At 42.3% G+C, this 72,089-nt stretch overlaps 3 protein-coding genes and 1 non-coding gene across 5 annotated transcripts; all 4 read left to right on the top strand.

The window, feature by feature from the left end:
* The first annotated feature begins 29,311 nt into the window (after nucleotides 1-29,311).
* LOC144713950 (putative pectinesterase/pectinesterase inhibitor 45) lies at nucleotides 29,312-33,472 on the top strand. The gene is made up of 5 exons (XM_078588693.1): nucleotides 29,312-29,404; nucleotides 29,487-29,534; nucleotides 31,110-32,017; nucleotides 32,080-32,240; nucleotides 32,644-33,472. Exons 1-5 carry the CDS (start codon nucleotides 29,312-29,314, stop codon nucleotides 33,327-33,329), a joined length of 1,896 nt encoding a protein of 631 aa, XP_078444819.1. The 3' UTR covers nucleotides 33,330-33,472.
* TRNAH-GUG (transfer RNA histidin (anticodon GUG)) lies at nucleotides 32,351-32,422 on the top strand. The gene has a single exon. It is a non-coding gene; the product is annotated as a tRNA-His (tRNA).
* Nucleotides 33,473-34,174: 702 nt separating the features above from the next.
* On the top strand, nucleotides 34,175-34,926 carry LOC144714011 (putative invertase inhibitor). Its single transcript, XM_078588747.1, has one exon. It carries the CDS (start codon nucleotides 34,209-34,211, stop codon nucleotides 34,788-34,790), a length of 582 nt encoding a protein of 193 aa, XP_078444873.1. The 5' UTR covers nucleotides 34,175-34,208; the 3' UTR covers nucleotides 34,791-34,926.
* Nucleotides 34,927-41,326: 6,400 nt separating this feature from the next.
* LOC144713660 (pectinesterase 2-like) lies at nucleotides 41,327-43,925 on the top strand. Of its 2 annotated transcripts, none has more exons than XM_078588313.1 (3): nucleotides 41,327-42,162; nucleotides 42,277-42,870; nucleotides 42,959-43,924. In XM_078588313.1, the coding sequence occupies exons 1-3, from the start codon at nucleotides 41,835-41,837 to the stop codon at nucleotides 43,645-43,647; spliced, it is 1,611 nt and encodes a 536-aa protein (XP_078444439.1). In that variant the 5' UTR covers nucleotides 41,327-41,834; the 3' UTR covers nucleotides 43,648-43,924. The 2 variants fall into 2 exon arrangements, with proteins under 2 accessions (XP_078444439.1, XP_078444440.1); XM_078588314.1 differs by having other exon boundaries at nucleotides 41,985-42,162; nucleotides 42,243-42,870; nucleotides 42,959-43,925.
* Nucleotides 43,926-72,089: the final 28,164 nt, after the last annotated feature.

The raw sequence follows: 72,089 nt of genomic DNA on the forward strand, positions 1-72,089 counted from the left end.
CTCTACGATCGTTGACCCTTCTCTCTTTCAAAAAAAAAAAACTTCTTCAAAGCAAAGGGTGCCACATTTGGTCATCCACGATCCCTTCTTATAGGAGAACGTGGATGAACCCCATGCACTTAAGTCCTTAAACACAAAAAACGAAAATGAGAGGGGAAAAGAAAAGACAGAGGGGAGATCCTTATAGAGTGGATCTTTCCTCGTTACACATGAACGTAACTGAACTTAAAACAACGAACGGTGAACTACGAACCAAAACACAAACGAAAACGACGAACGGATAACGAAGATAAGGTGCCATTTACCCGGAGTACTTGAATCCAGGCGTTTGTACCGTTGCCTTGGCTTGCCGGGTGGGCTGAATGCGTACTGGTGACGGTGTCAATGGTGACGGTGACGTCTCCGAAGACGTCTTTGGGGGCTCGGGCGGTGCTGCGCCATCAATAGAGATCACTAGTCTTTAAGCATGTATTAAAAATATTCTTATTTGAAGGATAAACGAGAAGGACATCGAAATATTCAAATCTTAACAATCTTATTTCGGTTACATCAAGATGTTCACGAAGATGATTGAGCGGTCAAAATGGGATCATCCAACCTTGGTATTAGAGGTGACAGCTCAAAGAAGGCGATGCGATGAAGTCCTTGGCCAAGGCAGTGAAATATCAGGGAAGAGTTCTCCAATGAACTCTGAATGCATCAATACTAACTTGGATGACCAATTAGGGTTTGACAGTTGACCATACCCTAAGTTGTCCAAGGAGCGTCAAGTGGATGAGGGACTATACATACACCATAACCAATGACAAACAGGTTTCATGAAGTGAGTCGATACACACTCCTTTGTATCTTCTAAAACATGAGGTGTAGCTTGGCACCCCACGTGTTACAGACTCGACCTATCGATTGGGTTAAATCGATCCGCCAATAATTAATCTATATGATGATATAGTTAATTAATTTGAAAAGCCAATAAAGGTTATCGGGCCGCTGGAGTCGTTAACTAGACTGATACATTGGCCTAGAGGGTCACACGAAAGTGGTCTTTTGGACGTCGAAAGATATACTTAAGTTTTGGGGTTTTTATGAAAAATACCCACATTATTAGGGAATGGCACGTTGGGGATGTGATGCCCGGACATGACGGGACGGATGATGATGAGTGATGAATGATGACGTGACGAAATGGTCCAAAAAATTTCCGTCACGTACCCATCACGCGTTCCTTGCTCCTTGTTCCATCACGTCACTGTCACCGTGACGCCGCCACCATCACTGGTGACAAAAATAATGTTCTCTATTTTACTATGTTAATAAACATAGCAATGTCATTTCTACTTCTTTGCATCGACGTCCCCTTAGGTCGAAGTCGGAAGCCCAGAACTCGACCGAAAGTCGGAAGTCGGGAACGACACCGTCGAATGAGGAGAAGTAATTTCTACTTCTCTGCGTCGAAGTCCCCTTGGGTAGAAGTCAGAATCCCGGAACTCGACCGGAAGTCAGAAATTGGGAACAACACCATCCAAGCCAAGTTTGTCTTTCTACAAAATCATGGTAGCTTCAAAGTATAGTGAGATATTTTATAAAGAAAACTGTCAACCTTACAGACCAAATAGTAAACCTCACGAGCAACAGACATTCAAGTATTCATTTTAATGTAATGGAACCTTCGGTTTTCAATTTCATGGAACATCCAACAAAGTGTTTACGTGTAAGACTCATCAGTCTTAACCCAGTCATATGATTTAAATCTGAACTTGGCCCACATCAAGAGTAAAAATACAACAAGAAGGAAAAGCGTGATAATGGAATTTCCACCCCAAGAAAATTCTGGTATTATTCAGAATGGCAACGAAGAGAGAAAAGTTTTTAAGGGATCGTAAACTAATAGAGAGGAAGAGCGCCCAAAGCCTCACGCTCAGCTTTTTCTTTCTTGACCTAAAACAGATCAATCAAAGAACAAACACTGGTCAAGTAAAAAAAATAGATGCCTTAAATTAGAGAGAGAAATTAGACACCAGTCAATTGAAAGCTGACTAGCGGAAACATGTCTCGGAGATAACTCTTGAGTCTTGAATGGAGTCTGTAAAGCCTGTAACAAGAAAGAAATGGAAAACAATCGTTTTAGGGACGATTATTCAGAGATAGCAAGACTTAATCAGAATGAAATACTATGCTATTCATCTCGTTTTTGGAAATTGGCTTGATGATATTTAGAAATAAACACCAATCATATAGCAAGAACACAAAAAGAACGAGGTGACATGTTCTACATCAGTAAGTAAATCTTCATCTTGCTTCAAAACTTAATTCCCCGAGTAATTGAGATCATCATCATGCTTTCTATTATTTTGTCATATGTAAATTACTATAGAGAAGTAGAAATTACTAAAGAATGCTAAAGAATGCGTCACTAAATCCTTAATTTCCTTGTCAAGAAATTAATTTTAAAAATTTTAATACACATTTCCGCGCAAGAAATTAATTATTGAAATGTATTGAATAAAACAATAAAATTTTAACCTTTTTGGTCAACAAATTCATTATGAAAATGCATTTAAAATCAGTCACGGCCATCATCCGTGACAAACATTTAAATCACGTAACACGTCCGATCCCATCACCGTCCACGTCACTATCACGCATTACAGCCCATCACGCCGTCGCCGTCACCGTCCACGACCCTCCATTCCATCACCGTCACCGTCACATTATTGGTCACGTTTCCGTCACGGTGACGTGACATGACGGATGACGTTTGCGTCCTCACTTAGTATAAATATGGGAAGGCTTTGAACAAAATTCACCCAGGCCAGAGTTGTTCAAGGGCTTCCGCAAAATACACATTTCCGCGGAAGAAATTAATTATTGAAATGTATTGAATAAAACAATAAAATTTTAAACTTTTTGGTCAACAAATTCATTATGAAAATGCATTTAAAATCAGTCACGGCCATCATCCGTGACAAACATTTCGTCACGTAACACGTTCGGACCCAAGCACCCACACGTGACTACCAGGTGCAGGCAATCCAGACGCGTGGTCTCCCGATCGACCCCTCCATTCCATCACCGTCACCGTCACATTATTGGTCACGTTTCGTCACGGTGACGTGACATGACGGATGACGTTTGCCGTTCCTACTTAGTATAAATATGGGAAGGCTTTGAACAAAATTCACCCAGGCCAGAGTTGTTCAAGGGCTTCCGCAAAATACACATTTCCGCAAGAAATTAATTATAGAAATGTATTGAATAAAACAATAAAATTTTAACCTTTTTGGTCAACAAATTCATTATGAAAATGCATTTAAAATCAGTCACGGCCATCATCCGTGACAAACATTTAAATCACGTAACACGTCCGGATCCCATCACCGTCCACGTCACTATCACGTACAGACCATCACGCGTCATCGTAACCGTCAAGAACACTCCATTCCATCACCGTCACCGTCACATTATTGGTCACGTTTCAGTCACGGTGCCGTGACATGACGGATGACGTTTGCCGTTACCTACTTAGTATAAATATGGGAAGGCTTTGAACAAAATTCACCCAGGCTAGAGTTGTTCAAGGGGCTTCCCGCAAAATACACATTTCGCGCAAGAAATTAATTATTGAAATGTATTGAATAAAACAATAAAATTTTAACCTTTTGGTCAACAAATTCATTATGAAAATGCATTTAAAATCAGTCACGCCATCATCCGTGACAAACATTTAAATCACGTAACACGTCCGGATCCCATCACCGTCACGTCACTATCACGTACAGCCCATCACGCGTCATCGTCACCGTCCGACCCTCCATTCCATCACCGTCACCGTCACATTATTGGTCACGTTTCCGTCACGGTGACGTGACATGACGGATGACGTTTGCGTTCCTACTTAGTATAAATATGGGAAGGCTTTGAACAAAATTCACCCAGGCCAGAGTTGTTCAAGGGCTTCCCGCAAAATACACATTTCCCGCAAGAAATTAATTATTGAAATGTATTGAATAAAACAATACAATTTTAACCTTTTTGGTCAACAAATTCATTATGAAAATGCATTTAAAATCAGTCCCGGCCATCATCCGTGACAAACATTTCACACGTAACACGTCCGGATCCCATCACCGTCCGTCACTATCACGTACAGCCCATCACGCGTCATCGTCACCGTCCACGACCCTCCATTCCATCACCGTCACCGTCACATTATTGGTCACGTTTCCGTCACGGTGTCGGAACATCACACGTCTCGATTCCCGTTACCTTCTAAGCATGAATATGGGCATGCGCTGAACAAAATTCACCCAGGCCAGAGTTGTTCAAGGGGCTTCCCGCCAAAATACACATTTCCGCGCAAGAAAATAATTATTGAAATGTATTGAATAAAACAATAAAATTTTAACCTTTTTGGTCAACAAATTCATTATGAAAATGCATTTAAAATCAGTCACGGCCATCATCCGTGACAAACATTTCACACGTAACACGTCCGGATCCCATCACCGTCCACGTCACTATCACGCGTACAGCCCATCACGCGTCATCGTCACCGTCCACGACCCTCCATTCCATCACCGTCACCGTCACATTATTGGTCACGTTTCCGTCACGGTGGCGTGACATGACGGATGACGTTTGCGTTCCCTACTTAGTATAAATATGGGAAGGCTTTGAACAAAATTCACCCAGGCCAGAGTTGTTCAAGGGCTTCCCGCAAAATACACATTTCCGGCAAGAAATTAATTATTGAAATGTATTGAATAAAACAATAAAATTTTAACCTTTTTGGTCAACAAATTCATTATGAAAATGCATTTAAAATCAGTCACGGCCATCATCCGTGACAAACATTTCGTCACGTAACACGTCCGGATCCCATCACCGTCACGTCACTATCACGTACAGCCCATCACGCGTCATCGTCACCGTCACGACCCCTCCATTCCATCACCGTCACCGTCACATTATTGGTCACGTTTCCGTCACGGTGACGTGACATGACGGATGACGTTTGCCGTTCCCTACTTAGTATAAATATGGGAAGGCTTTGAACAAAATTCACCCAGGCCAGAGTTGTTCAAGGGGCTTCCCCGCAAAATACACATTTCCCCGCAAGAAATTAATTATTGAAATGTATTGAATAAAACAATAAAATTTTAACCTTTTTGGTCAACAAATTCATTATGAAAATGCATTTAAAATCAGTCACGGCCATCATCCGTGACAAACATTTCGTCACGTAACACGTCCGGATCCCACCACCGCCACGTCACTATCACGCATTACAGCCCATCACGCCGTCATCGCCACCGCCACGACCCTCCATTCCATCACCGTCACCGTCACATTATTGGTCACGCGTTTCCGTCCACGGTGACGTGACATGACGGATGACGTTTGCGTTCCTACTTAGTATAAATATGGGAAGGCTTTGAACAAAATTCACCCAGGCCAGAGTTGTTCAAGGGGCTTCCCCGCAAAATACACATTTCCCCGCAAGAAATTAATTATTGAAATGTATTGAATAAAACAATAAAATTTTAACCTTTTTGGTCAACAAATTCATTATGAAAATGCATTTAAAATCAGTCACGGCCATCATCCGTGACAAACATTTCAATCACGTAACACGTCGGATCCCATCACCGTCACGTCACTATCACGTACAGCCCATCACGCGTCATCGTCACCGTCACGACCCCTCCATTCCATCACCGTCACCGTCACATTATTGGTCACGTTTCCGTCACGGTGACGTGACATGACGGATGACGTTTGCCGTTCCCTACTTAGTATAAATATGGGAAGGCTTTGAACAAAATTCACCCAGGCCAGAGTTGTTCAAGGGGCTTCCCGCAAAATACACATTTCCGCAAGAAATTAATTATTGAAATGTATTGAATAAAACAATAAAATTTTAACCTTTTTGGTCAACAAATTCATTATGAAAATGCATTTAAAATCAGTCACGGCCATCATCCGTGACAAACATTTAAATCGCGTAACACGTCGGATCCCATCACCGTCCGCGTCACTATCACGTACAGCCCATCACGCGCGTCATCGTCACCGTCCACGACCCTCCATTCCATCACCGTCCACGTCACATTATTGGTCACGTTTCCGTCACGGTGACGTGACATGACGGATGACGTTTGCCGTTCCCTACTTAGTATAAATATGGGAAGGCTTTGAACAAAATTCACCCAGGCCAGAGTTGTTCAAGGGGCTTCCCCGCAAAATACACATTTCCCCGCAAGAAATTAATTATTGAAATGTATTGAATAAAACAATAAAATTTTAACCTTTTTGGTCAACAAATTCATTATGAAAATGCATTTAAAATCAGTCACGCCATCATCCGTGACAAACATTTCGCCACGTAACACGCGTCCGGATCCCATCACCGTCACGTCACTATCACGTACAGCCCATCACGCGTCATCGTCACCGTCACGACCCCTCCATTCCATCACCGTCACCGTCACATTATTGGTCACGTTTCCGTCACGGTGACGTGACATGACGGATGACGTTTGCCGTTCCCTACTTAGTATAAATATGGGAAGGCTTTGAACAAAATTCACCCAGGCCAGAGTTGTTCAAGGGGCTTCCCCGCAAAATACACATTTCCCCGCAAGAAATTAATTATTGAAATGTATTGAATAAAACAATAAAATTTTAACCTTTTGGTCAACAAATTCATTATGAAAATGCATTTAAAATCAGTCACGGCCATCATCCGTGACAAACATTTAAATCGCGTAACACGTCCGGATCCCATCACCGTCACGTCACTATCACGTACAGCCCATCACGCCTCATCGTCACCGTCACGACCCCTCCATTCCATCACCGTCACCGTCACATTATTGGTCACGTTTCCGTCACGGTGACGTGACATGACGGATGACGTTTGCCGTTCCTACTTAGTATAAATATGGGAAGGCTTTGAACAAAATTCACCCAGGCCAGAGTTGTTCAAGGGGCTTCCCCGCAAAATACACATTTCCCCGCAAGAAATTAATTATTGAAATGTATTGAATAAAACAATAAAATTTTAACCTTTTTGGTCAACAAATTCATTATGAAAATGCATTTAAAATCAGTCACGCCATCATCCGTGACAAACATTTCGCCACGTAACACGTCCGGATCCCATCACCGCCACGTCACTATCACGCACAGCCCATCACGCGTCATCGCCACCGTCCACGACCCTCCATTCCATCACCGTCCGTCACATTATTGGTCACGTTTCCGCCACGGTGACGTGACATGACGGATGACGTTTGCGTTCCTACTTAGTATAAATATGGGAAGGCTTTGAACAAAATTCACCCAGGCCAGAGTTGTTCAAGGGGCTTCCCGCAAAATACACATTTCCCGCAAGACATTAATTATTCAATTTTATTGAATAAAACAATAAAATTTTAACCTTTTTGGTCAACAAATTCATTATGAAAATGCATTTAAAATCAGTCACGCCATCATCCGTGACAAACATTTAAATCACGTAACACGTCCGGATCCCATCACCGTCACGTCACTATCACGTACAGCCCATCACGCGTCATCGTCACCGTCACGACCCCTCCATTCCATCACCGTCACCGTCACATTATTGGTCACGCTTTCCGCCACGGTGACGTGACATGACGGATGACGCTTTGCCGTTCCTACTTAGTATAAATATGGGAAGGCTTTGAACAAAATTCACCCAGGCCAGAGTTGTTCAAGGGCTTCCGCAAAATACACATTTCGCGCAAGAAATTAATTATTGAAATGTATTGAATAAAACAATAAAATTTTAACCTTTTTGGTCAACAAATTCATTATGAAAATGCATTTAAAATCAGTCACGCCATCATCCGTGACAAACATTTCGCCACGTAACACGCCCGGATCCCATCACCGCCACGTCACTATCACGCATACAGCCCATCACGCGTCATCGCCACCGCCACGACCCTCCATTCCATCACCGTCACCGTCACATTATTGGTCACGTTTCCGCCACGGTGACGTGACATGACGGATGACGCTTGCCGTTCCTACTTAGTATAAATATGGGAAGGCTTTGAACAAAATTCACCCAGGCCAGAGTTGTTCAAGGGGCCGGACGGCCACACGCACATTTTCCCGCCAGCAATTAATTATTGAAGTGTATTGCATCTAGCAATAAAATTTTAACCTTTTTGGTCAACAAATTCATTATGAAAATGAATTTAAAATCAGTCACGCCATCATCCGTGACAAACATTTCGCCACGTAACACGTCGGATCCCATCACCGTCACGTCACTATCACGTACAGCCCATCACGCGTCATCGTCACCGTCACGACCCCTCCATTCCATCACCGTCACCGTCACATTATTGGTCACGTTTCCGTCACGGTGACGTGACATGACGGATGACGTTTGCCGTTCCCTACTTAGTATAAATATGGGAAGGCTTTGAACAAAATTCACCCAGGCCAGAGTTGTTCAAGGGGCTTCGCAAAATACACATTTCGCAAGAAATTAATTATTGAAATGTATTGAATAAAACAATAAAATTTTAACCTTTTTGGTCAACAAATTCATTATGAAAATGCATTTAAAATCAGTCACGCCATCATCCGTGACAAACATTTCGCCACGTAACACGTCCGGATCCCATCACCGCCACGTCACTATCACGTACAGCCCATCACGCGTCATCGCCACCGCCACGACCCTCCATTCCATCACCGCCACCGTCACATTATTGGTCACGTTTCCACGGTGACGTGACATGACGGATGACGTTTGCCGTTCCCTACTTAGTATAAATATGGGAAGGCTTTGAACAAAATTCACCCAGGCCAGAGTTGTTCAAGGGGCTTCCCCGCAAAATACACATTTCCCCGCAAGAAATTAATTATTGAAATGTATTGAATAAAACAATAAAATTTTAACCTTTTGGTCAACAAATTCATTATGAAAATGCATTTAAAATCAGTCACGGCCATCATCCGTGACAAACATTTCGTCACGTAACACGTCCGGATCCCATCACCGTCACGTCACTATCACGTACAGCCCATCACGCGTCATCGTCACCGTCACGACCCCTCCATTCCATCACCGTCACCGTCACATTATTGGTCACGTTTCCGTCACGGTGACGTGACATGACGGATGACGTTTGCCGTTCCCTACTTAGTATAAATATGGGAAGGCTTTGAACAAAATTCACCCAGGCCAGAGTTGTTCAAGGGCTTCCCGCAAAATACACATTTCCCCGCAAGAAATTAATTATTGAAATGTATTGAATAAAACAATAAAATTTTAACCTTTTTGGTCAACAAATTCATTATGAAAATGCATTTAAAATCAGTCACGGCCATCATCCGTGACAAACATTTCGTCACGTAACACGTCCGGATCCCATCACCGTCACGTCACTATCACGTACAGCCCATCACGCGTCATCGTCACCGTCACGACCCCTCCATTCCATCACCGTCACCGTCACATTATTGGTCACGTTTCCGTCACGGTGACGTGACATGACGGATGACGTTTGCCGTTCCCTACTTAGTATAAATATGGGAAGGCTTTGAACAAAATTCACCCAGGCCAGAGTTGTTCAAGGGGCTTCCCCGCAAAATACACATTTCCGCGCAAGAAATTAATTATTGAAATGTATTGAATAAAACAATAAAATTTTAACCTTTTTGGTCAACAAATTCATTATGAAAATGCATTTAAAATCAGTCACGGCCATCATCCGTGACAAACATTTCGTCACGTAACACGTCCGGATCCCATCACCGTCACGTCACTATCACGTACAGCCCATCACGCGTCATCGTCACCGTCACGACCCCTCCATTCCATCACCGTCACCGTCACATTATTGGTCACGTTTCCGTCACGGTGACGTGACATGACGGATGACGTTTGCCGTTCCCTACTTAGTATAAATATGGGAAGGCTTTGAACAAAATTCACCCAGGCCAGAGTTGTTCAAGGGGCTTCACCGCAAAATACACATTTCGCAAGAAATTAATTATTGAAATGTATTGAATAAAACAATAAAATTTTAACCTTTTTGGTCAACAAATTCATTATGAAAATGCATTTAAAATCAGTCACGCCATCATCCGTGACAAACATTTAAATCACGTAACACGTCCGGATCCCATCACCGTCCACGTCACTATCACGTACAGCCCATCACGCGCGTCATCGCCACCGTCCACGACCCTCCATTCCATCACCGTCACCGTCACATTATTGGTCACGTTTCCGTCACGGTGACGTGACATGACGGATGACGTTTGCCGTTCCCTTCTTAGTATAAATATGGAAGGCTTTGAACAAAATTCACCCAGGCCAGAGTTGTTCAAGGGGCTTCCCGCAAAATACACATTTCGCAAGAAATTAATTATTGAAATGTATTGAATAAAACAATAAAATTTTAACCTTTTGGTCAACAAATTCATTATGAAAATGCATTTAAAATCAGTCACGCCATCATCCGTGACAAACATTTAAATCACGTAACACGTCCGGATCCCATCACCGCCACGTCACTATCACGCACAGCCCATCACGCGTCATCGTCACCGTCCACGACCCTCCATTCCATCACCGTCACCGTCACATTATTGGTCACGTTTCCGTCACGGTGACGTGACATGACGGATGACGCTTGCCGTTCCCTACTTAGTATAAATATGGGAAGGCTTTGAACAAAATTCACCCAGGCCAGAGTTGTTCAAGGGCTTCCGCAAAATACACATTTCCGCGCAAGAAATTAATTATTGAAATGTATTGAATAAAACAATAAAATTTTAACCTTTTTGGTCAACAAATTCATTATGAAAATGCATTTAAAATCAGTCACGCCATCATCCGTGACAAACATTCGCCACGTAACACGTCGGATCCCATCACCGCCACGTCACTATCACGTACAGCCCATCACGTCATCGTCACCGTCCACGACCCTCCATTCCATCACCGTCACCGTCACATTATTGGTCACGTTTCCGTCACGGTGACGTGACATGACGGATGACGTTTGCGTTCCTACTTAGTATAAATATGGGAAGGCTTTGAACAAAATTCACCCAGGCCAGAGTTGTTCAAGGCTTCCCGCAAAATACACATTTCCCGCAAGAAATTAATTATTGAAATGTATTGAATAAAACAATAAAATTTTAACCTTTTGGTCAACAAATTCATTATGAAAATGCATTTAAAATCAGTCACGCCATCATCCGTGACAAACATTTCCACGTAACACGTCCGATCCCATCACCGCCACGCCACTATCACGCATAGCCCATCACGCGTCATCGCCACCGCCACGACCCTCCATTCCATCACCGCCACCGTCACATTATTGGTCACGTTTCCGCCACGGTGACGTGACATGACGGATGACGTTTGCCTCCCTACTTAGTATAAATATGGGAAGGCTTTGAACAAAATTCACCCAGGCCAGAGTTGTTCAAGGGCTTCCCGCAAAATACACATTTCCGCAAGAAATTAATTATTGAAATGTATTGAATAAAACAATAAAATTTTAACCTTTTGGTCAACAAATTCATTATGAAAATGCATTTAAAATCAGTCACGGCCATCATCCGTGACAAACATTTCGCCACGTAACACGTCGGATCCCATCACCGTCACGTCACTATCACGCACAGCCCATCACGCGTCATCGCCACCGTCACGACCCTCCATTCCATCACCGTCACCGTCACATTATTGGTCACGTTTCCGTCACGGTGACGTGACATGACGGATGACGTTTGCCGTTCCCTACTTAGTATAAATATGGGAAGGCTTTGAACAAAATTCACCCAGGCCAGAGTTGTTCAAGGGGCTTCCCCGCAAAATACACATTTCCCCGCAAGAAATTAATTATTGAAATGTATTGAATAAAACAATAAAATTTTAACCTTTTTGGTCAACAAATTCATTATGAAAATGCATTTAAAATCAGTCACGCCATCATCCGTGACAAACATTTCACACGTAACACGTCCGGATCCCATCACCGCCACGTCACTATCACGCACAGCCCATCACGCGCGTCATCGCCACCGCCACGACCCTCCATTCCATCACCGTCACCGTCACATTATTGGTCACGTTTCCGGCACGGTGACGTGACATGACGGATGACGCTTGCCGTTCCCTACTTAGTATAAATATGGGAAGGCTTTGAACAAAATTCACCCAGGCCAGAGTTGTTCAAGGGGCTTCCCCGCAAAATACACATTTCCGCGCAAGAAATTAATTATAGAAGAGGATCGAAGAGAACGAAAAAATTTTAGCCCTCGTTGGCAACAGATTCATTATGAAAATGCATTTAAAATCAGTCACGGCCATCATCCGTGACAAACATTTCGTCACGTAACACGTCCGGATCCCATCACCGCCACGTCACTATCACGCATACAGCCCATCACGCGTCATCGCCACCGTCACGACCCTCCATTCCATCACCGTCACCGTCACATTATTGGTCACGTTTCCGTCACGGTGACGTGACATGACGGATGACGTTTGCCGTTCCCTACTTAGTATAAATATGGGAAGGCTTTGAACAAAATTCACCCAGGCCAGAGTTGTTCAAGGGGCTTCCCCGCAAAATACACATTTCCGCGCAAGAAATTAATTATTGAAATGTATTGAATAAAACAATAAAATTTTAACCTTTTTGGTCAACAAATTCATTATGAAAATGCATTTAAAATCAGTCACGGCCATCATCCGTGACAAACATTTCGTCACGTAACACGTCCGGATCCCATCACCGTCACGTCACTATCACGTACAGCCCATCACGCGTCATCGTCACCGTCACGACCCCTCCATTCCATCACCGTCACCGTCACATTATTGGTCACGCTTTCCGCCACGGTGGCGTGACATGACGGATGACGTTTGCCGTTCCTACTTAGTATAAATATGGGAAGGCTTTGAACAAAATTCACCCAGGCCAGAGTTGTTCAAGGGGCTTCCCGCAAAATACACATTTCCGCAAGAAATTAATTATTGAAATGTATTGAATAAAACAATAAAATTTTAACCTTTTTGGTCAACAAATTCATTATGAAAATGCATTTAAGATCAGTCACTGCCATCATCCGTGACAAACATTTCGTCACGTAACACGTCCGGATCCCATCACCGTCACGTCACTATCACGTACAGCCCATCACGCGTCATCGTCACCGTCACGACCCCTCCATTCCATCACCGTCACCGTCACATTATTGGTCACGTTTCCGTCACGGTGACGTGACATGACGGATGACGTTTGCCGTTCCCTACTTAGTATAAATATGGGAAGGCTTTGAACAAAATTCACCCAGGCCAGAGTTGTTCAAGGGGCTTCCCCGCAAAATACACATTTCCCGCAAGAAATTAATTATTGAAATGTATTGAATAAAACAATAAAATTTTAACCTTTTGGTCAACAAATTCATTATGAAAATGCATTTAAAATCAGTCACGGCCATCATCCGTGACAAACATTTCGCCACGTAACACGCCCGGATCCCATCACCGCCACGCCACTATCACGCACAGCCCATCACGCGTCATCGCCACCGCCACGACCCCTCCATTCCATCACCGTCACCGTCACATCATTGGTCACGTTTCCGCCACGGTGACGTGACATGACGGATGACGCTTGCCGTTCCCTACTTAGTATAAATATGGGAAGGCTTTGAACAAAATTCACCCAGGCCAGAGTTGTTCAAGGGCTTCCCGCAAAATACACATTTCGCAAGAAATTAATTATTGAAATGTATTGAATAAAACAATAAAATTTTAACCTTTTTGGTCAACAAATTCATTATGAAAATGCATTTAAAATCAGTCACGCCATCATCCGTGACAAACATTTCACACGTAACACGTCCGGATCCCATCACCGCCACGCCACTATCACGCATAGCCCATCACGCGTCATCGCCACCGCCACGACCCCTCCATTCCATCACCGTCACCGCTACATTATTGGTCACGCTCACACGGTGACGTGACATGACGGATGACGCTTGCCGTTCCTACTTAGTATAAATATGGGAAGGCTTTGAACAAAATTCACCCAGGCCAGAGTTGTTCAAGGGGCTTCCCGCAAAATACACAGTTCCGCGCAAGAAATTAATTATTGAAATGTATTGAATAAAACAATAAAATTTTAACCTTTTTGGTCAACAAATTCATTATGAAAATGCATTTAAAATCAGTCACGCCATCATCCGTGACAAACATTTCGCCACGTAACACGTCGGATCCCATCACCGCCACGTCACTATCACGTACAGCCCATCACGCGTCATCGCCACCGCCACGACCCTCCATTCCATCACCGTCACCGTCACATTATTGGTCACGTTTCCGTCCACGGTGACGTGACATGACGGATGACGTTTGCCGTTCCCTACTTAGTATAAATATGGGAAGGCTTTGAACAAAATTCACCCAGGCCAGAGTTGTTCAAGGGCTTCCCGCAAATACACATTTCCCGCAAGAAATTAATTATTGAAATGTATTGAATAAAACAATAAAATTTTAACCTTTTTGGTCAACAAATTCATTATTAAAATGCATTTAAAATCAGTCACGCCATCATCCGTGACAAACATTTAAATCACGTAACACGTCCGGATCCCATCACCGTCCACGTCACTATCACGCATTACAGCCCATCACGCGTCATCGTCACCGTCACGACCCTCCATTCCATCACCGTCACCGTCACATTATTGGTCACGTTTCCGTCACGGTGACGTGACATGACGGATGACGCTTGCCGTTCCTACTTAGTATAAATATGGGAAGGCTTTGAACAAAATTCACCCAGGCCAGAGTTGTTCAAGGGCTTCCCGCAAAATACACATTTCGCAAGAAATTAATTATTGAAATGTATTGAATAAAACAATAAAATTTTAACCTTTTTGGTCAACAAATTCATTATGAAAATGCATTTAAAATCAGTCACGGCCATCATCCGTGACAAACATTTAAATCACGTAACACGTCCGGATCCCATCACCGTCACGTCACTATCACGTACAGCCCATCACGCGTCATCGTCACCGCCACGACCCTCCATTCCATCACCGTCACCGTCACATTATTGGTCACGTTTCCGTCACGGTGACGTGACATGACGGATGACGTTTGCCGTTCCTACTTAGTATAAATATGGGAAGGCTTTGAACAAAATTCACCCAGGCCAGAGTTGTTCAAGGGCTTCCCGCAAAATACACATTTCCGCAAGAAATTAATTATTGAAATGTATTGAATAAAACAATAAAATTTTAACCTTTTTGGTCAACAAATTCATTATGAAAATGCATTTAAAATCAGTCACGGCCATCATCCGTGACAAACATTTCACACGTAACACGTCCGGATCCCATCACCGCCACGCCACTACCACCTACAGCCCATCACGCGTCATCGTCACCGTCGACCCTCCATTCCATCACCGTTACCCTCACATTATTGGTCACGTTTCCGTCACGGTGACGTGACATGACGGATGACGTTTGCCGTTCCCTACTTAGTATAAATATGGGAAGGCTTTGAACAAAATTCACCCAGGCCAGAGTTGTTCAAGGGGCTTCCCCGCAAAATACACATTTCCGCGCAAGAAATTAATTATTGAAATGTATTGAATAAAACAATAAAATTTTAACCTTTTGGTCAACAAATTCATTATGAAAATGCATTTAAAATCAGTCACGCCATCATCCGTGACAAACATTTCGCCACGTAACACGTCCGGATCCCATCACCGCCACGTCACTATCACGCACAGCCCATCACGCGTCATCGCCACCGCACGACCCCTCCATTCCATCACCGTCACCGTCATTATTGGTCACGTTTCCGTCACGGTGACGTGACATGACGGATGACGCTTGCCGTTCCCTACTTAGTATAAATATGGGAAGGCTTTGAACAAAATTCACCCAGGCCAGAGTTGTTCAAGGGGCTTCCCGCAAAATACACATTTCCCGCAAGAAATTAATTATTGAAATGTATTGAATAAAACAATAAAATTTTAACCTTTTTGGTCAACAAATTCATTATGAAAATGCATTTAAAATCAGTCACGGCCATCATCCGTGACAAACATTTCGCACGTAACACGTCGGATCCCATCACCGTCCACGTCACTATCACGCATACAGCCCATCACGCGTCATCGCCACCGCCACGACCCTCCATTCCATCACCGTCACCGTCACATTATTGGTCACGTTTCCGCCACGGTGACGTGACATGACGGATGACGCTTGCCGTTCCTACTTAGTATAAATATGGGAAGGCTTTGAACAAAATTCACCCAGGCCAGAGTTGTTCAAGGGCTTCCCGCAAAATACACATTTCCCGCAAGAAATTAATTATTGAAATGTATTGAATAAAACAATAAAATTTTAACCTTTTGGTCAACAAATTCATTATGAAAATGCATTTAAAATCAGTCACGCCATCATCCGTGACAAACATTTCGTCACGTAACACGTCCGGATCCCATCACCGTCACGTCACTATCACGCACAGCCCATCACGCGTCATCGCCACCGCCACGACCCTCCATTCCATCACCGTCACCGTCACATTATTGGTCACGTTTCCGTCACGGTGGCGTGACATGACGGATGACGCTTGCCGCTCCCTACTTAGTATAAATATGGGAAGGCTTTGAACAAAATTCACCCAGGCCAGAGTTGTTCAAGGGGCTTCCCGCAAAATACACATTTCGCAAGAAATTAATTATTGAAATGTATTGAATAAAACAATAAAATTTTAACCTTTTTGGTCAACAAATTCATTATGAAAATGCATTTAAAATCAGTCACGCCATCATCCGTGACAAACATTTCGCCACGTAACACGTCCGGATCCCATCACCGCCACGTCACTATCACGCACAGCCCATCACGCGTCATCGTCACCGCCACGACCCTCCATTCCATCACCGTCACCGTCACATTATTGGTCACGTTTCGTCACGGTGACGTGACATGACGGATGACGTTTGCCGTTCCTACTTAGTATAAATATGGGAAGGCTTTGAACAAAATTCACCCAGGCCAGAGTTGTTCAAGGGCTTCCCGCAAAATACACATTTCCCGCAAGAAATTAATTATTGAAATGTATTGAATAAAACAATAAAATTTTAACCTTTTTGGTCAACAAATTCATTATGAAAATGCATTTAAAATCAGTCACGGCCATCATCCGTGACAAACATTTAAATCACGTAACACGTCGGATCCCATCACCGTCCACGTCACTATCACGCATTACAGCCCATCACGCGTCATCGTCACCGTCCACGACCCTCCATTCCATCACCGTCACCGTCACATTATTGGCCACGCTTCCGTCACGGTGACGTGACATGGCGGCCGACGTTTGCCGTTCCCTACTTAGTATAAATATGGGAAGGCTTTGAACAAAATTCACCCAGGCCAGAGTTGTTCAAGGGGCTTCCCCGCAAAATACACATTTCCCCGCAAGAAATTAATTATTGAAATGTATTGAATAAAACAATAAAATTTTAACCTTTTTGGTCAACAAATTCATTATGAAAATGCATTTAAAATCAGTCACGGCCATCATCCGTGACAAACATTTCGTCACGTAACACGTCCGGATCCCATCACCGTCACGTCACTATCACGTACAGCCCATCACGCGTCATCGTCACCGTCACGACCCCTCCATTCCATCACCGTCACCGTCACATTATTGGTCACGTTTCCGTCACGGTGACGTGACATGACGGATGACGTTTGCCGTTCCCTACTTAGTATAAATATGGGAAGGCTTTGAACAAAATTCACCCAGGCCAGAGTTGTTCAAGGGGCTTCCCCGCAAAATACACATTTCCCCGCAAGAAATTAATTATTGAAATGTATTGAATAAAACAATAAAATTTTAACCTTTTTGGTCAACAAATTCATTATGAAAATGCATTTAAAATCAGTCACGCCATCATCCGTGACAAACATTTCGCCACGTAACACGTCCGGATCCCATCACCGCCACGTCACTATCACGCACAGCCCATCACGCGTCATCGCCACCGCCACGACCCTCCATTCCATCACCGTCACCGTCACATTATTGGTCACGCTTCCGCCACGGTGACGCGTGACATGACGGATGACGCTTGCCGTTCCTACTTAGTATAAATATGGGAAGGCTTTGAACAAAATTCACCCAGGCCAGAGTTGTTCAAGGGCTTCCCGCAAAATACACATTTCCCCGCAAGAAATTAATTATTGAAATGTATTGAATAAAACAATAAAATTTTAACCTTTTTGGTCAACAAATTCATTATGAAAATGCATTTAAAATCAGTCACGCCATCATCCGTGACAAACATTTCGCCACGTAACACGTCCGGATCCCATCAACGTCCCGCCACTCTCACGCACAGCCCATCACGCGTCATCGTCACCGTCCACGACCCTCCATTCCATCACCGTCACCGTCACATTATTGGTCACGCTTTCCGTCACGGTGACGTGACATGACGGATGACGTTTGCCGTTCCTACTTAGTATAAATATGGGAAGGCTTTGAACAAAATTCACCCAGGCCAGAGTTGTTCAAGGGCTTCCCGCAAAATACACATTTCCCCGCAAGAAATTAATTATTGAAATGTATTGAATAAAACAATAAAATTTTAACCTTTTTGGTCAACAAATTCATTATGAAAATGCATTTAAAATCAGTCACGGCCATCATCCGTGACAAACATTTCGCCACGTAACACGTCGGATCCCATCACCGTCACGTCACTATCACGCATACAGCCCATCACGCGTCATCGTCACCGTCCACGACCCTCCATTCCATCACCGTCACCGTCACATTATTGGTCACGTTTCCGTCACGGTGACGTGACATGACGGATGACGTTTGCCGTTCCTACTTAGTATAAATATGGGAAGGCTTTGAACAAAATTCACCCAGGCCAGAGTTGTTCAAGGGGCTTCCCCGCAAAATACACATTTCCCCGCAAGAAATTAATTATTGAAATGTATTGAATAAAACAATAAAATTTTAACCTTTTTGGTCAACAAATTCATTATGAAAATGCATTTAAAATCAGTCACGCCATCATCCGTGACAAACATTTCGCCACGTAACACGTCGGATCCCATCACCGTCACGTCACTATCACGTACAGCCCATCACGCGTCATCGTCACCGTCCACGACCCTCCATTCCATCACCGTCACCGTCACATTATTGGTCACGCTTTCCGTCACGGTGACGTGACATGACGGATGACGTTTGCCGTTCCTACTTAGTATAAATATGGGAAGGCTTTGAACAAAATTCACCCAGGCCAGAGTTGTTCAAGGGGCTTCCCCGCAAAATACACATTTCCCCGCAAGAAATTAATTATTGAAATGTATTGAATAAAACAATAAAATTTTAACCTTTTTGGTCAACAAATTCATTATGAAAATGCATTTAAAATCATTCACGTCCATCATCCGTGACAAACATTTCGCCACGTAACACGTCCGGATCCCATCACCGTCACGCCACTATCACGCATACAGCCCATCACGCGTCATCGCCACCGTCCACGACCCTCCATTCCATCACCGTCACCGTCACATTATTGGTCACGTTTCCGCCACGGTGACGTGACATGACGGATGACGCTTTGCCGTTCCTACTTAGTATAAATATGGGAAGGCTTTGAACAAAATTCACCCAGGCCAGAGTTGTTCAAGGGGCTTCCCCGCAAAATACACATTTCCGCGCAAGAAATTAATTATTGAAATGTATTGAATAAAACAATAAAATTTTAACCTTTTTGGTCAACAAATTCATTATGAAAATGCATTTAAAATCAGTCACGGCCATCATCCGTGACAAACATTTCGTCACGTAACACGTCCGGATCCCATCACCGTCCACGCGTCACTATCACGTACAGCCCATCACGCGTCATCGTCACCGTCACGACCCCTCCATTCCATCACCGTCACCGTCACATTATTGGTCACGTTTCCGTCACGGTGACGTGACATGACGGATGACGTTTGCCGTTCCCTACTTAGTATAAATATGGGAAGGCTTTGAACAAAATTCACCCAGGCCAGAGTTGTTCAAGGGGCTTCCCCGCAAAATACACATTTCCCCGCAAGAAATTAATTATTGAAATGTATTGAATAAAACAATAAAATTTTAACCTTTTTGGTCAACAAATTCATTATGAAAATGCATTTAAAATCAGTCACGGCCATCATCCGTGACAAACATTTCGTCACGTAACACGTCCGGATCCCATCACCGTCACGTCACTATCACGTACAGCCCATCACGCGTCATCGTCACCGTCACGACCCCTCCATTCCATCACCGTCACCGTCACATTATTGGTCACGTTTCCGTCACGGTGACGTGACATGACGGATGACGTTTGCCGTTCCCTACTTAGTATAAATATGGGAAGGCTTTGAACAAAATTCACCCAGGCCAAAGTTGTTCAAGGGGCTTCCCATTCTTCTACCTTCTCCCCACTCACCCTCTCCATGCTGGATGAGATCTGGACGACGTAACGACAACGATAGAGGTAGAATGGGAATCGTCAACCAGAAGAAGGAGATCCGACATGCCGAGGATCGCGTGGATATGTCTAGAGACTGCACATTTGAGCAGCTCGACTTGTCTCACCCTGGGATCCAAGAAATCACGGATTCGTCACATAGCTTTAACGATTTCACATAAGTCTTCCGCTGCAGATCATTTCCATTTTTGCATCCAGATCTAGGCCTCTACAACCCAACATAATGTATTTTTGCTTTGGTAGCCTTCAATGATGGGATTGATGCCTTCTTGTCCAATGTAACTAAGGAGTATGATGAAGTACTTCTTTCTAATAGTAGCCCATGCTAAATCATAAATACATATAACACACATTAGTTCTTTTTTGGTCTTCTGTGTTGCAAAATCGGTGTAATATGGTTTCATACTATCTAATATGTCAAGAAAGTCAGCTTTTGGCCTCTCTACTAGAACTTTAGTTACTTTCCCCTTCAAGATAAAATACACTTTATGATGGAACCTTTCCAAATGTCTCCATAGTGGAGTGATATTGTTGGCTTTTGTGATATTGTAATTTTGTTCATCTTCTATAGACATCTCTAACAACTTCAGTGTGTGTGAAGACATACCATATTCCATCCTATAAGTTTACAGTTTGGCGAAGTGAATAGAGAGGCAGGATAAGTGTTAAGGTAAAAGAACAAAAAAATAGCAAAGGAAACTGAATATGCATCAATTTCCTTATTGAACTAGAAGTTTAGATTGTTGCAGCACAAGACAAAGCAGTAATAATAAACAGAAGGCTTGCGACACAGGAAAGACATGCAAAATATAGAGTAAGAGTAGGAAAAAAAGGAGAGTAATATATAGTAAGATTGGGAGTATAAAATACTATAGAAAAATATAGGTACATTAAGATTAGAATAAGTAAAATGAATAGTTATATGAGCAGTCCACTTGAAGTAAGAAAGAGAGCATATGCGAGTGCTAGATTTTAAGAAATCAAATATAGGAAAAGAGAGCGAAAGTGAGAGGGTAACTTATGAGAAATATACATACAAATTGATATATAAAAAATTCAGAATAAGAAGAAGATGGAGAAAGGAACCCTACAATGGGGACAAATAGAAAGAAAATGTAAAAGAAGGTATGATTAGGAGAAAGAAATAGAGTAGTAGTGAGTAAGATTCAGAATAAAAAAGAAATAAGGTAAGCGGGAGTAAGGTTTGAAAAAAGAGAGTTAGGAAGAGAGTCTGAAAAACCACAGGCGAATTCAAGATCACAACTGTGGTAAAAAAAGAAAAAAAAACTTTATAAACCAATGGGTTGAAGGAGACCTTTTAATGCTGCTGCCCATTTCTAGATCATAACCATGCTAAAAAAAATGATTGATCAACATCATACATTTGCACTTGGATTTGGTTGGCCAGAAGTTCTGGGTGTCTACCACCAAGATGCCAAAAGTGTTGTCAAAGTGCCAAAAGCATCCACAAATTCTGCCACCGAACGCCGTGCCATAATGCCATAAGGCTTGCCAAAATGCCATAAGGCTTGCCAAAATGCTACCCATAATGCCCGAAGGCAAGTCAGAATGCCAGAAGGCTTGCTAGAATGACTGACTCGACACAGCTTCATTTCTTGTTGATGCTGCACACACTTGTGCATCACACAAGGCTTTGTGCAAAATGTGGTTTAGTTTCCCTGGGTGGTGTGCAAGGTGTTGTTTGAAATTTGGACTTGACCATGCAATCACGCCAAATTTGGTTTTGTCTCGCGAACAACACTTCCCTCGTTGGAATCTGGTAATGTATCCCATCTGTTCAGAATTAAAATCTAATTAGGATTGAAATATCATCCTAATCAAACTTTGATAAAAATCCAAATTTGTGTCATAATATCTAATCAAAATTGTATCGTGATCATAATCGAATCCTAATGAAAGATATGTAGCAGAAGCTTACTCTACTCAGGGCCAACTTCTGGACAAAGTCTTTATAAGATCAGAAATTGATTGAGATCATAATCACATCCTAACAGTACAAAGATCACCGTGTGCCATGATCATTATTAACAAATTTCTCATAAGTTATCTTTTATTCACCATTAGTTTTTTTTATTAATGTATTTTTTACTGATTGCACAAATGATGATGTTTTCAACATAAGTTTTCATACGGAACTTTACAATTAAAGATAGGGTAATATATGAGATGCGCGTATGTATCAGAGGCTTCATCCCAAAGCTTTTGAGAATCAATGCATGATGAATAAAAGATAGCGCAATGGTTAATTTTTGTCACTGGTTAATGAAATATAATTTTTAGTGTACCTGGTCACTTTTTGTACATAGGTATTTTTCAAGGTTTATCCCTGGGAATGATTGCCATTATATAAAATCTAGTTGATGACTTATGAAATAAATTTCTAAAGCTGTCCAAAAATATTAAAAATGTAAAACTTAAAGAAGAAACTAAGGTGCTGACAAAAATCCACGTCAAACTTGACCATAGGCTTGATATAGTAAATTTATTCAAATTGAGGCAGATGAGAGGTATGAGATATTTTAAAGTATCAAACTTAGTTCTAACAGATAGAGCTAGCTCAACTAAGCATTAATTTTTATTTTGAAAGAGATAACGGATAAAGTATGAATACATAAAATTTTTCCATGTCATCAATGAATTCGCAGAAATAAAAATAACTAAAACCCTGAATGATGAAGTCCTTGAATAAAATGCTCACTAGTCTCAGAATACAAATTACAAATATTCATATTCGAATGAAACTTGAGACGTATATCAAACTATCCATAAGAATACCATTAAATGATCTTATTTGTTCGATAAGTATTGCTTGTATTGTGAGCCTTAGTTTAAAAACACTAGGCGTGGACACAAAATTTTACATAAAATTTTGTGTAAAATTTTACATAAAATTTTATGTAAAGAGTTTACATAAAATTTTCATATTCAATCTGAGTTATATTATTCCTGAATGTCAATCAGGGTGATTGATAACACATTCGTGTAAGTGGAACAAAAACTAGAGGCACCAAAGAAATCTTGTGGATGATTGCTATATTTTGACAATGGCTTTTGAGTCCCTAATCAAGGGATTGAAATCAGTCTTAGCTAAAATATAGAGAGAAGTACACAAAGAAGATTGAGTGGACACAATATGATCGTCTCCGTTTGTATAAGAGTCGATTGACTCGAGGAAGAAGATACAGTAAATCACTTGTCAAGGTAGTTGAGATGCTAGAGAAGATCTACTCCATTGATTTTTTTTAAATAGGAATACTAACTGTAGTACTAGATTATATTTGAGGTTAGCAACATCCTAAATGATTTGATAATGACAAATGGATGAAGGATTATGTATATATGCCAACAGATAGCAGTAAATGTTTTATAACAGAGTACTCTAATAATTTTTATCTTCTAAACCAAGAAGTAAACTAGATTGACACATAAAAGCTTGGAAACTTAAATCTGTTGATTGGGTTAATTTATTATTGATTAACTATTCCAAATGTGAATTTAGTTCATTAATAAGGTCGGCTAATAAATGTTATTGGGTGTTAGAGTTATTAAATCTGGGGACACATGGGCCTTGAGGGTCACACATACACGATCTATGGATGTTGAGAATATACTTAAGATATAAAGACTTTTATAAAAATATTAAAATACATTTAAAAATGAAACACCCATTTTAGGAGTCCATGCAAACCAAATTTGAGAAATCCTACTTTCTCTCCTCCGATTTTCTCCCCTTCTAGTGGGAATGGATGTTGAGAAGTGATGTCCGATGTTGAGTATGATGGCTCAGTACCGATAAAGGATAATGGTATCGAACGTCAACGGTGTCATCGTCCGACGGATACGACCCTAACGGGTTATGTAACTACGACGTGACGAATGGATGCCCTACATGTCGTACGTGCAGGCTCTGACTTGAGGGAGGCACCGAACTCCAAGCTTGGACAGGGTCGCCGCATGTCGGCGATGGTAGCCTCTCGAAGCTCGTCGGAGCGACGAATGCATCTACGGCTGAACGGAATCTTTCTGTAGGGCTCGCACGTAACGGACGTATTTGTCCTCACCGGTAAGAGACTCAAATGGCGTAGTTCTCTCAATACCTCTCTCACCTACTTAGCTCGAGTGCGGTGGAGTCAAGACGAAAATATACTGGAAAAGGTAAATAAATGAGCGATGGGAGAGGACGGCATACCTCGTTGGTGTGGCTCATGGTGCAGAATTCATCAATGGTTGCAACGGTCAGAGCGGGTGTGACAGAGAGGCGCCAGGGAGCGACGGCAGCTCTATTGAGTATTGGCGCAGGAGTGGTCGACGGAGGCCGGTGGAGAGTATGGAGTTCGTCAGAGGGGGATGGGGTTGGTGGTGAATCAGTTGAACAGGTCACCGATCACAGGCCTGGCAGTTACCCGAACAGGTCGGAAGTAGGCAACTACCAACACCAAATGCCATAGGAATACACCAATGGTGCATGCGACTGGTCGTGACAAGCCCTCCAGAATCGCCCGCCAGTCAGCATTCAAGGTAGACCATGTCCGCCCGATTCAGGTCGGCAGACTTAGCCTCTCAGTGAGGATTGGTCAACTAGTGTGGCCACGGCGGCCAGTATTCAACTGTCACAGCTCGAAGGATTACCCAATGGTCAACGCCTAAGACTAGGGTCATGGGCAGAATATCACACGTCGCGGCCGAAGAATATCCCGCACGACGGATCTGTGCGGCAAGAATTTTCCGGGGGGGGGGAGAGAATAGAGACAACAGCAGGTCGACTGAGTCAGGTTTGATATCTTCGACGATCGATGCGACGCATGCGCGTAATCAGTGACTCGATCGGCAGTAGTGTCACATACTTCTCCTTCGGGTGGCGTTCATCCTTGGTTGGCCTGTCCGGGTCGTAACGGTGATCGAAGGTGAGGAAGGGTCCTGACGCGGGGTCCAGATAGCTCCATTGCAACTTGATCCGTGCCCTCTCCCCTTTGGATCAACTTACACCCACTTGCTCTTCCCTTCTTGCTCCACCCTCTCCTCCGCTCTCCTTTCTCTACTTCACAGTGAGACCAAGAAAGAAAAAAACTCATGATACCTCTTCTTCCTGGTATGATTCTTAAGGGTGCCCCCTCTTCCCTTATAAAGGGGAGAGGAAAATGGGCCCCCGAAATTGGGTCAACCAAGGGAAACAAAAGGGGTCCATTAAGAGGGGCCCTTATAAATTGGGCCCCCCTCATTACGAAATGATAAGGACAATATGATGCCAAGTTGATGCAAGTTGATGTCGGACAATGTTTAGGACATCGTCCGGTCAACACCGAGTATGATGGTTCGGTGTCGATAAGTGATGATGGTATCGAACATTGACGGTGCTATCGTCCGACGGGTAACCCTAACGGGTTGATGTACTACGATGCACAAAATGAGTGTCCTACGTGTTTTACGCGCAGACTCCGACTCGAGGGGGCGCCCAACTCCAAGCTTGGACAGGGTCGTCGAGTGATGGCGACGGTGGCCTCTCAAACCTCATCGGAGCGACGAAGGCGTCTACGGCCAAACAGAATCTTTCCGTAAGGCTTGCACGTAATGGACGGTCTCGTCTGTACTGGTAAGACACTCAAGTATCATCGTACGTTTCTCTCAATTTGCCTCTCTCACCTACCTAGCCTGAGCGCGGTGGAGTCGAGATGAAAGTATACTACAAAAGGTAAATAAACGAGTGACAGGAGAGGACGACGTACCTCGTCGGCAGTGGCTCATCGTGCAATGTCGTCAACGGTTGGTGATCGGAGCGGGTTTGATGAAGAGGCATCGGAGATCGGACGACGGCTCGACGAGCAGTACGTAAAGGTCGGAGGAGAGGAGAGTGAGGGTGAAACCTGACAGCGCGATCGTTCCGTGGATCAATAGTCAAGTGCAATCAATTGAGGCAGACTGGAGGCTTGCTAGCAGTATGGCGCCGCAGAGTGATCGGAATGTTCGAGCGCAGGGGAATCCCACCCGAACGATTAGGGAGCTTCCAGTAGCCCAATCAACCGTTCCCGGTGGGGAGGAGGGTGTACAATGTCTGGACAGCAGCGTGCACAGAGATGGTAGTCCGTCACAGGCGGCAGAACGTCCTTCGTCTGCATCTTGCCAAGATTCAGCGTCTGACGAAACGGCGAGTGCAAATGCCCACCGTCTTGGGTATCCGTTGCAAAGCTCACGTCAATTTGACGCCATAGTCGACTCCTGCGGCTGTCGTTGAGGTCCAACCATGAGGAATCACTCCCAGTTGATGGTGCGAGAGAATAAATCGGGAATCTCTGGAGTCGTCTGGAGAATTCTCATTCGACGGTGATTGCTAGGCGCAATCAAAATGCATAAACAGGAGAGTGTTTGTCTGCGTTTTCACTCATCACGGTGACCTGTTCGGTCAATTAGAGAATGGCCCCACGATCTCGACGGTGCACGGGGGAAGGGATTCTCAACGGCGTTCCTAATGGCGAGGGATTTCAACGGGGAAATCTTGTCGGTGGGGAAGTATCTGCCACTTCTTCCATTCCACATTCTCAACAGCGAGGGAGAATCTGTTGTCTTTAATTCCACGTTCTCAACGGCGAAGGAGAATCTGATGTTTCTTCAATTCCACGTTCTCAACGGCGAGGAAAAAATTCCTGATGTCGATGGACCAATGGATTTCTGGAGGAAATTTGCCTTTGTTTCTCCTGGGACGATCTGTCCTGGCTCCTTCAACCTCTCTTCTCCTTCCTTCTTTCCCCTTGTTCTTTTTCTCAAAGTGTGAGATCTGAAAACAGAGACGATAACTGCAACACAATTTCCAGATCTAAACAAGACGTGGGGCCCATCATGGCCTTATATAGGGCCATGATGGACCCCTTACAACGAGTCCAACAAGGATAGAATAGGGTCCATTAAGGGGCCCTTATATAATGGGCCCCATTACGCATGAAGGGAAATTTAGAAATTAAAAGAGGAAGGGGATAGGACTAGAAGCCCCCTTCCCATGAGAACGTGACAACGAATGTTGAAAACACAAAACATGGCAAAACGAATGATGAAAATGAAGATACGATACTTGAGCATCTTCACCCGGCTTTCGATGACAGTGGCCAGCGGTGCGGACGGCGTCGCGGCGTACGCCATCAGAAAATAAAAACAAACTTAAAACGAAAAGAAACAAGAAAAGAAGGGCACAAAGGGGGGATCCAAAATGGCTAAGGATCCCTCTCCGTGACGATGATGAAGGACGTAGGGGTGCATCACGAAGACAATAACGAGTCGAGAAAAACACAAACACAAGAACGAATGGAGAAAACAAAACGCGATACTTCGAGCGATGTCAACCGATCTTTGACGATGGTGGTGGCGACGCGGACGACGTCATCGACGATCTTCGATGGCGTGCGCCATCAAGAAGGTCAACTATATCTTCAAGGAGGATTAAATAAATTTATGAGGACATCCATGATAGAAATGTATGTGGCAAGCAAGCCAACCACACATTCCTCATCTCACTCCATGTTCATTAATAGAACATATTCATTATAGTGCATGAATACATGATTGGACTTTCTGAATTATGATGAGATCATAATAAGAAGATTTCTAGTGTTTAAAATGTATTCTAAATAGTCCTATTATAACCATACTTGAAATGGATATTGAAGTATCCGGATAGAATAATTCTATCAAGCTTCACTCACATGATGAGTATCGCCACTCTCATAGTCAGTGTGGAGACATATAGGATAAATGGTGGGTGCTCTTTAGTGGAACGAGTTCAGTGAATTGTAGAGTACAAATCCCTTAATAGTATTATACCAAACTGTCAATCAGGTTGATTCACATCGCGATTGTGTAAGTGGCTGTTAGACCTGAGGCACCAAAGATGTGTTGTGAATAAACAATTGTACTTCGACTATAGTATAAGAGTCTCTAATAATAGAATTCTAAATAGTCTTAGTTCAGGTGCATGAAGAAGTTCCCAAAAATGAGTGAGTAGTCAAGATGGGATCGCCCACCCTTCGTATAAGGAAAAAAGGCTCAAGGAAGACAATGTAATGAAGTCCTTGGCCAAGGTAGTGAAATAACATAGAAGTGTTCTCCGATGATTTTCAAATGCATCAGTACTAACTCGGAAGAATGATTAGGGTTTGATAGTTGACCAAACCCTAAGGCATCCTAAGAGCATCAAGAGGATGAGTAACAATACATACACAATAACTGATGACGAGCAGATTCCATGAGTGACTCGATACACACTCCTTTGTATCTTTTAGAACACGAGGTGTAGCTTGGCATCCATGAGTTGGGGACTCAACCTATCAATGGGGTTAAATTTATCTGACATTAATCAATCTATATGATAATATAATTAATTAATATGGAAGGCCAATAACGGTTATTTGTCCACTCAAGTTGTTAACTAGACTGATACATGGGCCTTGAGGGTCACACACAAATGTTCGTTGGACATCAGAAGATATACTTAGGTTTAGGGGATTTTTACGAAAATTACCCGTTTTGTATACATTGGGGCCCTGAACTAAATTCACCTAGGTTAGAATTGTTGAGGAGCCTTCCCCTTCTTCTCCTTTCTCCATTCCCAATTCAATGGAAATAAGGTAATGACGATGAAGGAGGTTAAACGTAGCTCGTCAATGTGAAGGAGGAGATTGGACATGCGGAGGACTACATGGATACTTCTAGAGGTTACGCATATGAGCGCTCCACATGATGCATTGAAGGGAATCAAAGATGCAATCTGTTCTGAGGTGATTCATTTCATGGTTTTGTCGATTCTGTTATGATTCATTGAAGTCTTATGTTTCATACTGTTTTGGGTTGTTCATCCAGATCAAGGCCAGTATAACCCAACAATCCACTGTAGCAATGACCACATGGGTATGTCTAGAGGTTGGGCACATCGACACCCTAGTGAAGCTCTTTGAGAGAACAAAGTGATAATGGAACCAATTCAAAAAAAGGAGATGTGATGACCATTCTTTTTATAGAAAAGGTGATTTGCTTATTTTTTCTACAAGAAATACGGTTCTTAATCAAGCACAAGGACCCAACACAAACCTAGGTCATATGTGCCACACGACAAATTTTTTACGCTATTTTCTTCATACGCAAGCTACATGCTAGGATACAACATCAAAGTGTCTTGGATTCAGAGGAAATGATTGCTATTATCTTTTAATGACTTGTGCAGTGGAAAACTAAGCAGAACTGTAATGACACTTTAAAACGATAAATACTATAATGATTGAATCAAATTTTCACGGATCAGATCCACAATTTCTTTCTTCGTCGAGCGAGAAAATTGAGTTGTTCATGAGTCTAACCTCCAGATGTATCAACACAATCATTGGTGCATTAAATTTCCTCCATCTTTGTATCCACACAATCCTCAACGTGAGCACCAAATCAGCTAAAATACTAAATAAAAAACACACACAAAGAAAAAATATACAAACTGCTTTCCAAGTTCTCCAATCAATGAATAATATTTTACTTTACTATTTGATCTTTCAATTTTTTTTCATAATTTATAGAGCATTCAGATAATCATACATCTGAACGATGACCTTTGCACGTCAGCGTTGACCATTTCATCTAACATTTTAAACGAAGTTGAAACTTAAGGTCCAAAGATAAATGTTTGATCTGTCGTACGTATGGACAAAGGTAAATTTTCGTCATAAAGATGATGAGACGACGTGCTATAATCGTAAAATTTAATCCGATTTGCTTGGTTTACTCATTTGCAGGTAATACGGACACATTCAAATCGTTTAGGTTTACCATGAGTAGAACCAAGTCTGACTGCAATGATCTATGATTTACTAAAGTACTTTGGATTTAATACATTCTGATTTTATACGAGAACCATATCTTTGGTGTTTTGAATCAAATACCCCGCCCTTGGATGTTCAATTTCAAACTGTCGAGCCAAAATAAACTCAAGAAAAAAGACAAATGCAGTTTCGGCCCAAGATGAAAAAATAGTTCCAAAGGAATCGTCCTCATGATACAAGGGTATACTGTCCTCAAAGGGGAACCAAAGCAGCTCTCCCCTAACTTGCAACGTAGGGAACTTATTGTTGCGATCCAAGAAGTTATTCTTCTGCGTTGTTCCCCCATGACCGCTCGTCCGTCGTTTGAGGTATGCAGCAGCCGACAAGCTCGTTACGGGGGGCTTTTTTTGGAGAGTGCTGCCAGCCTCTAATTTCCAGAGCGGCTGGACGCGTTCGCCGGAGATATGGCAAGGCTCACATTGACGGTGCACCTCCACGACCGCCTCACCCCCATTAACGAGATGACGAGGTTCAATTGTTCTTCGTGTTGAGGGCGTGTTTCGCCCATGCGGGGAAAAAAGTTGCAATCTTCAGACTAATCATCATTTCGTCGTTTCTCTTATCTCTAAACTTTTCACCCTGACATTTATCTCTCTGGGAGGGCTATTGGAAACAGAGCTCGGCCACGATGTTCCAAGACTTTGGAGCTCTCTCCGAGCGCCGGAGGGCAGAGAGAGAGCAAAGGAAGAAGAGAATCATCATCGGAAGCAGCTCCGTCGCTCTTCTCCTCGTAGTTGTAGTCGGCGTTGTCGCGAGCCTGCAGGTCTTCTCAAACGACGACTCCTCCGACGGCACCGCTAACTCTTCAAGCGGGCTCCGCACCACCACAAGGACGATCGAGGCCGTCTGCTCGTCCACGGACTACAAACACACTTGCGTTTCAAGCCTGTCCAAGGCGTTCAATTCCTCCTCGAGCGGCTCCTCCGATATCCAGCCAAAGGATCTCTTGAACGCCGTCGTCAGCGCCGCGGCCGACGAGGTCTCCGCTGCCTTCAAGCGAGCCAAGGCGATAAAGATCGATGACCCGAAGATCAAAGGCGCCGTGGAAGACTGCGAGCAGCTCTACGGCTACGCCAAGGACGAGCTCTTGCAGTCTCTGAAGAACGTCGTGAACAGTTCGATGAGCCAGCTTCCGAAGAGGGAGCACGACGTGAAGAACTGGCTCAGCGCGGTCATGTCGTACCAGCAGACCTGCATCGACGGCTTCCCCGAGGGCGAGCTGAAGACGAAGATGGAGAAGGCGATGACGACGGCGAAACAGTTGACCAGCAATGCCTTGGCCATCGTCGCGCAGGCTTCTTCTCTCCTGTCCATGCTCGACCTGCCTGGGTTGGGCTTAAAACGAAGGCTACTGTCTGAGGCAGACGGTCTTCCTGAATGGGTGGCGGAAGGAGAACGAAGGCAGCTCATGGATAAGAGGACGAAGAACCTGAAGCCGAATTTGGTGGTGGCGAAGGACGGCAGCGGGGATTTCACGACTATATCTGCGGCCCTCGACGCCATTCCGGAGAAGCGCAAAGGAAGGTAATAATGGCCGAGTAAACGGCCCATCGATTATCGGCTAATGGAGTGTGTGCATGCCGCAGGTTCGTGATCTACGTGAAGGCCGGGGTTTACGACGAGAGCCCCACGGTGACGAAGAAGATGGTAAACGTGACTATGTACGGCGACGGCTCAAGAAGGACCATTGTCACCGGATCTAAGAACTTCGTTGACGGCACTAGGACGTTCCAGACAGCTACCTTTGGTAAACTTCGAGAACAAGAATAACTTAAGAATTAAAGAATAGTTTGATTTCACAAGCTCGGATGTAATTTAAAAGATTAGTAATTTAAAAAATTCTATAAGATCAATTAAGTGGCTGTAGTTTAGTGGTTAGAATTCCACGTTGTGGCCGTGGAGACCTGGGCTCGAATCCCAGCAGCCACACTTTTTTGACTTTCATTTGAATTACAAAGATTATATTTTGTTTTTTTTTTTGCTTTGGAACACTTCGTTTGCCCAGTGGCGTGCGGTCGGCGATTATTTTTTTATCTTTTTGCGCTGAAAGAAACTCTTTCGCTTCTTCAGTGGAGATTGTTGATGGGTTCATGGCAATTGGAGAATGTTTCTTATATTTCTGCTCTTAAAAAAACTCTTTGCTTGTTCAGTGGCGATTGGAGATGGGTTCATGGCGATCGCGATGGGCTTCCGCAACACGGCGGGGGCGATAAAACACCAGGCGGTGGCCCTCCGCGTGCAGTCGGACCGCGCAATCTTCCTCAACTGCCGCGTAGAGGGCTACCAGGACACGCTCTACGCGCAGACGCACCGCCAGTTCTATCGCGGCTGCGTCATCTCCGGCACAGTGGACTTCATCTTCGGCGACGCCGCCGCCGTCTTCCAGAACTGCGTCCTCCTCGTCCGCCGCCCCCTCGACAACCAGCAGAACATCGTGACCGCCCAGGGCCGAATCGACCGCCGAGAATCCACCGGCTTTGTCCTCCACAACTGTCGCTTTGTCCCCGACAAGGAACTCTCTCCCTCCACGCGTAGCTACCTCGCCCGCCCGTGGAAAGAGTACTCGAGAACGATCATCATGGAGTCCACCATTGGAGGGTTCATCGACCCAGAAGGCTACATGCCATGGGAGGGCGACTTCGCCCTCAAGACCCTGTTCTACGCCGAGTACGCTAACCGCGGGCCTGGCGCCGGGCTCGCCAAGCGCGTGCCCTGGCCCGGCGTCAAGGCCCTGGCCAAGACCCAGGCGCAGGGCTATACCGTCCAGGCCTTCATCCAGGGCGCCGACTGGATCCCAACCGCCGGCGCCCCCGTGCACCTCGGCATGTACTACTGACCCCGATGACGCATCAGCTTTTCTCCTTCTCCAGCTCTATTATTCGTGTGCGCATATACTTTCTCTGCCAACAATTTCTATATTTATCTCCCTTTATTTCTTCTTCCCATCTCCCATGGAGGGAGATGGATGCTATTAACAAACGATTTAAAAGCAAAACGTGTTTACAACCCAAGCTTCTCATCGACCCATCAAAACACAAATATAACCAAAACCTCTCAGACGTATCGCTTTAACGAAACAAGAGATATCTCGACAGTTCTAGGATGCGAACAAGTATCCCAGATAGGTATTAGAAACACTTAAAAGGCCTAGGTTAAATCTAAAGATAGAAATGAAGAGCCGCACGTAAACTTACACTAGCCACACATCCCTGACGAAATTTAAATAAACCGCACATTTAACTGCCCCAACAATCGCTATAAATACAACGATTTGTGCCACCATTAGATTTGGGGCTTGTGTTGAATGCGTTCTAATTTCATTTTGTTGATCGCTCTCTCTCTCTGTCTCTCTCTCTCTCTTCTTGGATCTGAAGTTCTTTCTGGAGGAAGCTGGAAGACAGGGGGTCTGAGGGGGAAACTAAGTTGTCTTTGCCGCGAGAGAAGCGCCCGTCTTTTCGAGCCATCTCTCCTTAGCCACTAATAATGCTTGTGGGTCGGGCCCTCCGGCGACTTACACCCGCGTGCACCGCACTCAGTCAAGGTTTGAAAAGAACCGGAGTTCATCGTCCTTTGGCGACAGCCGCAATTACGCCATCAGTGGAGCAATTATAAAGCGCTTTCATGCTTTTTCCTTCCCCTTTTCTTGCACGCGTGATGGGGTATAAATTCTCAACTGTCCATCCAATTTTCCTCAGCTCGCTCTTCATCCGAGGTGATGAACTCTACAAGGGTGTCTGCGTTCCTCCTATCGGCTCTCCTTCTTCTCGTTCTCTTCTCCAGGCAGTCGGACGCTACCCGTTCGCCGGGCAAATCAGTAAAGCCCAAAGATTTTGTTTCATCCACATGCCGGCACGTTAAGTACTTCGACGTCTGCGTATCCACGCTTCAGTCCAGCCCCGAGAGCAGCTGCGCGGACAAGAAGGGCCTCGTCCTCATCTCCCTAAACGCTTGCATCGCCCACGCCGAGTACACGGTCGCCTACGCTCAGCAGCTGATGAATAACGCCACCGCCGTCGCATCCACAGGCGACGACGGCGACTACGCGAAACAGTGCCTCGACGACTGTCTCACGCAGTACGCGGACGCGCTGGACGAGCTCAGAGAGACGGTGATGGACGCCATGAACGGCACCTACGACTCGGTGAACGCCAAAGTGTCGGCCGCCATGACGGACTCCGAGTCCTGCGAAGACGGGTTCGCGGAGCGCCCCGGCTTGGCCTCGCCTCTGGCCGAGAGGAACGCATACTTCTCCAAACTGTGCAGCAACGCTCTCGCCGTGGCTCAACTTCTTTCCTGAAGGATCCTCGCCATGATTTTCCTTTTTGTTTACTTGGTGGAGCCATGTTCGAGTCAGACTTCTCTCTATAATCCTTCGCGAATAAAAACGCTGTTTAGGAGATCTAATAAGCAATGGCCCATCTCTCGTTATAACTCGTTGCGTTTGACAGAGTTGATGGATATAAATGTAACATAGTGTCATAACGCGGCATCACGGATTAAAGTAGAACAACTATGAAGTGTCTTTGCACGAGGTTCTCACTTTTGGGGTGCCGGGTAGTGCGTGCTCCAGTACCCTGAGATCGGAAAGTATTCGAACATTAGGTGAAAAAAATTCCACTCTTAAAGAGATCCTTTTCATAGCCTTCACTTTTCTCATATTTTCCTCTCCTTCCCACTAATCTTTGTTCATTCCACTTGTCTTCTTCCATCTCTCTCTCTCTCCCCTGGTTATATTATTTTCACTTCTCCTTGGTTATTTCGTTGTGAATACTCCACTAACTTTGTGGCTCTTCGAGGAACTTCTTTGTTGGCACATGCAACAAGCGCATGCCCGGCACTGCACGCAAAGAAAACACCGGATGATGAATGCCAGCCTACAGCACCTGTCTATATCAGTGTCATAATTGACTTTTTTGGGATTCCTATTTTTGTATTGCTACTCACGTCTTTGGATTTATTTCAACTAGTAGTGATGTGGGACAAGATAGCAGACTACTTGAAATTATTAAATTAATACCAAATGACATCAACAAATATTCCTTGAGGGTGATCCAAATGGTGATAATCTTGTAGAAGGGGACTAAATCCATGAAGTAGGGATTTAACAAGGACAAATTAGGGAAAAACTATGAAATACCTAACTTAATGGAAGTAGAAGATTCAAAATGCCCAATCAAAGTTTAACACACGGATTCATAAGGTCAACAGCCACCGAGAAAAATTCAACAATTATCATCAATCAACAATTATCTAAAAGTTAAGGCGTCACAGGGTACCGTGGAGAAGGGAGCCAATACCTTGGTTGTTATGTTGTTGAATGACCTTCATTGAGGTTGATCTGAAGCTCCACAGATGGGCATGAATGAGAAGAGGAAAAGGTGGGAACCATACATAATGTTGGTGAAAGAATCGGTTGGCGAGAGAAGATGCTAACGTGTCGCATGAGAAGGATGGAGATGAAGTGTTGAAAATCACAAGGTAGATGGGATAATGCGTGAAAAGGGATGAAGATATGAAGAAGGGAGAAAATGAGAGACAAGACGGAGATTATAGTGGTGAGACAAAAGTGCATAGTTAACGAGGTCAAGGGTTAGATGTTCATAAGATGATGTAAAAAGATATGAGAATGTAAGAAAGAGAGGGAGGAACCCAAGAGGAGCTGATCAATGTTGAAGCCGAGATGATGCAATAGTCGTTGCCGTTACCGCCATTAATAGGAACCACTATTCTGTAATAACTAAATGTCACAATAATCTCAAGAAAAAGTGTTCTTATAGGCATGCTTATAGCCCTTTTAAAGGAAAATAAAATGTGCAGTTACAAACCAAATAAAACTATGGAAGGTTTAAGATAAAGTGGTAGAGAGAAGAGGCGGGATTGGTGGATTACGTAGAAGAAAAATGTGCGGAAAAGGTAAGAGATAAAGGTTGTGAGAAATGTCAGATTTGAAAGTTATGGAGAAGAGAGAATGAAAGAGAATTAGTGAGGGAAGAGAGTGGTAGAAAGAGAGAGAGAGAATAGTAGTGGATGGTGAAGACTATGAAAGAGAGCAAATAGGTGAAGGAGAAAGGCCAAAGAACCTAAGAGAGAGAGGATAAAATAAAAGTCAAGAGAGAGAAAGGGGAATGGAAAGAGAGCGAGAGAGAAAAATTTTACACATTTTCCATCAAGTAGTATCAGAGCTATTTGGTTGTTTTATTCAAACTTGATAGCGGGTCAGCCATCGTCTCATTTTGACTTTAATAGTCTAGACAGCTTGTCAAACTTTAACCTGTGGTAGTCGTGGGTCTATGATCCAAGAGGATTTGAACTTAACAAAGATGAGCCAAAACCCTTATAATGTTACACATGATGATTGGTTTAAATTTCATATAACTATTCACTCATCATAATTTGATAATTCTCCTTGCCATTTTCTTGGCAACAAGCATCCCATAAAAACTTGGGAGAAGTTGGCAAAGGGATTTGTATCAAAATCGATGATGAGCAAATTGGCATTGAAGAGATGGTTTTTTGAGCCAGGTATTTTTCAAAGTTACTGAAATATGTTTTTAGATTGACTTTTTTAACCAGTAGATTATATATCTGATGAAGATAGAGAAGATTTTCTCTAAAGAGAAAAAATTTAAGTTTATTTTTGTATCTTTTCCTAAATTGTATTATCACCTAATGAAAAAAAACTTGCATGGAAGCAAAGTACCAAGTTTTAATAAGGTAACTATGGCATTGGTAGATTATAAATAGCAATATGAAGGGGCTAAATATACTAATGAGTGATGGATGTTATGTGGCTGTCAAGCCAAATTACAACACTATGTTTATTTAAGTTCATTGAATTCAATATTACGTTCATTATTATTCTTGTGTCATTTTGATAATGAAGTCCATGAATACATGCAATGACCTTGTGAATTATGATGAGATCATAATACAGTGATCACTAGTCTTTAAACATGTACTCTAAATATTTCTATTCGATGGATAGTCGAGATGGACATCGAATAATCAAAATAGAATATCACTAACTGGTCCTACTTATACGAGAAGTATAGCTGATCCTATGGCTATTAGTGTGGTGACACTAAGGACGCATAGTGGGTGTTCTTTGGATAAAGACATCAATGAATTGAACCGTATGAATCCCTGAATGGTATTATACCTAAATATCAATCAGGTTGATTCATGTCACGGTTGTATAAGTGATCCATTGACCTAAGACATCAAGGACATTTCTAGTGAATAGACAACTACATTTTGGCTACGACAAATGAGCCTCTAATTATGGGATTCAAACAAGTCATAGCTCGGATGTAGTAAGAAGCTCACAGAGATGATTGAGTGGTCAAGACATGATCGTCCGTCCTCAGTATAAGAGGAGATTGCCCAAGGAAGACGATCACTAGCCAAGGTAGTGAGGATATTGGATAAGCTCTTCTTCAATGATCCCCGTTATGCATTTGTACTAATCGAACAATGGATTAGGGTTTGATGATAAACTAGACCCTTAGTTGTTCGAGAATCTTACCTGGATGATGGATTATACATATGCGTTAATCGATGACGGTAAAGGTTCCATGAGAGAGTTCAAACACTACTCGATATCTTTTAGAGCACAAGGTGTAGCTTAGCACCCCACATGCTAGAAACTTAACCTATCGATTGGGTTAAATCGATCCTAAGTAATTAATCTATATGTTGATATAGTTAATTAATAAGTGATGGAAATATATGTGGCCGATAAGCCAATCACACATTCCACATCTCATTACATGTTCATTAATAGAACATATTCATTATAGTGCACGTGTGACATTTATAATGAAGTTCATGAATACATGAACGGACTTAGTGAATTATGATGAGATCATAATACAAATATTTCTTGTCTTTAAGCATGTATTTTAAATATTCGTGAAAGAAGGATACTTGAGAAGGACATCGAAGTATCAAGATAGAATAGCACTATCGAGCCTAACTCATATGATGAGTATGGCCGATATCGTTGCCATGTTTGTGGAGACACTAAGGATAGATAGTGGGTTCTCTTTAGTGAAAAGAGTTCACTGAATTTATCTGTACAAATCCATAAATGGTATTATACCAACTTGTTAGTCAGGCTGATTCATGTTATGGTTGTGTAAATGGTCCTTAGACCTAAAGCACCAAGGACATCTTGTGAATGATATATGAGTCTCTAATCATGGGATTCTGAACAGTCTTAGTTCAAGTACATCAAGAAGTTCACAAAGATGATTGAATGGTCAAGATGGGATCATCCATCCTCATTATAAGAGGTGATAATTCAAGGAAGACGATGCGATGAAGTCCTTGGTCATGGTAGTAAATATCAAAGAAGAGTTGAATGATTATTTATGAATACATTAGTACTATTTTGGATGACCGATTAGGATTTTATGGTGTACCATACCCTAAGTCATCCTAGTAACGTCAAATGGATGAGTGACCATACATACATGGTAACCAATGACGAACTGGTTCCATGAGTTCGTCGATACACAGTCATTTATATCTTATGGAACACGAGGTGTAGCTTGGCACTCCACATGTTGGAAATTCAACCTATCAATTGGGTTAAATCAATCCGACATTTATTAGTCTATATGATGATATAGTTAATTAATTTGGAAGTCTAATAAAGATTATAGGGCGATTAGAGTCATTAACTAGACTGATATATGAGCCATTAGAGTCATTAACTAGACTGATATATGGGCCTAGAGGGTCACACACAAATGGTCTTTGGACGTCAGAAGATATACTTAAGTTTTGGGGATTTTTATTAAAAATACCCATTTCGTATAAATCGAGAAATGCCTTGAACACAATTTACAGAGGCCAGAATTTTTCAGGGGCCTTCCCCTCCATAACCCTTCTTCCTACACCTCCTCTCCACTCATAATGTGATTGGGATGGCTTAACGACGACGACGACGGAGGGTGAACGGAGCTCGTTAAGGTGAAGGAGGAGATTCGACGTGCTGAGGATCGTGTGGATATGTCTAGAGGCTGTACACATGAGCAGCTCAACTTATTTCACCATAGGATCCAAGAAATCACAGATGCGATCTGTGCACGTGTTCTTTGTTTCATGGTTTTATTGATGCCGTAACAATTTATTTAAGTCTTCCACTGCGGATTGTTTTGAGTTGTTCATCCAAATCGAGACCTCTAGAACCATTTAGATCTCCTCATCTTCTTATTTAATTATCCTTGAAGATCTAGTAGAACTTCACTTTGTGAAATATCCAAAGTGGATGGAGTAAAATGGGATGAAAAAAATAAAGAGGGAGGGAGCAACCATCTGGTTGGAAGTGCACCTAAAATGGCCCCCTCTATTTATAATTAACTAGGTACTATAAATTTTTTATTATAACTTTAAGAATATTCGCTAATGACCAGAGATCTTATGCGTGTGACCTTCTAGGCCCATGTATGTTTAGTTAAAAACTTTAATGACACATCAAACTTAACTACCCAAACCTTTTAACTATTATATCCACGTAAAGATTAATCAATCAAGAATTGATTTAACCCAATTGACATGTAAAATAAGAATAACACATAGGGTGCCAAGGCACACCTCTCGCTCTAGAAGATACAATAATTAACTAAAGAGTTTCATTAGGCCTATGGCATGAACCGTTACCATGTATGTACAATCCTTCATCCCTATTAGACTCCTAAAATATTGAGGGCATGGTTAATCATCAAAATATAATCTGTTATTCCATTTAGAATAAATGCCTAATGGGAAATCATTGTAGAACTTCTTATCTAATATATCCACTACCTTGGCCAAAGCTCAATGTAGTTTCTTCCTTGAGTGAATCTCCTCCTATACTAAGAGGGGAAGATTCTATATTGACTACTCAATTATCTATGTGCACTTATTTCTATGTTGGATCTAAGACTTTCTTGAATCTCATGATTGTGGGCTCACAAGTCATAGTTGGAAGATTGCCGTCCCCTTTAGTAGATACTCTTCTGACTATCCATTTCAGTTTTGTGAATTGCTTAGAACCCAATATTTTGTGTAGACATTACATGAGATATGCAAGGATATTTTAGATCAAATATACAGAAATATCATAGGGGCATACCTAAGAAGATGATGAACACATAGTGTTGCTGAATTGTTGGTGAGCTCTGGCTGTTGCTCCCCCTCTTTATCATTAATAGTATCTGGAATTTTCTTTTGAGTTTCTTGTTTCTTCCATTTCATCATGGAAGAATATTAAGAATTTGATGGTCAATTTGTTAAAAATCACTCTCAAGGTGACCAGGGAGAAAACATTTAATCCCTAGGGCTAATCCCATCCTACTTCTTTGGCTAGATTTATTGTTTTACATTCCATAAATTATTACTTTATATTTCTTATTTTATTGTTCTGTATTTTGAATAGACACAAGTGAGCAGCTTTTCATATTTTTCTGGCCTTCATGTTATTGAATATTTTGGGAAATGAACTGAAGAAGCATCTTTGGTTTTGGATCTCTTGGCGCTTTCTCTTTAAAGGGAGACTTGGCATCATATCTACTTCCATCTTTCCATCCTGATTGCCAATCTGTTTTGTCTGTCTAATTTTCTATAATATTCATTTTGGCCTTTATTATCTGTTTTATATAATTATATTACTTCTTACCTGCAGCGTACCAAAATTAGCGTCCGTTTTACCTTTGTCCATCAACAATTGCTGGGAACAATTCCAGCTGTTTTACAGATGACTGTACCGAACGAGAGGTGAACAGCGTGGGATCCCCAAAGACAGAAAATGGACAACAGAAACTCAGGTACTTTACCACTTGCTATACAAGTGTTCATTTAGTTATGGGTAGAACTAAACGTTATGGGTGAAGCAACTGAAGTAATAATTCAATTTAAAAATTAGAAAAACAAAGATATAAATGCAAACGGTAGAAACGTCGCCCAAAACTGTCATCTTTACTGGTTTCTCACCAGACGCTAATTCAAACGGATAACGGACCCGGTGAATTGCCCCATCAATCACGAAAATATGAGCAGACACTCCGGGGGCCCATATCCTGATTTAAGGCTGAGGCGATTTCAACTTCTGTGTCCTCACATGGAAGGCGTCTTTTTTGATGCAAAAGCCTCACCAACTCTCGCCGAGTCTTGGCGCTTCTTACTGAGGGGGAAGCGGAGTTCCTTGTCATATCCGATAATTGATACGTCCACCGACCGGTGCAACTCGAAGCCCATGAGTTAATAAATCCCGACGGCGTAAAGGAATGCAACTGGGCGAGATTTTGGGGTGCGTTTGCGCGTTGGGGAAGTCCCCAGAGACTCTGCAAAGGGAAGAATGGGTGGGCGGCGGGACTGCTCCGTGGGCTTCTTCTTGTTCTTTTCGAAGCCATGGCTTCTTCTCTGCCTCTGCGGTCAGATGATGGCTCACCCTCGGATTACGCCAGCTCAACAGGAGGATGTCCATAAACTATGCGGGTACACTAGATTTCCCGAAAACTGTGTTGACGTGTTGCTTCTTGGGCGACAGCCAGCGTTCGGCCACGATGACGTTGCCAATGCCGCCATCGCTACCGTGGAAAAGATCAGAGAGGAAATGACGACCCCGGGGCTCTCAATCTTCTCTCTCAAGGCAACGGATGCGGCGGGGGCAAGGAAAGCGGTTGGTAGGCAATCTTTCGCTATGAGCCTTTTCAAAGTTTTGTAAAAAAAATTTTTTCCGACCAAGTCTTGCGTACGATCATAGGATGCGTTATCGACTCTCTTGCATGGACTGGCAGAGTACTGCAAGGAGCTCATGGAAATGTCCTTTTGGAGGCTGAATCAGACCATGAAAGCGCTCAAGTCAGCGCCGTCGAAGAATAAGGAGGACATCCAGACGTGGCTGAGCGCGGTGCTAACATTCCAGGAAACGTGCAAGGACGCCGTCCACGAACTTGAAAGCCCTCAATCGAAACCGATGTTGACGAAGATGGAACGTCTGGCGGCAATGTCCAGCAACGCCCTCGCCCTCGTTAATCGCATCCCAAAGGCTTCTGCGAACGAAAAGCCGCAGTACTTTGCCTCGGAGGAGCGGTTTCCGTCGTGGATCTCCAAGGAGGACGTCAGGCTCACTGGTAGTGCCGGCGTAAACCCGAGTGTGGTCGTCGCGGCCGATGGCTCAGGCGATTTCACCTCTGTGACGGAGGCGCTCGCTCCCGCGGCTTCTAAGGGAGGCCGACCCGTGATCTTCGTCAAGGCCGGCGTCTACAACGAGAAGATCAGAGTGACCCAAGAAGATGTGATGTTGGTTGGAGAGGGCATGTACTCGACAATCATCTCCTATGATTCAAGCGTCGGCGGCGGTTCGAGAATGCCCGAATCGGCCACCGTGGGTAAATCCTCTGGAGAAATAAGTATTCGTTCAACTATCTGATTTATATAATTATCGATGCTCACCATTTTCTCTCCTTGTCATCGCAGCCGTGACGGGGGACCGGTTCATGGCGATGGACATAGGGTTCGTCAACTCTGCAGGCCCTTCCAGTGGCCAGGCGGTCGCCCTAAGGGTAGTCGCCGACCAAGCCGTGCTTTTCAGATGCAGCATTCAGGGTTACCAAGACACGCTCTTCGCCGAATCTCTAAGACAGTTCTACCGGGACTGCGACATCATTGGAACTATCGACTTCATCTTCGGAAATGCCGCCGCCTTCTTCCAGAACTGTAACCTGATCTTCCGGCGGCCGAGCACCGGCGCCTTCAACGCCATGATGGCCAATGGTCGCACGGACCCGGGGCAGAACACCGGCTTCGTCGCTCAGAGGTGCTACATTGAGGCCGGATCCGACCTATTGCCCTTGCAGAATTCCGTCAGATCTTACTTGGGAAGGCCCTGGAAGAGCTACTCTCGCGCAGTCGTCATGCAAACATACATCGAAGGCTTCATCCAGCCCGAGGGCTGGTCCGAGTGGTCAGGGGGGTTCGCCCTCCTCACGCTGTATTTCGCCGAGGGCCTCAACGTGGGGCCCGGTTCCGGGACCTCGAGCCGGGTCACCTGGCCGGGGTTTCACGAAATCAGCGCCGCGGAGAGTTCCGAGTTCACCGTGGCTAGCTTCATCCAAGGAACGTCGTGGCTTCCTTCTACTGGCGTGACTTACGCGCCCGGTCTGTAGCGGGCCCAGCCAACTAATCTTAAGCCCTTCACCATAACTCAATCATCTTCGAGAAGGTGGTGCTTTTAAACAAGGTCAGCTTCTGGCTCCGGATGCCAAGACCTGCGCGATTACGGTAATTTATTTTCCCAACATAAAATCCTGTTACCTCTGGAGGTTTCTTTCTGAGTTAAAATGACTTATGTCTTTCGTAATCCACGATGGGGATCACCGCGGAATTCCGGCGTTGATGCCTTGGTAAGCAGTAACGTCGGGTACTCTTGCGAGTGAAACAACCAGTAATCTTGGGGTATCCGTCTTTAGCATCTGGTCGTTGTAAACAGGTGATAAGTGCGTAAATATATCTTCCTTCCACTAGGGAAGCCTTGAATCGAACAGATGAGATGTTTAAATGGCAAGGGTGAATGAGATATGCGTTGACGATGAGATAAACTTGTTAATAAGACCGACATGTTTATCGAGTTATAGTTTGGAATGCTGACTCAGCGTAGACCGCGATTTATATTTTGGATGGTCGTTTTAAGTTACTCAACTTATTTTCCTATAAATTAGACTTATAATCGAACATAAATGTAGTCCCAAGTGTGTTCTAATGGGTTTTATGATAGAGGTTTAATTTATTCTCTCAGCGATATCCTACTTTCTCTGAGGTAAGTGAAAATAATCTAGGAGACTATCACAAGTCTTCGTTAGTATTTTTCACTTTTCTGCTACCGCAATTATTCTCCATAGGCATTGAAAGAAGCCCCATGATATCCAACTAATTTCCAATATAATAATCTCCATAAAATAAAAAACGTCATGTCCTCTTCAATCCGTTTTTGCGTGATCCTTCTGGACACATTTGCTCTCTCTGTCTTCGTACCACGAAGACAACCAAAGTAGATGAGGGCCGATGCTGGAATGTTGGAAAATTATTAAGCCTTTAAGATTGGCTCGCCTACTGGTCCTCCAACCCCGTGAAGATAAGGTGACCCGCTCCCATCTCCTCGATGCCGAACCATTCCCATAAGACCTACAACTTCAGGCGAATTCCAAAGTACAAACGGTAAAATCTTATGCAGGAATAATAAGAAATGAGATAGAGACAGCATGGGGTTGGGGAAATGCTTGCTCGGGAATGTGCTTTGGAGGTTCTCGATGCCTTCTCACAGGAGAGATGTAAGTAAAGAGAACGACAGGAACCTTTTGTATGAATCGACAACGGGAAAAACTTGAAACGGCCTTTGGGCATGGCAACCGCCTAAAAAAGAGATTACTTAATGAAAGAAACAATAAAATAAACCGCTGTGTTACCATTAAACGTTAAACACCAGGAAAATAAATTATTCGAAAGTGAATCACCACACCATAGAGAAAGAAAATGAGAAAAAGGACAAAAAGTTATGAGAGGCTGCTTCTACCGGTTTACTGATTGTTAAGAGTCCGACCATCAAATGCCATTTTTTGCAATCATGAAGTTCTTGTAGCTTCACAAATTTTCATCACTTGTAGAAACTTAATTTTTATGGTTTAATTCATTAAGCATCATTTGGCGTCATTGAGATGGCGGGATTTCCAAATGCATAATTTTTAATATTTGTGATGTAAACAAATCGATGATCATTGAAAATTTCAATTCCATATTGTAGGAAAGCCCACTGACACCTACTATTGGCTTGCTTTGTGGCTATTCCATTAATAAAATTGGTCAATAGGTGCAAAATGTACACAACATTGGAAGGTCAATGGAATGCTATTTATATACGTTTAAAAAAGGGATTCTTTGTTCACATAAGTATTGCGTCCAAACCATCCATATCCTCTTTAAGATGAATATGAAAGAGCCCAATGTCAAAGGCTAGCAAAATGCTAGATTATGAGAGAATATCATGCAGGAGTAGATCCACACAGAGAATAAATTATTTGAAAATCACAGGTCCTGAATGAAAATAATCTCATGAAAGTTGTTATAAATGAATTATCTGTACTGAAAAGGCCCTCTTGTGTACATTTCACACCAAAACTGCTCCTACAGTTAAGCCATGCGCCTTATTACCACTTGTTATCCCGAAATGCTCTAAACTGGATATCTCTTAACGCTATAAAAATTAAACATCAAGAATATTTACTTTCTTAGACAAAAAGTTTATAAACACATTAAAAATTATCTACTATGAATAAAATTATTAACTTTAGAATGTTAGTACGGTTTACACGTGTAATAAATGAAAGACATTGATGGTCGTAAACTAATTTCCAAATAACAATCTTATTCATGAAAAAAAAACTTGTCCATGTAATATATTTTTTCACAAATAAAATGTCATATATTGTTTCATAAAACTCAAACTTTTAGCTGTTTCTGTTGTTCTCTTATAACTATATATTAAAATTAATTTTCTTACATGTATAAATAGTAATAATTTCCCTATATAAAATCTAATGTTATTAAGGATGTTCAGTTCAATTTGTCTTTACTTTGAATTCAGTTAGAGGCTAACTAAAATTTGATTCATATAAAATTAAAATAATTAAATTTATTTTAATTGTGATAGAGAAATTATAATGTGATAAAAACTTTATCATTTTAATTTAAACATTGTAATATGCAAAATCCTATTGGCCTCGACATTGGAAATTCATTCTCCAATGGAAAAATCTTTTTTAAGCTTGATAAAATTGTTATCAGGGTGATTGTAGAATCTAAAACCTATTTATCATATGTCAATATATGATAAATGCATAAAAACATGATGATGAGTCCACCCAATTGAAAAGTAGAACAGTAAGAGTACAAAACCATGAATACTAATTTGTAACATTCAAACACACTTAACCACCATGACAGTGTAGAAAAGTAAATGATAAATAAGAAACTTGGATATAATTTGTGAACGAATATCAACAGTCATGTTTACATGAAATTTTTTATTGGCTATTTGCAAAAGTTATCTCCTAATAGAAAATACCAAAATATATTTTAGCATGTAATATTAATTTTTTACTTATCTAATTATTTAGAAAAATATATTGATAAATTAAAATCATTCATAAATTCTTTTACCATACAGTAATATTAAATTAGCCCACAATTCTAATGTAGTTGAAGGTTTAAGGTTCAATTATAAAATCAAATATATGTTCGGAAGAACTTATGGAAGCCAAAACCATTTCTGGAAAGATGTATTATCCAATTCCTAAGAAATACCATGGAATAACTTGAATTCAGGCCAAAAGTGAAATCAAAGCGAATTTAATAAAAATATGTTGTGAATTAAAAGTTTCTAATGTAATCATTGTATCTTCCTCTGATTAAGATTCCTTATTATGTAAGTTGGTACAAAAAAAAATTAAATATTAATTTTACCTATTCAACATTTCGTTTTACTCTGGTAGATATTCTCTCATCATGCTGATATATTTATAAGATCACCTCAATCACTAAAATGAATTTATAGTCTTAGGGGTTGAACCATAGGGAGGATTAAGACTGAAAGAAGATCCTATATATTTTCTGTAGTTTTCATGATGAAATCATCTTAGTGATGTACCTGATTTAATCATTGATTAAAGAACATGCATATTTTTTTGGATCCTATTTTCTAAACCCAGATAGAATAGTGAGATTCAGAAAAATTAGGAACTCCCTAAGAGATTCAAAAAAATTAGAAATGAAGTTTAAGAATAATTTATGATCCTTGGGTTCCTTCTTCCATTGTATCATTGGCGCCACTATCTCCTACCCAAGGAGTTTGTACTTTTGTTAGATCATAGTGCATTATGACCTTGCACAACTAGAAGAAAGTCAATGATCAACACGCCCGCTAGATTGTCTGTCTATAGGACTACACATTCGTTATCCGACACAAGAAAGGGAAGGATAATGCCATAGCTAATTCTCTTAGCTGAAGGACAGTTGGCCTCAATCTGATGAGGACCTGAGTTTTGGGATTTGATCAACTCCCCCAAGATTACCTGACTGTCCCGACTTTGGGAAGATTATCAGTGCTCTTTGTGACGGTCCGAAGTCTAAATATTGAGACTATTACCCCTCTGATGGCTACTTTTCCATGGGAAGAGGTTATGTATACCTCGCTCCTCGCTACGAGATTTCCTTATCTGGGAGACACATGAAGGTGGTGTGAGCGGGCATTTTGGTGTCAACAAGAGCTTCCAATCCTTAGAGTTCCAGTTCTACTGCCCGTCATTGAAGAGAGACGTTGAGAAGATTGTCTCCCGCTGCTTGACCAGCTCCAAGGCCAAGATGACGAAGTAAAATGCAGGGCTCTACACGCCCTTACTCGTACCGGCACATTCTTGGGATGACATTAGCTTCGATTTTGTTCTTGGTCTTCCGAAGACCGCCCGAAGGCACGACTCCATCATGGTCATAGTCGACAGATTCTCTAAGATGGCTTGCTTTATAATGTGTTTGAAGATGGCAAACATATCGCGAGTAGCACACCTATTTTTTGATGAGATCGTCCGCTTGCATGGAGTACCACAGTCGATCGTGTTGGATCGTGACGTGTGCTTCACAAGGTATTTTTGGAAGACCTTATGAGTCTTGATGGGGACAAAACTCAAGTTTTCCAAAGCCTATCACCCGCAGACGGATGGACAAACAGAGGTAGTCAACCGTAGTTTAGGAAATTTACTTCTTTTCAACGTAGAGGATAGCCTCACCACTTGGGATCGTGTCATTCCCCGCGCCGAGTTCACTTTCAACTCCTACGTGAACCGTACCACTGGTCGCACACCGTTCAAGATCGTACATGGCCAGGTACCTCGTAGGCCCTTAGACCTCGTTCCAATAGAATCACAATCTAGAGTCTTTGAGGATGACATTGCATTCACACATCATATTAGGGACATGAATCATGGCATTCATACTAGCATATTTATGCAAAATGAGAAGTACAAGATTGTCGCTGATGTCAGTCGTAGGTCAGTCAGCTACACTATGGGAGATCTTGTCATGGTCAGGTTGAGGCCTGAGAGGTACTTTCCTAGGGTCGCTACAAAGTTTCATGCTTGTAGTGCTGGGCCATTCCCAATAGTTTGTGTGGTCAGTGAGAACCCCTACATTATTGGGGGATCTGTCCCACCATCAAAGTTAGAGATCTGGTCTGATAACATCCTATGCCACCCATCATTGAGCCTCAGAACCCCTCAAGTCTTAGTAGTGATGTGAGCGAGAGACACCATCTACCCCCTCTCATCTTGTCCCCATTGAGGCATGAGCATGTCGAGTGGATACTGGAGGTAATTAACACTACCAGGGAGTGGGTGGACCGTAAGTTACTTCTGCATTGGTAGAGTCAACTGCCTTCTCACGACACGTGGATTTCAGAGGTAGAACTCCTTTGGCTACGACTAGAGCTCGTCCAACCCCTTGAAGATATCATTGTCTCTAACTCAGAGGAGCTGAGTTCTTCCCACCCTGGGAGGATGATGGATGACCATCCAGTCGAGCGTGTCTAGACTCGTAAAACTCAAGCCGATGTGAAGAACCTGCATTTCCACTACCAGGTTTGAGAAGTCGCATTCACATCGTCATTGTTACGTGTTTAGTCCATTTGTATTTTATTTATGACGGCCCATTTCTCATGTACAGGCTCCATCATAGTGTCGTTTTACTCTTATCTGATTGTTCTTTGACTATAGGGAGGCCTCCTCCTGTGTGTGTATGAGCCTCCCCCTTATGCGTTTGTTTTGTTTGGTGTTCTAGTTGCATCTTTAAGGGGGGGAATCCATGTTTGACTTCTTTCCCCCCTAAAGGACCCTTTTAAGGGAAAGCCCACTAAGCTTATCTATTAAAAGGGGCCCAATAGGATGCCCATAACTGCCCTCTTTTACTAAAAGATGAGGGGGGTTGGGTGAATGAGTGGCAGTTGTTGAAGTTAATTTTATGGAGGAAGAATATTTTTATTGTAGCATCCTTGTGAGATGGGTTAGGGCGACTATCAATATGATCTAGTGCAGATCTCACCATCCTTCCCTCTCACTCCACCAATAGTTTCTCTAATAAGGAGGGTGGATTACATCGCTACTGTTTTGCCCACTCCTTGGCCGTTGAGTGACGCTGTTCTGGATCATTTATGCGATTCCAAAAGATCGATACCGTGACTTCGGTAGCTGAAATTGATTTCACCATTGTCTACACGGTTAGTCTTCATCGCATACAGTCCAATTGACTACCCCGACACAACCTCAACATTCTTATGCCCTCGTGTTTCTACAATCGTTTTGGTGTCTTCTGAAGTCCCTTTTTTATCAAAGAGGAATGCACACGACCGATAGATCTAAGACACTGTCTGCTTCTCGTTGCAATCGTGCCAACCCCCTCGCGTGATCAGTGATCATGTCCCTTGGGAAGTGATATTCCGTGGCAGATCGAGTCAACATTGTATGAATTGTGACTCTCGACACCAAGAGATTCACGTTTCACCACCGCAACTGAGTCGTGGATGAAGCTATCGATTGAAAATTCTCTTACTTATCATCGTACTAATGGGGGATTTGGTACATCTTCCACGATTAGTCTGCCTCAACGTGCTGTTTCCCCATCGCAGTATCACCTATCGCTGGCACCTTTGCGGCAGACTCTGCCTAGGTGATTGCTCAGTCCAGGAGCTTCCGCTGAAGTTATCAGTCGGTGTGATGCCTTCGCACACATTCATTACTTGAACGAGTGTGAAAGTCTACTGAGCCAGCCCCGATGCTGTTTGCAGTATTTGCCACCATCATTCGTAAAGACTACACAATTTCCATTGAATTGTCATCCAATCAGCACGAAGGTTTCTTGATCCTCTGTCGTGGAAGAGTTCTGATGTATTCACCCAGAGTTCTTTCGTGCTAGCACTCACCAACAACATTTCTATCATCATGACTGGATTCCTTCATCCTTCAACGACAATCTCAACTCGCCCGTCACAAGGGCCTGGTCCCAAGCCACATCATCTTCCCTATATTTAGCAGTATCATATCTCTTTAGTGATGATCCCCGATTGCTCATCGCCCTGAGATAGTGTTGAAGCTTGTGATAAGATTAACCATTGCACTCATGTTAGGGAAGTTTATTTGACGGTGTAGGATCTGCTCATTCACATCGACAGTGCGGACGTTCTTGGACGAATATTGTTCCCCACTCCATCGGCTCACGAGCTGATTATGCAGATCATTTGAAGCTTGGTTGTGCCACGACTCTTCCTGTGTTGGCATCTGGGTTATGTGTCGGATGACCCAGATTCTGATGTACTTCTCATTAATTTCTATCGTACGCTTCATTTCACTACGTTGCATGGCATGTTGCCCTTCGTTACCCCTGTGGTGTAATACAAGCCGCCGATCCCTGCACAATGTGTTACATCAATAACCAAAGTTTTTCTACAAGAGGAACTTTTATAGCATGCTTTGATGGGTTGGAAAGCTTTTTCTCTTGGTCATCCATTATGTAGATTAAAGGATGATAAACATCTCGAAAAAATTCACTTAAAAAACATCCATCTTTGCCATTTTTTGTAATTTCTCGTGCCATTTAAATAAATGAATTTTCTCCTAACTTTACTTGTTGATGTACACATGAAGTCACATAGTTGAATCATGGTCCATTATGGGTTTATAATGTTTTCTATATTTTCATAATTTTCGGATTTCAATATTTGGACAATAAGTTCAGTTCCCAATGAAAGGGGTAGGGGAGAAAAAAATTATCAAATGCCTTGTACTTTTAAGTATATCTCCCAACATCCAATAAGGGGACCAACCACTACAGGGCGAGGAAAGATCCGCAGACCAAGGCTGACCGGCGGTGAGGGATTGGGTTGAGGCGATGATGAGGTGTAGACGATGATGACGGTGAGAAGAAAACCAAGAACTCTGAGATCCACCAAGAAGCTATTTCTTGGACGAACAATTGGGAAGAATATCACACCAGCGGTGATGATCTTGATGATGAGAACAACTTGTTGATGACGAACTACGAGAGCAATGAACCACGAAGACCATGTGAGGAGGTGGCTTCAATCCTTTCTTATGATCTTGCTAAAGCTATCTGAGACCATCTGGCTAGAAGAAACTAAAGGACAAAGAAAAAAAAACCTCACTTGATTTCTCAATTTTCCAGTCTGTCCGTCCTCATGGGCATGTCGTCCTTTATATAAGGCCGAGGGCATGCCCAATTGGGCGTAAGAGGGAACTGTCTTGAGACGAGTGGTTCTCTCAAAATAACAAAAAAAATGTTCGAAAAGGATGAGGCGAAAACACGATATGCCCAGTCCATAATTCGGTGAAGAAATTACAATAAAAGAAATAAATACAAACACGTGCGGCTCCACTTTCACGCGGAGTACTTAAACGACGCGTCGCGGGCCTTGGCTTGAGCGGCTTGGTGAGGTTGCTGGCATCGTTCCGTGTTGATGGTGAAATGGTCCCCCATAATTGCATGCCCAAGCGAGATGGGATTTGCCAAATTGAAAGTTTGAAAGTTTCTTCTTGTGTTTTTAGAGAGTAGATAGCAATTACATCCGTTACGAGTGGAGAAAGTGGTTCCATCATCGTCGCATTCACAGTCACACGTCGAGATCACTTCATGGGTCACCTCGCTGACGATTGGTCTTCTCCATGCCCACGTTTTCTTGAGATTCTTCAAGAACATGGGTTTCTTTATCAGTTTCTTCATTCAAGATCTTCAAGAATTTCCTGTCCAGGAAACATCTTGAGAGATACGATAGACGCCATCGCTGCTGCAGCCGCCGTCGCCTCCACCACAACCGTCGTTGTTGTAGCCACTGCCTCTGCCACTGACGTCGCCACCACCGCCGTACAACCGCCGTCACCGGCAACCAGTTTCCTTGTCTGAACCCTTCTGCGATCATACAAGCCTGTGCCCGCACTCCTGTTGTGTGCCTGTCCGCAGACTCACCGTCTGTGCACCCGCCATCATGTCTGCCTGCGCGCTCACCCGGTGTTGCAGCGCACCCCATCCTTGCACTTGCCCGCGTGCTGTGTGCGCGCCTGCCAGCCTGTCCTCTAGCGCGCTCGCCCAATACCGCCCGTGTACTGCCCGCCCGGGTTCGCCGTTCACCCACGTGTTCACCATCCTGCGGCCGTTCGTGCACCTTGCCCTTGTGCTGATCCGCGTGCGTGCCTGCTCACCCAACCCGCACGCTCCGTTCACACGCCTATCAGCTCTGTTACTGCGTGCCTCGTCCGCACGCCCCGCGCCAGGCACCTCTAGTCCAGTGCAGTCTTCATTCTCTCCAACATCGCTATTGAGGGAGCACGATACTTGGCCATCGTCTAAAGCCAAGTTCCTTTCGTATTCCCCTTTTCATATCACTATTATTACCTTTTGCAGTGCCATTTTCCCCTATCAGTTCCTCTACCGTGTTTAATAAATATGAATCAATTAGGATATCCACTTTTGTCGAGAGGTAGGGTATTTCTCAAGGTAGAAGATTAGTTTAGTGACTAAGAAGGTGTGGACATCTTTGGGCTGTAAAATGCTCCTTTCATCCTAGGTGTTCCAATTGATTTCAAGGGTCATTGGGAGTTTGCTGTGATCCTTTTCTTTTAGAATTTTAGTGGATTGTTCACCTAGTTAGTAGTTGTTTCTAAATTGCTCGTCAAAGAGTTACTTAAAAACACTCTCATGCATAACATTTGACTTTCAGTATTTCTCATTTTATTGTGTTGTAATACGAGCCGACGATGCCGCCAAGCGCGTATACATGTATTATTTGATGGTATCCGGGTTATTTTTTGATTCTAGTGCAAATTAAGGATAATAAATACATGATAATTGTTAATGGATAGGTTTCTATGAGATAGCTTTGTATACTGCCTTTTTTTAGAGCATGTGTAATGAACCCCAAATGAGGCATAAGATTATTCAAATTTTAAGGCCATTTTGGGATCATTTCATGTGTAGTATCTTCATTTTATATGGATCTTATTTCATCCTCTAAACAAAAACATAGGTAAAACATCATTTTTACCTATGACTTTTGCATACTCTAAAATTCTAGTTATTTCTTAGTAAAGACGTGTTTAAAAAATTATTAAATATGATGAGTTTAATGCTTTCCCTAGAATTTCAGTTTATGTTTTTGAAGGGAGGAAATCATAGTTTTAAAAAGAAACAAAAGGAGAGATAGAGGAAAAAAAATTATATAACAGTTGGGTTTTAAGTGACGCAGTGAGGGTGGAGCCAGGGCACAACCATCCCCAATGTAGCGAGAGCTGGACGGGCGTGGTCCACTCAGCCTAATTGATAAACCATAATTTGGGTTAAATAAGTTGTTTTAAGGCTCTAATTTATGCAACAATATTTATAAATTATTTTAGGTAATTTTTTTTCTGGATTTTGAAGCATTTGCTTAATAAGAAATTAATGAAAGAAATGAAAACTAGACTTCAAGCATCACGGAAATACAATTTAATCTCTCATTACCTTCTTTTTGTGGATTCGACCCTTAGTTACATAACAATTAACAGTGGAACACATTCTACCTTTTAACTGTGATTTTCTCCTTTCAAAAACTTAAAGTCTATCCTGAAGGGAAATGACAAAGCCGATCTCTTGCCACCCCCCCAGAGGTTGTTGTTCAGCCCCCAACCTGCCGTCGCTTTGCACATCATAGCTCCACTGATCTCTGCACCTGAACATGTCGGCGATGCTACACAGCACACCACTGTGCCAACCACTACCATCCTTAATGTTGCCGCTCCACAACCAATTGCCACTATGTCCTATGTTGTCTGTTTACGGATATGGACTAGAACCCCTTGTGCCAACAAACCCTAACGGAACACAAACATGAGGGTAGGGGCCGGGGTCTCCACTCGCCTACTTAGTGAGATAGGCCCCGAACCTAATGGGCGTGAGGCACCTTGGGTGGAGAGGCCCTGGTTTCACCATGACGGCCCTAGGGGGAACACTGCCCCAATTCAAAGAGGACTTGGCCTATTGGGCCAGGCTAATGCTTGGGACATACCCCACTTTCAGGTGCCCAATGGGTGGCCATAGTGGAGCCCTTCCTAGGGTTGTCCATGAATGGAGCGATATGGACCACCTCTCACCTCTAGACGTAAAATGCAGGACGAAAAAACACTCAACACTGAGGGAGCCTCGTTTGGTCAACCTAGTAGTTACCTCTAGTGCTTCCTCATCATGACTGTATTGCAGAGTAGGGGTGGGGTTGTGATGTAGTCGACGATGATGGTGCTTTCTCCGATAACTCTTGGAGCCGGCTGCACCCTTGAGGACTGTTTCAAGGGCGTCCCACCACCGTGATTTCCCCTTCAACAACCGGGCACATCCTCATCACAAGACGATGGAGCCCCCTACCTTCTCTAATGGAGATCCGAAGCGGTGGGTGCATTGTGTGGAGGAGTACTTTTGAGCCTTTTTTGCGAATGATGTCGCACGCATATGAATTATCTTGTCCTACTTGGATGGCAAAGCTTCTTCCTGGTTCTGCTACCTCAATGATTGTACTTGTTTCTAAGACTGGGAAGAATTCCAACGACAGTTGAACTGCCATTTTGGACTCAAGCCTTGTGATGCTTACCGTCGTCTCTTCTGTCTGCAATAGAAGGTCACAATTGATGATCTGGTTGCCTCCTTCATGGATTTGGTGGGCTCTTTGCTTGAGTTGGCCGATGACATGGTGATGCATGCGCCGTATGCAGCCCTTCATCTAGGAATCCACACTGAAGTTAACCGCTCTCAACCTATGTCCACTACTGAGCTCATTGACTCCACGTTTGAAGCTGAAGCCACCTTAGCCAACTTGAGGGATCTCGATCACCAATGGCCAGAGTGCCCATTATTACTCTAAGTAGAAAACCCAGCCTGGGGACATGGCCGACACTGTGCCTCCCAACGCCTACAATTAACAGAATATGAATTCCATATACACAAAGCTCAGGTCCTATGATATTTGTGCAATGAGCATTTCTCACCACGACATCACTACCACAAGAACTTTCACATCCGCATCGTCATGTACCCACATGTTTTTGATGCCATGTCTGACGAGGACCCTCTACACCCCTGAACTGTCTTGCGTACCTAGCTTGAGGACAAGTTGGGCCGCCCTGAAGGGGGGAGTATTGATAAGATCCCTACACCCAAACCTCATCCTAGGGGTTACCATGTCTTTTCCCATATGGATGTTTCCCTTTAAATAGGGTGCCCTCCCTTTAGGAGGGCAGCCACATAAGTCATTGCAATTAGAAGTACTCTTCCTTACTCCCTCTACGTCTGCAATTCGCATCTGCCCAATCTATCCCCGTCCATCGTGATCCTTCTTCTATTCACCACGTCTTAAGGCAGCTCATCCTCCGCCAATAACTTCCCCTTTGCTCGGCCTCTCCCCGACTATTCCCCTTCTCTTCTTCATCGCGGGAACTCTCTTTATCCTAAATTCACATTAGAGATAATATGTCCCTACAGGGCTCTTATCACCACGTCCATTCGTGGGCCCCATGGGCTGCTTTTGGGCTCGCTTGTGTGGGTCTCTAAGCGGCCCTGATGTTGTCCTAAGGAATGTCAGAGCTGCCAGCTGTTGGCAGGCTTGAGTATTTCTATAGTTGCCTGTTTGTCGTTGGCTTGAGTGATGTCACTGCTGGTGCTTGGCTTGAATCAACCAATTTTTTTACTTCTAGTATTTAATTTTTGTCCTAGAAAAATAGAATAACTGCTAGAAATAATTTAACCCATTAATAATTAAAATTTCTTTTGCATAAAAAGAATTAGACTTGTGATTTATGAAAAAAATACATTAAAATTTATTGTGGTAACCAATTACTATATTTAATGCATGAGATGAAAATTATTATAAAGAAAATCCCTAAAATGGCCTTAGATAATGAATACATGTATGCCGCATTTGGGGTTCATCACCTTCCGATGTGTGTTGAAATTAAGTAAACTCTTCTAAATTAAATAACATATATTCTCACACATATATCTCTTACTGTGAAGCTCTAAGCATCTAGATACACACACAAACACACATATATCATCTATATTGATATATTTCTCAACATATAATTTCATCTTCCATTATGTATCATGATTCATTACCCTCTCTTCTTCGTACTTCTTCTTACACCTAACTAAAATAAAATAATCTTATTCAATTTCTAACTAAATCTTATAATCCATCATTTTGGATATCTGTCCTATCTTATATATATATATATATATATATATAGATATCTCAAGAATTAAATAAATAACCTTCCTAACTTTAATTAAAAGCAGTATATAATTATTCTGGCCATCTTACTATTTTTATATTCCTCTTCCACTACCTATCTTAGTAGGATCCTTTGGTTCCATAATCTTAGTTCCTTACTATTTTGCATATCAATAAAAAATATGAATCATAAATGGTGATATACTGAGATATTATTTAGACTTTTGAGTATAAATAATATACTGCTTTAAAGGCCAGTTACTATAACTCAAACCATTCCATTCACCTCTAAAGGCCAGTTACTGTGGAGACGACCTCACTCCTACTATACATTTGAGTGAATTTTTTATAATTGTGAATATTATTTTATTTTTACAAGTTAATTTAATAAAACAGTAAAAATTAACAACATTATTTCACTCCATCAACGTGCTCTAGCTTGGAAACCTGGATGTTACTAAGTGAACTTCTTGAGTAGGTTAAAAAAGTTCTTAATTAACACACACACAAATATATATATATATATATATATATATATATATATTAATTTAGTGAATTAATAAAAAATACTATTAACCAACAGTAAATTTATTCAATAGACTGAAACATCGGCTTAAAGCATGACAAACATAAGAGTAAAAACATGGGAATATATACTCAAAAGTTTAATACATTTATGAAAATATCCAGAATAATGAAAATAGAGTGGACAATAATTTTTGGGTGATGATGAAAACCAGGATTGTGTGACTGGATTTTGAGAATATGTGGTTGCCTTTCAAGAGGGGTTGAAGAGAATCAAGAGCAGAACCAACTTTCAAGTGGTCTTGTGGATATCTCTAGAGACATGATACATGAACGGCTAGAAGGAACTTATCCACAGCACTAAAAGTTACGAGATACACCATACTCATTAAATGAGCAGGAGAAGAGAATGATATTCTATCTACATACTTTGAAATTTTTTTCGAATATCCTATGAATAATAGTTTTTAGAATGTTTGCTTAAAGACAGTGAGGACCACATTTTGATTTCATCATAGGTCACTAACAATTTCATATATTATAGGTACTCATTAAAATCACTGTGATGAATAATAAAGGTTCATACAAATGATATATTTGATTAATAAATACGGAAAAATATTTAAAATATTTGATTGGTTCACAAGCTGTATATGATTCAATTAGCAGGGCTAGAAAGTAGCACCAAACATTTTAAGATTGAAGTCACAATCAATGCACTTAATGTAACATCTTGAATGAAAAATGACAGTTTTACAAAGGCTAGTGGGCATTAAATTCATGCAAAAGATTCATATTTTTCTTAGTTAGTACATAGAAAGTATGGGTCAAATAATGAGGGAGCTAAGAATTTTCTGTTAGTATGTGTAGAAGGGAGTAGATAGTATTTAAAGAAAATGTTTATTTTATTTGGAGTAGATATCTTGTCACCAAATGCATAGTATTTAAAGTTGTAGTGAGGTTAGGAAGGTAGTATTTAATTACATAATTCATTTTTTCCAGAAAATTAAATATTTAATATGAAATTTAAGCACACAAAGATATAGTGTAGTATAATGTTTCATGAGCATGTATTGTAATCAACAAATACTATCAACATACAAATCTCTAGTCCCTTAGAAACGTTCTTAGTCTGCCCTAAGATATTAAATTTAATATTGAGATATAAATTATATGGTAATTAAAATTTAAAATATAAATGACATATTTGGAATGAATATCTCCCAGAAAATAATGTAGATATTTCTCAGTCCTAAGTAGTTCCATTGGGTTACCCCTGCATGGTTTATAAAAGAGATAGCTGATGTGAGATAAAAGACTGGTTCTCTCCAGGTACGAAACCGCACCGAAGGCAGACAATTTTTCCATTAATTGGAAAAGGTGGCCCTCACATCTGTTTAAATAAAGATGTCTCTCTTATACAACAGTTGGTTACTTATCAACTATCCTTTTCATTCAAGGCCATACATAGGAATACTAATTGATTGCATGAACTATCATAATTATTTAATGCATGTTATTTTAATTTATGCAGTTAAAGGAATATATTTGCATGTTATCGTGGGAAAAAAATTATTAAATTTATTAAAAACAATTTTCCCAAACTTTACACCAATTTTGGTTCTATTCAAATATGTTTTGCATTTAATTCATGTTTAAATACAATTTTTAATTCGGTATGCTAGAGGTTTTTTCATATTTTATTGGATTCTTTGTCGCTCTTCTACATGTCTTGATTTAATATACAATTTTGTAGCCAATTGGTTTTGCCAATTAGTAGGATTCGGACAAACGTGGCTTAAGAATTAGTGGAAATTTTTAAACAAATTGTTCATTTCTGTTTTGGGAAACTCAACTGTTTATTTGCTGTGGTTGCATGGAGGAGAGAGGAATAATCAAACAGTCATGATTTGATAAACTTGAAGAATAAATAAATCACTTTCTATTTGTTAGATTTACCTGAAACTTGAGCCTAACTCTTTATTTTTTTCTGATTTGAACCAATGGAGAATGTTAAATTAGGGTAGATACAAATAGGGGGACATTTTCTTTGAAAGTGGCCCAGTTTGTTTTTTCCTCAGTCATTACGATAGTCACAACAATTCTAAAGGCAAATTTTATTGCATATCTTAGCCTAATTGGATGATCTTGTTAATTATTTCATAAGTGATGAATATTATTTAGCCGTCATGCCAAATCATACCTCTATGTTTATTTAAGTTCATTTAATAAAATATTATGTTCATTATTATTCAAATGTGATGTTTATAATCAATGAATATGTGCAATGACACAAGTAATTATGATGAGATCATAGTAAAATGATCACTAGTATTTAAAAATGTATTCTAAATATTCCTATTCGATGGGTAGTTGCGATTAACATTCACTTATTCATATATAACAAAATTAACTAATTCTGCTTATACGATAAGTATAGATGATTCTATGGAAATTAATATGGCGACACTAAGGATAGATGAAGGCCCTTTGCAGAAAGAGTTCATTGAATTGATCTGAATCATCCCTAAATGCTACTATACGTAAATGTCAATCTTGTTGATTCCTGTCACAGTTGTATAAGGAATCCAATGACCTAGGACAGCAAGGACATTTTGTGGATGGACCAGTACATTTTGACTACAACATACGACCATCTAATCAGGAGATTCAAACAAGTCATAGCTCAGAGATTTTAAAAAGCTCACAGAGGTGATTGAGTAGTCAAGAAGTTATCTTTTAGCCTTAGTATAAGAGGAGATTGACTCCAGAAAGACGATGTAGCAAATCCCTGGCCAGGTTAGTGAGGATATTGGAGAAGGTGTTCTCCAACGATCCCCATTACATATCAATACTAATCTAATGATAGATTAGTGTTGGACTATCAACCATATCCTAAGTCATTTGAGAGACTCGCGTAGATGAGGGATTATACATATAAGGTAACCGATGATGGTAAATGCTCCATAAGAGAGTTTAAACACTATATATCTTCTAGAGCACGAGGTCTAGTCTTCCTCTTAGAACGCACATACTTTTCTAAGACTTCAAAAACATATGACTTTAAATCATCATCTTCTAAGTAATCTACGTCTAAATTTAAATTTAAATTTGACTTACTTGAGTCTGATTTTTTCATGTGGGAATAATCAGCTACTTCCACATTGGTGTCTTCAGCTTGACAAGGTTGATGCATCAATGTCTCCCTCGCTCCATGTAGCTTGATACGCTTGCTAATTCTTGACCTTGTAGAACTTCTTTTGAGTTTTCCTTTTTTTATCCTTCTCTAGCATCTTCTCCATTTCACGACATGCACAAATGAATTGTCCCTTATTCCTGCATTTAAAACATGGCGTAACTCTTTTTGAATGTTAGTCTTTTACCTCTCTTTTTTGGTAGGCTGACGAGTTCCTTGGTAAGCATTACTATTTGTTCTTCTTCATCGGTGGAATTATCTTTACTATTGAAAGCGATATCCTTTCCCTTTTCTTTATTATTGTGGGTGTCGATATGCTCACACATGTCTAGTTGTTTTCTTTTTTACTTGTTCATCTCTTGAGTGATGAGTGACCCCACAAGCTCGTCCACACTTGTTTCATCCACAGGTGTAGTAACCTTCATGCTCCGTTCTTTTTGACAAAGAGTTTAGAATTTTGGGGTTTAATTTGAAAGTTGGAGAATGTTTTACCGAGTGCTATCATTGAGTTCTGAATATTGTCGAGAAGCCCAGTCATTTCTCTTATTTTTTTCGCCATTATCCATCCTGGAAAGCTCAAACTCAGTCATTGTTATTCCTAAGCTAGTCTTTTTCACCCTAGACGCACCATCATGACCAGTACATAATAGGTCTCACATCTCTTTAGTAGTTCTAAGAGATGATATTTTCTCATGTTCTGACGGGTCTATGCAACATAGAATTATGTTCATGGCTCTCAAGTTTAGAGATAAACTCATTTCCTCAGCCTTATCAAGGTCGATGCCAAGTCCTTCACTAACTATTGTCCAGAGTTTTATTTTGATCCCATGAAGAACATTTTCACCCTGTTTTTCCAGTATGGGAAAAATTTTCCATTATATGTAGGAGGCCTGAAATTTATGCCCCTAGCCATGTGAGCTATTCTTAAACTCTTACTATGGATTCTACGTTTACTTAGGCTCTTATACCAATTTTTGATTTATCGTGCTATGAATAGCCTAAGAGAGTGTCCTTTAAAATTTTACTTTAGATAATACTATAATCCTTGATTTCTCCTTATCTATAACTTAAAGTGATGCGAAGGAGGAAGATGACTCCTGTGATTTTTATACAGGTGAGGCCTGGCCTCTTAGTCATGTTCCGGGATATCCTATCGGATTTCTTAATCAGTTCCTAACGTAGTTTTTATAGCCCCCAAGCTAAAACAGCCTGGTAAGAGGGATACACGGATATCTCCTATATAGGAATTGAAAACACAAATGACCATGAGCCCCTTAGCTTTTGAAGGTACACACACTTTCTCCCTTCCTCCAATGGACCATCCAGGTCACTCACAGCTGATCCAATCCGCCTTCACTTAAATATGTGCCTATCTCCTTACAAGAGCTAATCACATAACACTGTTGAGTATTCAAGATAATTAGAATTAAGTAATGTTTATAATTTAAATGCACATATTTGCATTTATTACCATTCAGCTATGCATTTGTGTTAGTTCAGGTGGCCAAGGAATAACCTAGGAGGGGGGGATGAATTAGGTTCTCTATTTATATTATATTTTTATTTTCATTAGCCTAGGATTTTTATACTTATGAAATGAGGTAGGCGAAATGGGAGACACAGATAATGCTAATCTTAATGCTGTTTAGGCTAATCCTTAGTGCTGTTTTGAAAAGTCAGATTTTCATTTTGAAAAGGGAACTCACCGCTCCACGTTCGTGAGAGAGGGAGAGGAAAGAGGAAAGAAGAGGTGAAGGGGAGTTCGCCGGTGCCAGCGCCGCCCCGCACTGCAATCCGCTCCCCACAATCCAGCACCGCCGCGAGCCGCTCTGCGCTGCCTCGCGCCACTACAAGCCGCCCCGCCGCCCCGCCACCCCGCCGCCGCGCACCGTCGCGAGCTGCTCTACGCCGCCCCGCGGCTGCGAGCCATTCCACGCTGCCCCGCGCCGCCCAGATCTACTTCGAGCCACCCCGCGCCGCCCTAAGCTGTCCTGTGCTGCCCCGTGCCGCCTCGAGCCGCCCCACACATCCCTAAGCCCCACGTGCTGTTTCGCTGCCAAGCACCACCGCGCGCCTCCTCGTGTTGCCGAGTGCCGCCATGCGCCACCGCGTGCCACCTTGCATCCCCTCCCTGCCCGCCTCTCCGCGTAGCCTCTCGTGTCACCGCACCTCTCATTGCGCCGCCTCGCCGCGCCACCGCTAGAGCTACCTCGCCGTGGGACCGCGTGCGCCGCCGCTTGCACGGCTGCGTGCGCAGCCGCCTATGCCGCCGCATGTGCCGTTGTAGTGCCGCCTTGCCATGTCGACTCGCGATGCCGCCCCTCGTGCCTTTACTGCGCTGCCTCGCCGTGGCGCTGCCTCGCCGTGGTGTCGCCTCGCTGTGGCGCCACCTCGCCGAGGCGCCACCCTGGCTGCCTCGTCCTGCCACTGATCGCGCTGCCGCCCGCACCGCTACTCGTGCCTCTTAGTCATGCTGCCAGCCGTGCTGCTTCGCTGTGCCGCCGCCCGCAACGCCTCGCCACAATGCCGCTTCCACCCCTGCTCATTACACCTCACCGTGCCGCTGCCTACGCCACTGCCTACTCCACTGCCCTACCGTTGTCGTGTTGCTGCCGCACCACCGTCCACGCTGCCGCCTGTGCTGTCGTCACGCCAACTCGCCATGCCACCGCCTGCGCTGTCGCCTGTGCTCCGTTAATACCCGCTCTGCCTCGCCACTGCGCCACTGTCCTCGCCGCTGCTCGTGCAGTCGTTGTATATCTTTCAATTGCACTCCACTGTGCTCGGGATAGAATAGGTGAGAGTATTAACGGACACGAGAACGTCCAACGAGCATCTTCCCTAGGTACGGGCCAAGCCCATCCATTACGTGAGAGCACCCACGGACTCTGTCCGTTTGGCCCTGTAGACTCCTTCCTCTCTCCGACGAGGGTCAGGAGGTCACCGTCATTGCCATTGGTCACTCGCCCAGAGTACGGAGCCAGGCAAACCCGACGAGTCGGGGCCTTCACGTACCTTCACTTACGATTTCGCCTCATCATGTAGTCGCATCCCCGTAGGTCCACACTGACGGATGACACCTTTGACGACGTCCGCTTATTCCCCCTAGTACCCAAGCATCACCTCAATACCCCTCGAGACGACGTCTGCGACGTCGTCCTGCATCACAAAGATATAGTGATAACTATATATTTCTGAATAATGCATTCTCTTCAAGAACACAATATTGATGGCTACTCAAAATAATATTCAAGATAAGGACTAATTTTAAGTATTTCAAAAAGAAAATTTTAAGGTCAAAATTTTATTAATTCAGAGATAAATATTCACAAATATAACTATGACTTCCCTTTAGTGATACCTCCTTGTTTGTGGTCGTTCTTTCTTTAGTCCTCTTCTCCTCCACATTTTGCTTTGGATAAAATTTGCGATTCATGTTTGATCTTTGATGCTTAAAACTCCAATATCGTTTTCAATCCAACACCAAATGCAATGATTCCACCTGGAACAATTTTGTAACATAATTTTGCACAACTGCTATCTCATACAAAGTACAAAAACAAATCAGAGAAATCTCGAGAGATCCATCTTTCAACGTCCTTTGTTTACCGCTTGATTCCTCGATGCCCAACTTTAAACCCTTGTAACTCTTTCCAATCTCAACCAAATGATACGATTCAAATTTTTTTGGTTTTTATGGATGTTAGCAACGATACATATGTTTTAAAAAAGCTCAAAATCAGTATAAAAAATATACTATAAATTATAAACTTATCTGAGAGTCGAGGATGTGCAAAGTTTGGATCCCAGCCTTCTTTTCTTTGAATCTTAAAATACTGTGGCAGGACGACGCCGGTGACGTCGTCTGACGGGTATGGAGATTTTGCTTAGTTACTATGATGTAGGCAAACGTTGTCGAAGACGTCATCTGTCGGGTATGGACTTACGGAGATGTGACTACGAGAAGCGATGTTCCTAGGCAAATGTATGTGAAGGCCCTGACTCGTGGGGTTCGCCAAGCTCTGAAATCTGGGTGGGTGACTGATAACAGTGATAGTGACCTCCTGACCCTCGTCAAAGTAACAAGGGCGTCTTCAGCACCGAACAGACTAGGTTCATGGACGCTCTCAGTTAACGAACTGGCCTGACCCCTAATAAAGGAAAACACTCTATAGGATCTCTCATGTGGGTTTACCCTCTCACCTACCCAAACCTGAGCGCGGTGGATTGCAATCAGAAAAGCATAGGACTAGAGATAATTTAACTGGTGGGCTAGGAAGGTTGGGTTCCTCTGGGGTCACATCATCCCAATGTTGTTATACTTGTTGGCGCAGCCTCTAGCAGGTGGACTCGGTGGAGCTGTGTTGGAGATGGGCACGGCGTCGCGCTGTGTCGGAGATGGGCATGGCGTCGCTTGACTGGCGATGAAAGCTCAGCTCAAGAGACATGATGCTGGATAGGAGAGATTAGGCGGGGCATAGGCGCGGGATAACGGTGTGGGACACGGGGGCATCGACGCGAGGCAACAGTGTGCCTTGACGAAGGTGTTCTGACATGTGGGCATGATGGCGCACAGACGCGGTGTCAACAACGGTGGCGGTGCAGCATTCTCGAAACGGGCGGTAGTGCAGTGCCACAGCTTGGTGGCTGTGATCCCAGGCGATCGCAGCACAAATGCGGCGAGCATCGGTGCTGCGACGGCTAGAATTTGTGGTGGCACAATGAGCATCAATGGTGGCATGACGAGTGTCAATGGCGTTGCGGCAAGCGTACGCAATGGCATGGTGGGCATCGGCGGTGGTGCAGCGGGTGTCTACGGCAACGTGGCGGGTTGTTGGTGGTGGCGCGGCAGTCTTCGGCGGTGGTGCGACAGCCGTCAGTGGCGGTGGGACGTGACGTTAGTGGCGGCGCAGTGTGATGTTGGCAGGGGATGGTGGCGCGTGGAGGCCTGTCACGGGCAGTGCGCGACGAGTGCACAGCTGCATGCAGTAGGGTGTGCACGACGGCTCGACGAGAGACGACGGCACATGGAGGTGGGTCACAGGGTGCGCTGTAGGCGCACGGCGGAACGCTGCTGGCCCAAGGTGGCCGATCACGTGCAGTGTGCTGCGACGCACGGCAGTGGCGACTAGGTAGTCGGCATCGTCGATGGGCGAGTGGGGCGATCGCAAAGGGCGGTGGCAATGAAGCTCTGAAATCTGGCTGACCGGGCGGTGGTGGCGGTGCTTAATGGCACAGCGGACACGCGCGGTAGCCGTGGCGTCGCAGGGTTGTGGCGTGGGGGATGGTGTCGAGTGACAGTGTGGGTGACGGTGTTGGGTGATGAGTTGGGCGACAGTGCAGGCGACGACGTCAGGCGCCGAGGCGGGTGACGGTGTCGGGTGGCAAGGCGGGCGACGACGACTCGCTGGCAGGCGATAGCGTTGTTATGGCCGGCAGTATGAGCGGATCACAATGGCGACCCATCATAAGCAATTGTGAAACGAACCGGCGACGACTCAGCGGTGGTATGGCAGCTGGCTACGGTTCTTTTTCCTCTTACCCTTTTTCCTTCTTGTTCCTCTTCTTCTCCTTCTTCTTCTCCACTTCCTCTCTCCAACGTGGAGTGGTGGGTCCCTTTTTTCAAAATAAAACTTGACTTTAACCAAGGCATTAGGGCGCCCACTACATCCCTTATATGGGGGATGGTAATGGACCCCTTGAAAGAGGTTCAACAAGGGGGCCCATTAGACATAGGGGACCCCTTAAATCCAAAAAACAAAAGGAAAAAAACACAAACAAAAATAGAAACAGGGGTGGAAAGGACGGGCCGCGCCGGTGGATATGGCCTGAAACATGTTAAACCTTACACCCATGGGCGTGTCTATGCCTTCGCCTTGACGTCCGATAAGGCTGGGTGCAAACAATCGGGATGACGACGATGGTGTGGGCGTCGATGACATCTTTGATGGAGTTTAGCTACTCGCTCCATCAAATACCATGCACCAAAAACTATGACCAAGTTCCATGGACTTGGATTGATGTCAATGACAAGCCTAAAAATGATGTGTAAATACATCGTTGATTGGGCGTTTAGACTTATACAATAAAAGTTATAAATACCCTTAATCGCTAATACAGTGTGCAGAGCAAGCAAGGGGTCAAACCACAGGGAGGCAGCAAGCAAGAATTTTATCTAATTTTTAATGAATTAATTCAAGAATGAATTAATTTTGCAATTTATAAACCTTAATTATACTTAATGATGTTTTTAATTAATCAAAATTAAGTAAAAACTTAATTTTTATTTTAAATATTTTCGGTCAAAACACTCAAGATAGGATAATTTAATTATGTGATCAGATTAATTCGATTTATTAATTTCCCAATGATTATAAAATTTTAAGAACATTTTTATGAATTAAAATTGGGAATTTAATAATAAAAAAGGGGGGTCTTGAAATTGGACTTCAAGATGGACAAATTTTTGGATGAAATTTTATATTTAGATTTTTTATATATTTAATTAAAATTTCAAATAATCAATTTTGAACTCTAGAGAGAGAAAATAGACGAATTAACCTAGAGAGAAAAAATGAAGCATTTGGGGGAAAAGTAAAATCCGACCCTAATTTAAAAATCTAAAAATGTGGAATTTTCCCTAATCTATTTAAAACTAAAGATTAAAAATCAGATCTCAAATAAGACTCAAATTGCAATGCTAATGTCATTCAAAATAACTTCTAGGGCATGTACTTTTCGCCCATGCCAAGGTGTTTTAGAATCTCTCAAGAAGAAGTACAAAATACAAATCAGAAACTTACAACATTGAATGCAGAATCAAGATCTGTCAACTTCCAAAGCAAATCATGTGTCCTTCCTGGACAAATCCTTGGGTAGAGCTTCCAAAAGTAAATTTCGCCATTTTCCAAACCTCTATTTAAATGCCCAATTTTCTAGATTATAGAGGGGGAAAAGACAAACATGTCCTCAAAATTTCAGGCCAATCTGACTTCTAGATCTCAAGATATCAAGGTTTTACTGAGGATTAATCAGGCCGTTAGATCTTTTATTTCTCTTCAAAATATCTCATAAAATGCCCTTTTCTGATTGGTCGTCACTTTTATTTTCGTTTTCCTCCCTTCTCAGATTGCGTTCTGACACATTTTGCAGGCTTCAAAGGGTCGAAATAATCGTGAAATGATTGCATCGTTTGAATGAACAAGAGAACGCCACGTCACCCTATTTTAATTAAAAAAAAGGAAAAAAAAAGACAAAACACACTTTTGTTAGCATTTATAACCTCCAGAGTCGATTTCCACATGCCTTTAATGCACGCGGCGAATTGATTACGACTTTCATTATTTAAAGCGCGCTGCAATTTTTTTGTTTTGTTTTATACTAAATGCATATGTGTCGGTTGTCACGTGCATTTAATGCACGCGCAAGGTTTCTTTTTTTTCAACTTACATGATTTGCTCATTATGGCATCACGATGCGCGATGCCATAATAAGCCTATCATTGACTAATCTTTGCGCTTCCAATCATTCGCGGGAATTTTTGAGCGAATGACGTGGACGCCACCTATTTAATATAAAATCGTATTTAAATATCAAATAAATTAATAAATATCAAATTTTTTCATTCTAAAATCATTTCTTGACTAAATAATGGTCAGAAAATTATAAACAAATATGGAAGATTCCAGAAAATTTAGGAAAGCCCTTACCAACCTTTAGCCAAGTATTTAAGGCCTTGTAAAAAATATTTCTTCAATGAAATGAGGTTAATTACCATGTAAAAAATAATAAAAAATTAGAAACAATAATAAAATCAAAGTGTGAGTCATTTAACTTCATTTATATATGATAGCATGCAGATAGGGTCATTAATACACATAAATATAATGTAAAATTCATCAATGAAACATGTTACTTTTTGCAAATTATCAGTTAGCAACAAATGAGCACTTCCAAAGAATGCTCAAAAACTGCTTGAAAATTGCTCCAAGAGCTGAGACATCTCTTTAATTTTTGGACTGCAATTTTCAAATGGCAATGAGAAGAGGATTTTAAATTAGGCATCAAAACTGTCTGTATGGACATAGAAATTCAAAAGGGCATAATGATATTGTGTCAAAATTCCAACAGTCATATGCATTCATAATGATTAAGCGATGTAAAATAATATTAATTTTAATTTTGATTTTTTAGATTTATAATTTTCCATCAATTCTAGATACCTTTCAAGAGTTAAGAGCAAAAACTAACCACTATGCCAAGGACTTGAGATTCAAAATAACATCTAAATTTTGGGTATGTTTACCACATCATTTAAATAAAGATATCACTATTGGATAATAATATCTCCATATAATTAATTTTCTTTTAATCATAAATAAATTATGCCTTAAATACTCAAAGGTAGTAATTAAGATTTTGAACAAGTTATTCAACAAATTGAATGAAAATAAATTCAGACCAATACTGGAACTGTAGTAAAAAATATATTTATCTTCCTGTCATAAAATTACTAGCCCTAAATACATGATTTGACTTGTTCAATGTCTGGTCAAAGTAAATAACCTTTTAATATATCTAAGGCTCTTATTTTATCTACACATACAATCAGTATACTACTTGACTAAGGCCTATTGTGCTTTAATCACAACTAGGGTTTAACCAACAATATCCATATGCATTATCCGTAATTGGATAAAGCTATATCCGTACGCAAAATACTGTCGAACGCGGACGACATCAGTATCGGATATCGATAACGGATATTGGTATGGCTTACTAAACGGATAACAGTTCTGGATATCGTTAGTGTGCTAACGATATTGGATGTCGATATTAATAAGAGGATAATTGATACGATATCGACATTGATATCAGAACAGATTACGGATTACAAAGATGGTGCTGTGTAGGAAAAATCATACTAAATTTTGAATTATGGGTGCCATTGTAGAGATCGTAAAGATTTTGGAAAGTCGTAGATTGCTTGTTGTGAATAATGGATTACACAATGGACAACAGCTAACGCACATTATAAAAGCTTAGTGGTAACTTAATGTTCCATGGTGATGTAAAGATGGGGAATTCAACCAAATGTACATTGTAAAAGTGAAGATGGCCCTTAAACAACTAACATAATAAACATCATAGGTTCTCATTCCACAAATCGTCTGTTTCCCCCGCCGTCGATTTTCAGAGATGGATGTTGCCGTTTGTGTATTGTATGGGTGACTTTAAACTCGACAAAGTTAATCATTGCTGTGGTGAATTTGTAGCAGGCCCAATAGGTTTGGCCTGCCCATGGCTCATAAAATGGATCACGACTCATTGGGATGTGCAGCTCTTGTATGGACTTAGTTGGGTTGAAGTGAAGGCTCGAAGGATTCGGTAGTACTGACATCAATCAACTCTATTTGCTCCAGTGAGAATTGAGGGGTATCGATAGTGTTGTCTTTGTTATTTTTTCGACACCTTCCATTACTATCGCTGTCATCATCAAAGTCAGAGCTGATGATGTGCACAATTGAGTCTTGTGGTTTCTTCGCCAAGTGTTGAACAAGTAGATGCATACTCCGACGTGGTAGGTGTTGATGTTCTGTTGTTGGTTCATCACCTGATGTCATGTCACCTGTCATGGTATATATGGCTTAGGTAATATTGGCTGTAATACTCAAATAAATACACAAATATAAAGTAAAAAGTATCATATGTCAAACATGCTATAGAAAATGCACTTGTACTAAGAGAAGAGTTCTGAAAAAAGTGTTTCTCCATGTTTGGGATAAAGGTTAGATTCATCTTTACAACGCTGCCCATGGACATCATTGTAAATCCCATGTAATGCAGTACCATAGGACTCCTAGCGCTCGAAAGTACCATGACATCTAAAATAAAAAGCCATCTCAATTTACCATCCATATGTATAACATAACTAAAGATAAATTAGAATCATATCTGATGTATCTGGGTCAATATCAATGTTACAGTCAAGGCAAATGTAATACCATTTAGTTTTTCCTCCTCGACACCAACACTTTACACAGACAAGTGCCTCAATACTCATCCCCTCCAAACGTGATCTCTCATAAGTGATAACTGCTTTACCAGCGGAGAACAACCGTTCTAATGGAGCACTTCTAGCAGGCACTAATAGAAATTCACGTGCAATTTTTGATAGCACTGGATAGACAAGAACACCCTTAGTTCCCCACCAAGCACATGTAGAGTCTCCCCCTTCGTGGTGTGTTGTACGTAAGAATGTCTCCAATTTCTTCAAAGGAGAAGCTAGTGAGGTTGTTCTTGTGGACGGTTCGCTGTTAAGGGCCAGATTGACCCATTTTTTTTATGATTGTTGCTGTGGGGGCATGGTTGTATCTCGTTGGTCATGGGAGGATGCCAGTGTAGTAGGGAGAATTCCACGAACAAAGGATACAACCTTCAAATATGATGCCTCGTCGAACATTGACTCCTTGGAAAATGGGTCAAGTAGTAAGGCAGCTAGGACGGCATCGTTTTTCCACAACAACTTCTCATATTTGGCTAGTTTTGTCTGCATGGCAACAACTGCATGTAGCAATGATGCACGTTCATTATGTAGCACTCTTTTACCTGTAAACAGCCTGGACTCAGCAATTCACTTCGTGATGTTGTCCATGTGTTGTGCTAATGCTCACATGAGGAGGAGGACATCCCTAATCATAAACTCCTTCAATATGCTAACATGATTGGTTGTGTATGCGAAAGGTCCCAATGAGAAGCCAAACTCTTTAAGCAATTCCCATTCATCATGCGAGATTTTCATCTAGGTACCCCCTGTCATAAAGAATGCAGCCCCTACATCAATCATAACTTTTCTAGCAATAACTTCTTCAAGCATCTCGTGCGTGCTACTCCATTGTGTCGGGCAGCCAAGTGAGGGCAATCTTGGCTTTAATTTATGTGTCCTGCATAAGTCAGCATAATATAGTTGTCGCTGATATGTCCATCATTCTCTTGTTGCTTTATGCGTTATCAGTGGTAACGTCACATAACTGCAATGGAAAGCACATTAAACATTACACCGTGCATTGAAAAGTATTAAATACAATAGTCCTAACATTACTCACCTTTGAGTCCAGTCTATAATCTTCAAGCACCTCGACAAGAATTTCTGCCATAGACTACCCGTCATGCTTCCCACAAAGCTCACGAACGACAAGGACAAGTTCACGATACATCCAACGAGTGTCGATCCAATGAACTGTTATGCGCAGAAGTCCACAACCATTTTCTGCTATCCAACCATCAGTTGTCACCGCCACACAATCGACATCTGTTAATGTGCGAATGATCTCCACCTTCATCCTCTCAAACAACTTCATCGTCCATGCCTTGATGACTCGGGCACTTGGCGAGGGTACCTCACTCTGTGTCGCAAATCCCCATGTCTCCTTCCAAGCATTTGTATCAATCCAGCGCCATGGCAAGTCTGTACAACAAACTGGTAGACTAATGACGTCCTTGGTCTATTCCGGTGTTTGACCCCTCAA

This window comes from Wolffia australiana, chromosome 16 (genome assembly GCF_029677425.1).
Source record: "Wolffia australiana isolate 7733 chromosome 16, ASM2967742v1".
Taxonomy (NCBI): domain Eukaryota; kingdom Viridiplantae; phylum Streptophyta; class Magnoliopsida; order Alismatales; family Araceae; genus Wolffia; species Wolffia australiana.

Excerpts from the sequence above, each read along its gene's own strand:
- LOC144713950 (XM_078588693.1), top strand. The coding sequence starts at position 29,312 with ATGCGGAGGACTACATGGATACTTCTAGAGGTTACGCATATGAGCGCT. Across the intron at positions 29,405-29,486 it reads AAGATGCAATCTGTTCTGAG|ATCAAGGCCAGTATAACCCA; the intron begins GTGATTCATTTC and ends TTGTTCATCCAG. Across the intron at positions 32,018-32,079 it reads CCGGAGAAGCGCAAAGGAAG|GTTCGTGATCTACGTGAAGG; the intron begins GTAATAATGGCC and ends TGCATGCCGCAG.
- LOC144713660 (XM_078588313.1), top strand. The coding sequence starts at position 41,835 with ATGGGTGGGCGGCGGGACTGCTCCGTGGGCTTCTTCTTGTTCTTTTCG. Across the intron at positions 42,163-42,276 it reads GGGGGCAAGGAAAGCGGTTG|AGTACTGCAAGGAGCTCATG; the intron begins GTAGGCAATCTT and ends ATGGACTGGCAG. Across the intron at positions 42,871-42,958 it reads GCCCGAATCGGCCACCGTGG|CCGTGACGGGGGACCGGTTC; the intron begins GTAAATCCTCTG and ends TTGTCATCGCAG.
- LOC144714011 (XM_078588747.1), top strand. The coding sequence starts at position 34,209 with ATGAACTCTACAAGGGTGTCTGCGTTCCTCCTATCGGCTCTCCTTCTT.